This window comes from Peromyscus maniculatus, chromosome 11 (assembly GCF_049852395.1).
Source record: "Peromyscus maniculatus bairdii isolate BWxNUB_F1_BW_parent chromosome 11, HU_Pman_BW_mat_3.1, whole genome shotgun sequence".
In the NCBI taxonomy this organism is placed as follows: Eukaryota; Metazoa; Chordata; class Mammalia; order Rodentia; family Cricetidae; genus Peromyscus; species Peromyscus maniculatus.
In genome coordinates, this window is record NC_134862.1 from 80,873,056 (window position 1) to 80,944,322 (window position 71,267).

Consider the following 71,267-nt stretch of genomic DNA (forward strand, 5'->3'; position numbering starts at 1 on the left):
GACAACTTTGTCCACATGTACAATGTACTGTAGCCGTGTTTTGAGACATAAACTCTGTCTGTTTAGCTGTCTGTGGACCAGAAGCTCTGTTCATCGTCACTTTGGGCCTCCCCTGGACCTCCACTAAGTTCCTTTTCCCTTGTTCATTTTTGTCTGTATTTTTATTTGCACTATGAACCAGATGAAAGTAGCTTTTAATGAATTCTTTGAGTTTTCTACAGAATTAACAAACTTCGAGGTCGTCTTGAGGCTCCCAAGTTTGCAAAGTGTCTTAGAAGTAGGTCATCTTGGGGAGTGGCATTTATGAGGATGACCCAACTCATGGTGACGTAGTGAAAGCATAATTTGGGAAGAGGAAGGGTGAAAGTATAGAGCTGGAGGACCTGTTGCTGGAGGACTTCTCTCCAGGTTCCACCAAGGCCCGCAGTCCCACAATCCATGTATAAAATAATCACTCAGACGCTTATATTACTTATAAACTGTATGGCCATTGCAGGCTTCTTGCTAACTGTTCTTTTATCTTAAATTAACCCATTTTTATAAATCTATACCTTGCCACGTGGCTGGTGGCTTACCGGCATCTTTACATGTTGCTTGTCCTGGCGGTGACTGCAGTGTCTCTCCTCCTTCTTCCTGTTTCCCCAATTCTCCTCTCTCTTTGTCCCGCCTATACTTCCTGCCTGGTCACTGGCCATCAGTGTTTTATTTATATAGAGTGATATCACAGCAAGGACCTTTGACCTCATGTTGGCTGCTGATTTTCAAAATCCTTGTTTGAGCCTCTGTCCCAGACTTCCAGAGACCTGGAGAAGCCTCTGAGTTTACATGAATTTTGTAGGGTCTTGAATCTTTATGATAAAGTGGCTAACCTACCAGAAGTTCTGCATCCCAGAATGTGGCAAGGTAACATATAACAAGCCATCACGAGGGGAGAGACTATGATGAATAGCTTACCTCTGTATCTCACTCATCCCTTCAGTACCGAATCATCTTTAACCACCTGAAAAGAAGGCTCTAGAAATACTTATCTAAGGGGTACATTTATGTTGAAAATCTCAGGACTGGACAGGACAGTGTGTAAAAAGAAATAGCAATGATATGTGGTAGTACTTGTTAGGAGCATAAGATAGAAAGATGCATATGGCACTTCTTCCAATTCAGTTTCCAAGAGGTGATAGGTCATCCATGGCCTTGGAGAAAAGGATAGGGCTCATACTGGAGTCAGAATTAGTGAAGCAGATTTTCCTGTCTTGAGACAATGCCTTGCTTATATTGCCCTCCCTGCCTGTTACTCAATGAATCCCAAGCAGGCCTCTGATTCAAGGCAATGTCCCACTTCTTCCTCAGGGTGAAGCAGCTTTTAAATTCACTGTTGTTTATTATTTATTTCCAAAAGCTAGACCTTGTCTTCCATCTGTTACATCAGGACATCTACTCTGTTGCATTACTTTGTTTGTTTGTTTGTTTTCATTTTTTGAGACAGGGTTTCACTGTGTAACTCTGGCTGTCCTGGACCTCACTCTGTAGACCTCGACTCACAGAGATCCGCCTGCCTCTGCCTCCTGAGTGCTGGGATTAAAGGCGTGCGCCACCACTGTGCAGCTCTTGCATTACACCTTGAACACTACTTCTCAAAGTCAAGGATGCTGGTAGAGAGCTGGGAGGGAGCTCTAGGGGTTGAAGGCTGCATCTTAAGAAGAGATAAAGTAGAGGAGTGGGAACAACCATTGCATTAACAGGAAAAAGCAAAGCAGGCTGATGATAAAGAAGCAAAACCTCACCGAAGTCTGTTTAGGTTGTTGAAACACCGTACACTGGGTAGCTCAGACATTTGCCTCTCGTAGTTTTGAAAGATTGACAATCCAAGATTGTCATAAGCAGGTTCTAGAAAGGCATTTTGGGGGTATGCAGACTTCTAACATTTTTTTGTCTTCTCATGGTAGACAGAATGGGGAATGAGCAGGATTCTTGGAGCCTGTGGGGTCTCCTGACCCTGATTTTTAAATAAGAACATTAATTCCATTCAGGAGAGCTCTGTTCTCAAAACTTGATCACTTCCTTAAGACTCCACTTTCTAATACCAACATATTGTGATCAGATTTCAAGATATGAATTAAAAGGGTGAGACACAAACATTCATATTTATTTATTATTAACTTAAAAGTTCAATATACAAAGTAATGAGTTTGTTATGGCATTTAAAAATATTTATTTTATGTATGTAAGTGCTCCATATGAGTGCTCTATCTACATGTATGCCTTACTCCAGAAAACAACATCAGATCCCACTAGAAATGGTTGTGAGCCACCATGTGGTTGCTTGGAATTGAACTCAAGACCTCTGGAAGAGCAGCCAGTGCTCTTAAACTGCCAAGCCATCTCTCTATCTCCCCTATTATGGCATTTTTAGACATGTGTGCACCAGAGTTTTATATATATGCTCTCAGGGATAGCTATTGATTCTGAAAACTATCTTGAAAGATATTCAAGTCTTGCTGATCTTTAAGAAAAAGCACACACACGTTTATTTATTTGTGTGTGTGAGTGTGTGTGCTCACCCACATTTTGGGTACTTGTGGAGGTCAGAGGTGGAGTCAATTATCTTTTCATTGTGTGGATCTTAGGGATCACACTCAGGTCATCAGGCTTGAGGGCAAGTACTTTAACCTACTGAACTATCCCTCCCAACCAAGTACTGTTATTCTTAGGACTCAGAAAGCAATTTGCTCAGCATCACACAGGTTGTAAATTGAGCTGGAGTTCAAGTCCAGATGTTTGACTCCAAATTGATCATCTTGGCCAGAGCATCCATGCTGCCTCCACGGGCAGGCAAGGGTGTCATCGACGTCATCTTGCTCAATTTTGGTCAGTCTAGAAATAGCTCTTAGGATAGATAAAGAGGATGGATTTGGAGGGAACTGAAAGCATTTGTTGCTAAAGGGGAAAGCAGAAGAAAGAAAGAGGCGTAAACTCTGGGTATAGCTTTGAAGTAAATACTACTGCCTCCATCCTTCCCTGGAGTTCAAAGGAATTTTTGCTGCCTGCTGTTCTATGGCATGGAATCCAGCTGTGGATGGGGTAGGGCAACACAAATGGGCTCACATCCTTTCTCGGGGGAAGGTGAAAGGAGGAACACAATTTGCATATGCTGAACATTTGGTGTCATGACTTCCTAGGCTGGTTAGATGCTTCCCAGCAGCTCTAAACTTTATGTCTCTTCCTAAGACCCCTTATGCATTCCTTTCCTCCAACCACTTACTCAAGGTTCTTCTTCTCAGACCACCCTACCCTTAAATTCCTTCCCACTTCTGCTTCTGCTTCCACAGTGTGTGCTGGTTTGGGGAAATCTGGGATAATGGCTGTTTGTTTCTCTCCACACTGTAAGTAGATCTGAGGATAAAGCACACAGGCTTGAGGCAGAACAAGGGCTAAGGCTTTGCAGCTGCTTTTGTGAGTCACTGTGCACTCTGAGCACCCGCCCACTGGAGGCAGCTTAGCTTGTGGGAACGGTTAGACGCAGTCTAGGGACTGGGGCTTTCTCAGTGGCCTTGACAGCTCACAGCAGAAGTGAACAGCCTTGAGTTGAGGAAATTGTGGCTGGAGAGGTGCAGAGATAGTTCTGCTCCATGTTCACGTTCTACTGACTAAGTTGCTGAGCCTATTAACATCTGAGCACCGAAGAAGAGAGGGGGTCACTTGGCCTGCTCCATCTGGTGGGGATGTTGGGGCAAGCCGTCCTCCTTGCCCTCTTCCTGTTCCTCAGGGGTCACCAGGGTTACGGTAAGGATTCCTGGTTGGTGTGGGATGGGGCCTGGCATGGACTCACCAGTGCATGCGTGCGTGCGTGTGTCCAGGAGATCAGAACTTGGAGCCTCTGATCATGCCATCTACATAGTCACCTGGAATGCAGGGAGTAAGAGGAAAGATTGGAGGAGGTGGTCCAGGTCCCGTAGTCTTGTGTGAAGTGTGGAAAGCCGGAGTGAGGTGTGCCCTCGGCTTCACGTTCAGTTTTCACTCTCTGGGAGCAGCTTCATCACCGGCCATGGGCTTTCTTTTATCCTGTTTGCCCAAACACCACCTTGTCAATGTTGCCTTCCCTGCTGAGTGTCAGCGATTCCCCATCTTTCACTCTGCATAATGTTCTCTGTTTTCCTATCTCCATTTTACATATCACAGTGCTTACCTATATTATTTCCTGCCCCATAGTGTCTTCTTCAGCCCACTAGAATGTAAGGTCCTAAAGACCAGGACTTAAATATTTTTGCTTCATTGCTGTATCCTCAGCATCCAGAATGGTCTCTGGCACAAGTGGACCTTCAATACGTATTTATTTCCATACTCACACCCTCCTCTGTTCCCATCTGCCCCCTGAATCTGTTTTGAGCAGCTCTGTATTAAGCCAGGTGCTAAACATGGAGGACCATGCTTGAATAAAACCTTGACACATATGTGTGTGAGCCCCTACATGCTGTCAGCACGGTGCCATGCCTGATAGAACAGGTGTTCAAGGTATGTTTGTTGAGTGAGTAAACACATTATTTTCTGGAATCATGGAGGTGGACTAGGAGGATAACTTGGGTCAGATACATAAAAACAGGGAGGGTATACCTGGGCCCTAGAGTTCATTTGGGGCCCTGATTCTGAAGAAAAGGATGGGCTGGGAATTGTGAGTCCCTGGATGCTCTGAGTCTGGGTGAGATGTGGTAGATAAAGGAAGAAAGGCTGGGACAGTGCCTCCCCAGTTATCACATGGATTGTGTTGAGCCTTGCACTCTTGGGTGAATGATACTAGTTGTCACTGCTCTAGAGGGGACCTCAGGAAGGCTCTAGCAGGCCAGAGTCATTTTTACTCAACTTCTGCTCATCACACCTCCTCTTAAACAAGGTGTGAGTGGGGAAGCAGCTAGGTGTGGGAGAAATTTTGGCTCAGGGACCCAAAGGAACTCTAGTTCTCAGAAATCACCCCAGGGGCAGCGAAATGATGTATTTACACACAAACCCTCCTTGTGTGACATATGTACAGAAATGTACATGTCATTGAGTTACTTTTGGGACAACTTTCGAACAATCACATGTTCACCCCCAGTCATTACCTGCTTACTGTCTTTTCCATAAATATAAGCAATATTCTAACTTCAAATCTCACAGGTTAGTTTCGCCTGGATGTACGGGCTTCTGGCTTCTTTTGCTTGACATTTTATGAGGTTTGACTATGTTAATACCTGTAGCTTATCACTTTCATGGCTGTGCAATATTTCATCGCATGTTAATATCACAATTTGTTCATTCTGTTATGGATGAACATTTAGACTTTTAAAATAATATTATAATAATGTGATGAGCCTTTCCAAACACATTAAGAGTACATTTTTGGGGTCAAGTCATGGGGGTTAAGTGTATGTATTTCTAACAGGTGCTGTTTTCAGGAGTGCTTGAGCCATGCAGGACATGATATTTCATGTTACTTCAGGACAACTCTTTTTTTTGAAGGCCTATAAACAGGAAATGAAATTGCAATAATGTAGAGCCCATGAAGTAAAAGGTCAAAGCCAAGGGGCCTGTGTCTTTGGAACTTCTTTGACATTTTGCATGAAATCTATATAGTAGAGCCACTTTTGGGAGCGAAATGAAAGACATTCTTGAATTAATTAAGCAGATTCATTATGGCTTTACTATGTTCTGAGAATTAAGCAAAATTTATCAAGGAAACAGTTGAAACTGATGTTTTTATTTATTTGTAGAATTTTTATTAAAGGTAGAATTTCATGTATCCCAAGCTGGCCTGGAACGCAGAGGTTTTGTCATGGGAGGCAAGGACCCTACTAATTAAGCTACATCCTCACCCTCAGATGCTGATCTGACCCTTGAGCATCTTTCAGACTGGAAAATAGGCCTGTCTAATACTAACTACAAAGGATGGCCTGGCACTGAGAGTCAAGGTGCATTTAAATGGATCTGAGCAGATGATGGGTTCTTCCAGATGGGGCTTACAAGGGAACCGGCCTGGAATGGTAAGAGCTCAGAAAACTAGATAAAGCGGACCAATCCTGGCCCAGGAAATAGATTAAATAAAAGCAAGAAAAACATAGAGTTTGAGTGAGGAGCATAACACAGTAGTTGTCTTGGAGAAAGATGGACACTTCGGTGGGCTGAGGATAGGAGAGGGACACAGCCTAGGTCAATCTAGACAGAAGAGGGAGAATCAGATTGCCTGAGGAGAGGCTGTGGTCAGTCAGTATAGAGCTAAGTGCTGAGGAAGAAGGAAGTAGGGCTGTGGCCTCTGCAGGAAACTCATTTTGTCTTGGCTGCTGCTGGCCCTGCCAAGAAGTCACTGGGCTCTGTTCACTTTCCAGCATTTGACCTCATCTGTTGTCTTTCCTCTAAGCCTGGTAACACAAGCCCAACTGAAAAAAACCTCAACGTCCTCTTTCTGGCTAGTGGGAATACACCCCCTCCATCAGAGACTGGCTCCCCTCTCAGGAACCCAGGCTTCCCAGCTTCCTGTGAGCAGTAAGTCTAGGTCGGAGGTAGCTGAGCTGATTGATCCCTGTGCAGTGTCTGCGTGGGTGACTCCTTGCTGACTCGGACAGAACCCTTGACCATTCTTTCCGCTCCCTGCTCACTTCCCCAAACTGTACTGCAGTTCCTCACTTTCCCAAGCTGTAGTAGAGCTCATTAAATTTCCCCTGTCCTTCTTCTATAGACTTAATATTTTACCTCATCCCTTCTTAACCACCGGAAAAGAGCCCCAAGGTTGTAAGAAGCAGCAGCAGCGGCAGCAGTGGCTGTGCAGTCCCTGACCACCGGAAGTGGCTGTGGCCACTCCCTTCTGAACTGACAATCACGTGCACATGCTTCATCTCACTCTGAGCATGTAAGAGCTTGTGAAGTTATTTTTTCTTTCTCTCATCTTTTCATATTAGCATTTCTTTTTTTTTCCTTCCTTGAAATATATACCTCCCAGGGGTGGGGACTAAGGTCTTATATCTCTCACAGGCTGTGTCTTTCCACTGTATCTACCCATGCCCCAGCTGTTAGGCATCTCTAGGAAGTGAACACCAACTCAATTGCCTTTCTCCTTTCACTGGACTATAGAGATCTGTTGGGATACATTATGATTGGTCGAGGTCACAGTCTGCAATAAGCCTGGCAGCTTTTTCTCTAAGCTTGGCAATATGGGTCTCCCCCCCTCCCCAGCAAGACTTCCTGCCTCTACCTGCCCTTATCTGGAGGATGTCCCTGGGCCTGGAGAACTGACCTTATCTGAAAGCTCTCTCAAAACCAGATGCCTGTCTCTAAAGCCAGATGCCTGACTCATCTTTAGCTTGAACCCTGACAAAGATCCCTGCTGGAAGGCTCTCTTGATGCACATACTAGGAGGCTTTTGATAGGAGCGTGTGTCTCTTAATGCAAATTAGGTAATGCCCCTGCCACTGTCCCCAGCCTTTATATTCCCCTTCCTTCCTGGAATAAAGTGGAGTTGTAACATGTAACTGTCTCCCCGGAGAGCTGTCTCTGCCTGGCTTAGGCGCCCAAAGCCCTGGGCTCCGTCCTCTGAACTGCAGAAACTCGAATACTGACCCAGGTCCGTAACCCCAGCACACAGGTGCTGGAAATAAGCAGATGGGGGGTGGGAAGAAGCTGCTTCCATGCTGCCTTCCAGAGTTGGCCCTTTTTAGCTTTCTGAGGGAACTCCACTCTTATGTGTCTTTTAGCTTCTCTATTTGATTGGACTTCACTTTTGAACAGGATTTCATTTTATCTGGTAGCCAGCAAGCCCTATAGATTGTCCCACCTCCCTTGCCCTAGGGCTCCAGATACATGGTCTCACTGCCTGTCTCAGGACTTCTCCCTGAGTGCTGCTCTTTCTTTCTGTCCCCATCCTGAGAGCTGCTCTAGCATAATCTCACACCCCTGCCTTGCTGTAACCTCCTCTTTCCTCTACCCTTTGGTGGGGAGGCACAAATGCAAAATAGTCGCTCAGATCTGAATCCCTGTCCTCAAGAACGTGCAACAGGCACTCTGTCTGCTCTAACCATCTCCTTCTCTCCAGCTTGGTCTTTCATCTATTTTGTTTGATCTTGATTTTATGACTTGTTTTGTGTGTGCCTGCCTGCCTGCTTGCCTGCCTGCTTGTATGTTCATGAGGTGAACCATGTGCATGCCTGCCTGGTACACTCAGAAGGCAGAAGAGGGGTTTGGATCCTCTGGAGTTAAAGTGACAGGGGTTTGTCAGCTGCTATGTGGGTACTGGAATTTGAACACATATCCCTCAGGATAACAGCTGGTGCTCTTCACAAATGAACTATCTCTTCAGCCACTATTTTTAATCTATCATCTATCTATCTATCTATCTATCTATCTATCTATCTATCTATCTATCTATCTATCTATCTATCTATCTATCATCTATCATCATCTAGCTATCATTTATTTATTTATCTATTCATCTATCTATCTATCTATCTATCTATCATCTATCTATCTATCTATCTATCTATCTATCTATCTATCTATCTATCTATCTATCTAGTGTAGCTGTGGCTGTCCTAGAACAATTCTGAGAGATCGAAGCTGGTATCTATCTATCTATCTATCTATCTATCTATCTATCTATCTATCTATCTATCTATCTACCATCATCTAGCTATCATTTATTTATTTATCTATTCATCTATCTATCTATCTATCTATCTATCTATCTATCTATCTATCTATCTATCTAATGTAGCTGTGGCTGTCCTAGAACAATTCTGAGAGATCGAAGCTGGTCTCTTCTACACAGCCACAGTTCAAGGGCAGTCTGGGTTATGTAAAAGATCCTGTCTTTAAAATAGATAGATAATATAGATAGATAGATAGATAGATAGATAGATAGATAGATAGATAGACAGATAGATAGATAGAACAAATAAATACAATCAACATGGAATAAACAAACACAGACAAGGGAAAGCAGTGCTGAGTATCTAGCTGGCTTATGAGGGGAAGGGGAAACCCTGTCCTAGGGTGCTTGAAAAGCCCTGGGCTCCATCCTCGTGGTACTACTTAAACTTGAGTGTGCTGGCCCATGTCTGTAATTCCAGCACTCAGGAGCTGGAAATAGACAGGTCAGAAGGTTATCTCTAGCAATATAGCAAGTAAGAGCCATCCTGGTTGAAAATAGACCCTCTAAAATAAATAAATAAAAAGATATTTTTTTTCTGACCCAAGTAAAAACGTTTAGCTTACTTACAAGCCTCAAGATCCTGCTCAGTTGTTTCGGCCCCCTCCCCTCTTGAGGACGTGGTAAAGATCCCATGGAAGAAGAGTGGAACAAACTGCAGAGACCTGCTGGAGAAAATCCAGCAAACAGCAGATGTAGACTCACAGCCTCAGAGCTCAGCTGAATCCTTCAAGTCCTAGGAGTTCCTTCCCTCCTTTGAAAAAATTAATTCATTCTTTGATAATTTCATACAATATATTTTGATCATATTCTTTCTTCCCTTCCAACTCCTCCCAGATTCACCCCCACCTGCCCATTTACCCTCTCAACTTCATGTTTTTCTCACATACACACACACACACACACACACACACACACACACACACAGAGAGAGAGAGAGAGAGAGAGAGAGAGAGAGAGAGAGAGAGAGAGAGAGAGAGAGAGAGAGAGAGATGGTCAACTACTCGAGCATGGGTCCTACCCTGGAGTGTGGTTGATATATCCAGTGTCATTTCATTGAAGAAAACCGACTTTCCCTCTCCTGGCAGCTATCAATTGTGAATAACTTCTTAACTAAGGGTAGGACTTATGCCCACTTCCCTCTGGGAATTCTTGTTTCTTTTTGGTCTACAGTGTCTTTATTCTCCCAGAGGTCGTTCTGAACTATTACCATCTTTACAAGTTTGCTGTTCAGCACCATTGCTGCTACTGACTGAAAACATCTTTTCAGAAAATGGAAGCATGGTTAGGGATTCTCTCCCAGTGTTTCCTACCTCATCTGTTCCTGCAAACACTAGCTTTCTGGTCAGCACTAGCTTTCAACCCTTAGCCAAGTTTTCTCCCATTTGATAAACCCGAACTGACCACTGTAACGATGTCGGTGGGTCTGCCTGACTTTCCCACTATTAGACGGTATCTCATTAGTCCAGGCTGGCCTCAAACTTGCTGTGTATCTAAGGATGACCTTGACCTTCATATCCCACTTACTTCACCTCTTAAGTACTGGGATTATTAATGTGTGCCACCACAGCCAGGTTATGTGGTGCTACGAGTGAGTCCCACCCAGGGCTTTGTGGCCAATGCTCTACTAACTGAGCTACATCCTCAGCCCCTAGTTCCTCTTTTAAAAAACAACAACTTTTAAAATGACATATTTATTTAGTCTCTCTCTCTCTCTCTCTCTCTCTCTCTCTCTCTCTCTCTCTCTCTCTCTCTCTCTCTCTGTGTGTGTGTGTGTGTGTGTTCCTGAGCCATGCTGCACAAATGGAGGCCAGAGGGCAACTCTGAGAGTTGGTTCCTTCCTTCCACCCTGTGGGTCCAAGACATCAAACTCAGGCTGTAAGCCTCAGCAGCATGTACCTACCTTTATCCACTGAGTCATCCTGCTAGCCCCTTTAGCTCCTCTTTTATTTACAGACAAAACCATATTAGGTATATAAACACATTTAGTATTACATAAAAGCAAAAGATAGTAGTATAATTAAGTAATTGCCCTCAGTACAGTGTAGCATTAACAAGGACTATAGATCTCACACTTTATTTTTAGGAACTAACAGTGTAGTTAAGTATACTCCTTTTTCTGTATGCTCCACATTTAATTGTGTGATAGCGGAGAACAGAATAGGTCTCTGCTCTGCTCTGCTGTTGGTTACACAGCAATTTATTTATTGTTATTATTTATGGTACTGTATGTTTTTGGATTAAGCATCTTTAGATATTTGTGCTACCTCTCACAGTTTTATGAAATACCTAAAAACTAAACTTCTGTCTGTCATTCCACTTTCCAAACATGGTGAAGAAAGCTTTGCTACAGTCCTTACTAGATCAGAGTGTTGGCACCTCAGCCTGTGCTGCTGCTTTGCCTGTGACTTCCTCTCCCTTACTCTTTCTCCACCCACTAGGCTGACCCAAAGGTTTTCTTCTAATGGTACCTCCCAGCCACCTCCTCTGAGCAGCCATTTCTAATACCCTGGTGCAGAGGAAAGCACACTCCTCTTATTCTAACATCATACCTTCATGTGTGCTGGCTGAAGCAGCTGAGATTATACCTTGTGCTGGCAGCTGAACTTGGTAGTGTGGGAGTCACCAGGTGGTACTGACTTTTGAAGGCATGAAGGGGTCATGTGGAGCAGCTGAGGCTTGAGAGCCCACGAGAGGCTGTTGATGAAAGTGTAGCCCAGTGGCAGCAAGGGAGCTCAGCAGTTTTGGAGATGGCAGTGCCATGGGATGACCACCAAGAACAGCAGCGGCAGCAGGGGAGTAGAGCCACCTGGAGCCTGTGGAAGGCAAGCTGTGTGTGCTGCAGAGGGCAGAGCTGGGGAAGTGACCCAAGTCCTTCTGGAGGAGTCCAGAAGATCGTGAATGGATCCCAGATAATTGGACACTGAGTTATTAACACTGTTGGGGTTTGTTTTTCTTTTGTTCAAATTGTGACTGTGCCCTGGTTCTTCACTCTTGAAGAATGTATTTAACTTAATTTTGATTTTTTTTTTCAGGATCTCACAGATGAAAGACTGAACTTTGAAAAGAAATTTTAGATTTTTAAAGATATTGGATATTTTTTAAAGAGACTGAACTTTTAATATGTTTGACTTTGTAAGGACTGTGGGACTTTTAAAGTTATTGTGTGTATATTGTGATATTAACGTACCATCTTGAGGATAACCAAGGAAGGAAAGAATAAAACTGAACAATGGCATGCTTGTGTGTCAAGTTGACAAGGGGTCAGCTGTAATAGTTATTTTATCTCTATTTGACACAAGCTAGAGTCGTCAGAAAGGATGGAGCCTCAACTGAGAAAATGCCTCCATGAGATCACACTGTAGGCAAATAGTAGGGCATTTTTCTTAATTAGTGATAGAAGGGGGAGGACCCAGTCCATTGTGAGTGGTGCCATCCCTGGGCTGATAGTCCTGGGTTTTATAAGAAAGCAGGTTGAGAAAGCCATTTGGACCAAGCCAGTAAGCAACACCCCTCCATGGCCCCTGCATGAACTCTCACTGCTTTTGATGATGAACTGTTATATAGACCTTATCTTTCACTTCTCAGTCAGGCCTTGGACCTGTGAGAATTTGGTAAAACCTGTCCCTTGCCTGGGTCAGGTTTTGTTGGTGAAGGCAGTCTGTAACAACCTAGATTGATGGTAACCTGGGTCATGCTTGAGTTTCACAGCCTCAAGGACCTACATTCTTAGGGATGAACAAGGACCATGCCACAGCTGGGGGTGATGCCAGAGTCTAGCTCCAGTGGGGTTCAGGTCCCAAAGAGGAGGTGTGGAGTCAGCAAGGAGAAGGAGAAGATTAACAGGATCTGAGGGGGAATCCGGATAGCTGCCCATTTATTGAAAAAAAGAATACACCTTTTAAACTCTATAATCACACAAAGGATTAAGTGGGAAAAAGGATGCACGTGAGCTAGCGGGTGGCTTGTGATCAGGAAGCTAGTATTGACCTTGACAAATTAATAGGCACCAGTCATATATTCATGGAAGGGCCACAAGTTCCTCTTTCCAGAGTTAAGAATGTCTCCCTTTTTAGCAAACAGGAACTTTCTTCAAGCCTCTGAGACCATGGTTTTGTTTTGTTTAAATGCTTGACCTTAGAAAAAGGGCTTTCTCAGGGAATCAAGTGCTCCATTATAGAATATTGTAGGTTTTTTTTTTTATTGCTTAGTTTATCCAAATAGCTAAAGCTTAAAGTGAGCAAAGACGAGGCCAGACAAACATTACTGTGAACTTGAGTAGACCTTAGGAATTTATAAATCTTGATTATCAAATATACCTTATTTATCAAGTGTATGTTACTTATCTAAATTTTCTAGTAGCTTGGTGTTAACTTGTTCGGGAGTAGGCAGAGTTATCATGTTATATGGTTCCACAGTGACAGGGATTTTTTTTCCAAAGGATTATTTTGTTTAGAAGGGCTGCCCACATTTTCAACCTTCAAAGCCCACTCAAAATTTCCCAAAGGAAAAGGCATAATAGTGAGAACTATTAAAAACGAAAGCAAAAGGGTACTGGAGAATCATGATCCACAAAGTCAAAAATGCTGGGTCTTTGTGAAGCACCAGTGGTCACCGTACGGTCCACACCAGGGTAATGTATGCTGAAACACTCATCTGGTCCATGGATGCCTAGGTCTTTACCTGAAGCAGGGCTTGCATGTATGTTCTTTGTCCTGCATGTGAAGTTTCTACTAGGTTCTGGTTGTTACCATGTCTGACAGTGAACTCTAAAACAAGTCTACCCCCTCCCCCAGCAACTGGTGTCTTATTTCCTGCCCTGCTACCTGGTGTTGCAAGAGGAGAGAGGTGAAACCTTCAGCCTCTCGGCATAATGTGGTTCTGGTAACTCAGTCTGTGGGTATTGGCTTGGTGATGGGGTTGTGGCAAGTAAGTCTCACTGTGTTGGGCCCGGTACAAGGTTTCTAGCCTAAAGTGTGAACTTAACCATTCACACTCCCACAGTGGAGGCACCACTCTTTACACTGGAGTGGCCAGAGGTAGGGTGTGCGTATGTAACACAGACAACTATTCTGTCTTTGTATTTTGTTATAATTTGTCACTGTGGTCTCTCATTGGATTTCCTTAGGTTTTATCAAGGTAATTTCGTGTGGGGAGAAGATACTGGAAGATCTTACTTAGCTAACATCTCGTCTCCCTCTGTCTTACTTTCCTCTTAATGTGCTTCATTGTTAAGAACCATTTGTATAACCAGCTCTCTCTCTCTCTCTTACTTTATTCTCTGATCCCTTCTATGCCCATTGCACTCTCTTTAAATCAAGGCTGCCATATTGATGCCTGCAGCGGCTGGGTGATGCCACATAGCTTCTTTACCAAATGGCTCCACTTACTGCTCTAGGCTGTTCTGGCGTAGCTACTTAAAGTACCACTATATTATAGTCTACCTCAACTATATTAGCGAAGTCACATTTTGATCCCAAGAGAGGTTAAGTGCAGACATGTACCTGGAAGGCATTGTTAACAAATTTTAGAGAGCACTCTTGCAGACACCTTCTGGGTGCTAAAACAGTGGCAAACATTAATGAACACTGCCCACAGTGCAGTGCGCCAAGTGCTTTGAGAGGATTGTGAACCCAGCTCTGTTGTAGGGCTCAAGAAAGGTTATGAATTCAGCATTGGCTTCATTGGGTCTGACTGTTTAGAATTTCTGGCAGTCACTGTTGGCCATATGCGGTTGCCTCAGTGTGCTGGAGCTCAGACTTTTTGTCCCTGTGATAAATACCCAAGGGGACAAATTTAAAATGGGGAAAATTTATATTTGGCGTATTTAAGAGTTTTTATTTCCCCTCTTCTTTTGAGATGAGGTCTCATGTAGCCCAGGCTGGCCTCTGATTTGCCATGCAGCTGAGGATGACCTTACATTTCTGATCCTTCTGACTCTAGCTCTTGAGTGGTGAGAGTATAATTGTATGCCACTATTCCTGGTTTTAAGCAGTGCTAAGGATTAAATCCAGGGCCTCATGCATGTTAGGCATGCATTTCAGAGGTTTTAGTCCATGGTTGGCTTACTCCATTGCTGTAGGACTGTGATGAGGCAGAATATCATGGAGGGTATGATAAAGCAAAGGCACTTACCTTTAGCATCTGGGAAGCAGAGAGAGACAGTCAGGAATGGGGAAGATACAGCCTTTGAAGATGTGTCCTTAGTGACTCACTAACCAAGCTCCACCTTTGTATAGCTGATTGATGAAGTTAGTGCCCCCATGATCCAACTGCCTCTCAATGATGTCACCAGCTGAGGACCAATCCTGCAGCATATGAACCTTTTTGTGGGGGCAGGGGAGGACTTGATGGCCAAATTGCAATGAAGTGAGTCACATCAGTAACATGGTGTTTATAACTTTGTGGTTAAAAATTATCCTCTAGAAACAGGGCATGGGGAAACTTCTGTCATTCTAGCTACTCAGTAGGATGGTGAGTTTATGGCCAGCCTGGGCTACGTAGTGACATATTATCTCAAAATCCAAAAATGAGGGTCTGGGGAGATGGCTTAGTGAGTAATAAGCACTTACTCAGAAAGCAAGAAGACCTGAGTTCAAATCCTCAATGCCCATCAAAAAAGCCAGCTTAGCCTTACCAATGAGTTTAAGACTCAGTTAGAGACCCTGTCTCCAAAACTAAGACAGAAGGCCAGAAAGATGGCTGAGTAGGGAAAAAGCACTTGCTGCACAATTTTAACAACCTGAGTCTGATCCCTGGAACATGCAAAAAAAAAAAACAACCCAACCCCCCCCCCAAAAAAAAAACCACAAGCATCTGTAATCCTAGTACTACTAAGGTGAAATGGGAGGCAGAGACAGGAGAATCACCCGGAAGCTCACAGGCTAGCTGACTTGAACTACATGGAGTAGGTGAAGGGACAAGAGAAACCCTGCCTCGAAAGATGGAAGGAGAGAATTTGTTTCAGAAAATTGTCCTCTGGCTTCCATATGTGTGCTACAGCCTAAGTGTGCCCCCACCCCCTGCATCTCACACACGCAGTTTCTCTCTGTGTCTGTGTCTGTGTCTGTGTCTGTCTCTCTGTCTCTTTCTCACTCATACACACACACACACACACACACACACACACACACACACACACACAAGTAAATAAATAAATAATAAATAAATAAAAATAATGTGTAGAATGATAGACTCCAACATCTACCTTTGGTCTCCACATGCACAAGTGCATACACCTGTGCACACATGTTCACATACACTCCGAAGTAAATTGCATTAAAAAGTAATTGAACCAAAAATCTCTGAGTAAGGCCAAATCAGTTGGCTTCTAAGCTCATCATTTTGCTTTATGGCTGGGGTTATTTACTTATTTTTTATGTTTTTTTTTAAGACAGGGTTTCTCTGTGTAACACCCCTGGCTGCCCTGGAATTCTCTGTAGCCCAGGCTGGCCTCAAAGGCATTGGCCACCACACCCAGCTTAAGTATTTTCTAACTTAATTCTTTACCTATAAAAATGAGGATAAAATCTTCACAGGGTTCTTGTGAAGTTAAGTACTTGTAACACATTTGAAACTTGCCTGTCACATAGTCAGTACTCAAGAGATTCTAGTTTGGGGCTGGAGAGTTGGCTTAGCAGTTAAGAGTGCATCCTGCTCCTCTAGAGGGCCTGAGTTCAGTGCCTAGCATCCTGTAGGACAGCTCACAGCTGTCTATAAACACCAGGTCTAAGGGATCCAATGCTCTCTTCTGGCCTCCTGGCACTGCCCTCACATACACAAACCCATACACAGACACACATGCATATATGCATATTTAACAAAATAAAAACAAACCTTCAAAAGGGATTTTAGCTGTTATTGTTGGTCTGTGAGTTTCTCCCAACTAGAGGATGGATCTTGGGGATAAGGAGAAACAGATGGGGGTCTGGGCTCCTCACATTTGCTCCCAGATCCTTAACTCAAGGACGTTACAGGCTACTGCCCACACTGCTCAGGTCTCATACTCTTTCAGGCACCTTCAGACCAGATTTTCTTTCCTAGGCTGCTTGGATTCTACTGAAGACATCACCAGCACCTCAGGAAAACTTGTCTGGCTGAAGCCTTCCAACATACAGACAAAAAATGTTACTGTTCGATGGAAGATACAACTGGGCTCATCTGGAAAAAAAGAGATCCTGACTTGGAAGAGTGACACAAAATCATTTAAGCTTCCTCGTGATTTCAACAACATATATTATTTTAACACCTCGGATTTTACTCTTGGCCTCAAGTCAGCTAAGTTGAATGACAGTGGTCTTTATGAGCTGGAGACCACCAAATCTAGTGGAGCAGTTTGCACTAAGAAATTCCAAATTCTTATACTTGGTGAGTTTTTAGCACTGTTCACTCTGCCCCTCTGACTCTTGTAGGACTTTGTATTTCCAGAACCCTCTGACCAGAATCTCTACTTCCAGATCATGTTGAGAAGCCTTGCCTGCAGGGCGAGTGGAAGTGGGAAGATGGGATGTGTCGACTGTTTCTGGACTGCTTGGTGCCCAAGGATGACAATGTGAGCTATGCTTTGTACAGAGGGAGCAAGCTGATCTCGAACCGAAGGAACTTTACCTACCTGAAGAACCAGACTGACAGCAGCATCGTGCACATTTATACCTGCACTGTTAGAAACCAAGTCAGCTCGGCAAACAGTACTCTGAACTTAACCCAGGGCTGTCAGAGTGTCACTGAAAGTAAGTGGGGCACTCTGGCCCACAGCAGGGACTCCACAACTAGACTCACCTGAGACCTGGATATGAGGTCACTTGACCTTCTGGCCCAGTGCCTTGAGCCCTTCCTCAGCAGGAGCCTGGCCTCTCAGAGGCGCAGGTCTGTCTTAGCCTGATAGGATTTATATCTTCCTCTTCTACTGGAAATAGTAGCATAGTTTTCCCTCCTCATAGGGAATATCTACTTGTTTAGTGATTTTTGTGATACCGTAAATATTAATTTCCTAATTTGAGAGATTGGAGATCCAATTTCTCTTGAGTGGTGTCTTACCTCAAGCTGGAGAATTTTCTGGGAGATAATAACACTGTACCACAGTAACCTTGTCAGTGGGAGCAGCAGGAAAATGACAATGTACCTAGCAGAGTTCTGCATTTATTGCTTATCTTGAGTTACCTGAGTTAAGGTTGTATTGTTTTTTGTTTTTTGTTTTTTTTTAATTAGGTAAAGGCTTAATGTGCTGTCAGCATGGGCACTTACAGGAAAACCAATCCAATTCAAACCCAACCCAACCTTCCCAACTCACCCAACCCCACACAACCCACTCAGTCCAACCCAACCCACCCAACCCTAGAAAACTCACCTAACCCAACCCAATTCAACCCTATATAAATCACCCAACCCAACCCATCCAACCCAACTCATCCAACCCCACACAACCCACTCAACCCAACCCAATCCTACACAACTCACCCAACCCAACTCGATCCAATCCACCCAACCCATCCCAACCCACCTATCCCTACACAACCCTACACAACCCACCCAACCTGACCCAGCCAACCCAACCCAATCCAATCCACCCAACCCAACCAACTCAACCAATCCAATCCTACACAACCCACCCAAAACACAACCCCAGCCAATCCCAACCAACCAAACCCAACCCTCAAAGTCTCTATTCTTAAATTTGCAGCAGAAAATATGTGTAGCTCCTTACTTTGGGCTTGAGTTTCCACAGTGCTAAGTTTAGGTTCATGTAGTGTATTTTCTTATTTTGGGGGTCAGACACATCTCCCCTTTCTCAGAGGAGAAAAACATTGAAAGACAGAAGGAGTAGGTTCTCAGAACCTTTCCCTGGAGCACCCCTTTGGTTACTGCAGGACTGGACCTGAAGTATTCCAGAAGCCACATTCAGGTCTGGACTCTGGATGTAGGTCTACTGCCATCCACCTTAGGCACAAGGACCACATGACTGGCATTGCCATGAATGGAGCTGTCAGGGAAGTGCAGCCTTGCCATGACAGTGTCCTGTACCATACTCCTTCCAGTTGCCCATGCCTCTGAGACTCCTCACATTAGTGGGAAATCTCAAGTGAGTGCAGAATTCCCAAATTCTTACCAAGCAGCCCTAGCAAAGCACCCAATTCTTAGTCTCCATAAGCTCATTACTGAGGGAATAGGGAGTCACTCCAGTAGGAATTCCAAGCTAAAAATCCCTCTGTGGAACTGCAGACCTGAACCAGACTAATCCAAGTGTGGACACTGAAGGAGAAAATGGAAGTCATAAACTAATGCTATGAAGAATCTCTTTGCCAGTGAGTTTGCTTAAAAATATTAAGTCACACAGAAGAGCATGCAGCTGAAGCATTGTCTTTGCTGGGCAGTTCAAAGGAGATGATTCAGGTCACTTACAGCTGCCCACTAGGCTCTCTTTCCAGATCAAAGGAGCCTGCCTCTGCTGAGAGGTTTGGAGAAGATGGCCCTGGCTGACAGCTGCTCCTTAACCCCCCCCTGCCTTTTATTAGGAAAAGCACAGTTCTGCAAGGCATCCAGGCTGACTGTGATTAACAACTACCCCAGGAAAGCAGCTCTGGCCTAGCTTGAGATAACTGAAAATATCTTTTCATCGTAAATGTCCCCGAAGCAGTCAAACTTGCAGTTTCTGTTTCTGTAAAACACGTTTAACTGCTCAGAGTTTCTGGGACCCCAGAAGATTTACAGATGAAAGCATGTGTAAAAATACAATGTTATAGTTCGAACCTATATAAAATGTAAAGAATTTCTGTTCACTGCCGGTTCCCCTTTGTGCATTAGCCAGAAGTGTTTCTTCCTTCCTATTATATAAGAATTTTTCCATTACAAAACAAAAACAGGAAAAAGAAAAGAAGAGAAGAAGAAACTTAGAGCAAAATGGGGCAACAAAGCTAAATTATTCATGGGCAGAAAAGAAACAAACAGGAATGAGGTAAAGTGCAGTGATGGGAACATTGGTTTGGGGGCCTCTACCGTCACTGCCTCATCATTTATTTACTGTGATCTCAGGCAGATTCATTAACTTTCCATTTTTCAGCTGGGCAAATGAGAGTGGTAATAAGAGGTACCTTACAGGATTGTTGTTAAGGTCAAGTGAGATATTCATGAAAAGCTCGTTAGTGGACACCTGTAATATGAAACTCTTTACCATTCTCTTCTTGTTGGTTGGATTATATAACAGGGTCCACATGTAACACAAATGGTGAATGTTGAAGCTCAAGTGAGGAAAAGCAGTGAGGGTAGGAGAACCAGGAAGGAGAAATGGAAAGCTTGTAGTAGTAGGTGTGTGGTGAATATTTGCTGAGGTAAAAAAAAAACAAAAAAACACCAACAACAGTAGATAGATGTAATAGTTGCCATGCAAGATGTTTTATAGGCACCAGATCATGCAATTAGCCCCTAGAAGGAGAAAACATTATCTCCTTTCTTCAGGTAAGAAAATTGCCTCAGAGAGGTAAGTAAGTAGCACAGGTCCTCTGGAGCAGTCTGTCACCCAGCTAAGGAGGGACAACAGGGTGGCGAATTTATAGAATGTGAGAGAGGACAATGGACTTGGAGATAGTTGTTGAAGCTAACATATGGGGAAGTGAGAGCTCAGTCCTCTTATCTTCTGTGTCTTTCAGACGTCCCATTTCTGCCCTTTTTGGTGGTCATCGTTATTCTAGTCATACTATTTCTCAGTGCTGTCATTTGCTTCTGCATGTGGGATAAGAAGAAAAAGCAGTCACGTAAGTAGAAGACCCCCGGAGGGGTGCGGTGGCTTGAGGCATCAGGTCCAGTGGGTTAACCCTGTGTCCATGGGCTATACTCTACACACAGCTTCTCCTTTCCTGGAGAGGTGTTGGGATATGTGTGAATATGGGTGGGGGAGGGCAGCCGACACCTGTTCACACTAGCTGGGGTGGCTTCAGGATATTTATAGCACGGTCCCCAATGTGCTGGTTTATTTAAGATGCTGGGTTTGGTTGGTGACTTCCCAGCTTGGTGGAGGATGTATGTCAAGGGGAGGGTAATTGCTTCTACTGTGCTCTTTAGGTATCCTAGCAAAAGCATGAGCCTACCTGTTTTCTAGAGCCATTCTTAAGATCTGCACCATCCTTGTCAGAGGCGTGACTTGTGAAGTAGAAGCCTGGACAAGAAGCTTTCCTAATGTTTCTGAAGTTCTAGTCTTTGTTTCCTTCTTCCCACAGAGTCTGGCCCTCATGAATCTTCAACAGTATATGACTATGTCGATGACCCACAAGTCAGGGCGAATCAAGTAGGGCAATCTGGGAACTCGAGATCTCCTTCAGCTGTCCAGGAAAGTGAAAGGGGACAAAGAGAAGCAGACAGGTGTCTTTCCGAGGTAATCTTCAGCCCTCTTCCATCTGTTTTTCTCTATCAGTTTCCTGGCTCTGTCCAAAGGGAAAGGGGGGGGATGGAGCAGAGAAAATGAAAATGAGGCAGAATGGGCATCCTGGTGCTGAACTGTATCTGCTAAGAAGGGATGGGACTCAGCAGAGGCCAGAGTGTGGCTACTACTGCCTTCCCAGAGTGCACTCTGGCATCACCCTCATTTCATCTCAGTCTTACCAGCTGGGCTGAATGCCAGGATGAGTGCAGCCTTCATATATTTATTGCCTGACCATATTCCCGAGATTAGAAGATAAGAGCTCTCTGTTGTGGTTCTCTCAGTCCCTGCCCAGGCTAGGGAGCATGAACAGCCAGAGTGTAAGAGTTTTGGAGATTCCTCAGGGGTCTGTGTTCAAAGCCTATTGGGTAGGAGCCCAAGCATGGCTAAAGTAGTAGACAAGACAACTGGTTTGATACAGTCGGTTAAGCTCACCTATGAAGACCTCTCTCTTTCCAGCTCTCTTCAGGACCTAGATCTTCTAGTCAGCTAGGAATGTAGAGGAGAAGGAAACTTCAGAGGGCCTGCAGATGCTCTCCGTACTGTATTGCAGGATACAATGAGAGGCTTAGGAGAAAGCTGCAGATCAGCCAGGTAGGACAAGCAGGAAAAGTAGGTGCAGATCAGCCAGATGGAAAGGGTGGAGGAGTGGAGAGGAAGGGCTTTTTTCTTCCCACCCCCATGTCTACTGCTAGGCAGAGAGAGACACATGGGCTCTTCTCTTCTGTCACAAACCAGCTTCCTTCAGGTCTGTTTCTTAGCTGACTGAGGGCAGCTCCCTTTGCCTTCACCCTTGTCCTAGCAGTGGAATACTGGACCGTGGAAACAAAAAGAAGGTGGATTTTCCTACTGCTATTAGGTCTGAGGGCCTATGTATCTACCCAATGCCCAAATGCTTATAAAAAAATTAGCCTCCTCATTACCCCAAATGAAGATGACATTGGAGTGGGTAAAATAAGGGGGGCATAGGAAGAAAAGTTATTTAGAACAGAAGTGGCCTCCTGGGGGCTCAGGCTATTGACTACCTTTCGGCTTGAGGTTCCTCCTGGCCTGACCTCAGCCTGGCCTGGAGTCTCTTCACTATCTCAGGGTTTTGGCTTGAAAGCCTCCACCCCAAGTTTCATGTGGCCTCCCTTTGGGTCACAGATTCAACCTTTCTGGAGTAGTTTACATGGGTCTGGACAGAAGTAAAAGCAACAAACTCCTGTTGACTTTCTAGCTGCTAAGAAAGGCCGACGTTTCTCTGCTTCTCAACCTCCTACTTCTGGAGAGCTCAGCTACTGAACTCTCATAGCCTTCCTGACCCCCATGAGAGCCCTACTTGACATTGTGTTCTTAGAGACATCCAAGACGGAATACTTCCATCTCTAATTGCCTGTGGAGCAGGCATAAGGGGAGGGAAAGAAGGAAGGACCATGTGCTCTCTGACCTTGTTAAGACCAGGCTTTCACCCAGCATTATTACTTCTCTGGGGTTGGACTGAGGCCCAGATTAAGCTGACCATGAAGCCTGGATCTAGAGACGGCCTTAAGACTGACACATCTCTAAAATGTTTTTACCCTCTGAATTTCAATGTCTGGAAGAGGAAAGGTTCAGACCACAGATCTGCCTAGAGCTCTGCCCATTTGTCAGTGGTTGTGTTGGCATAAAAGTCAGTGAAAGCAAGAAGGCAGTTTTACATTACTAAAGGGAAGGACCAGACAGGAAACTTGTCAGGTTGTTGACTCCTAGGTGGTTCCTTGCTGCTGGTCCACTGTAAATCACTGTTCTTCCCATCTCTCCTCATTCTGGCATGTTTGATGATGAGGCTTTCCCAGTTTTGCACCTCTCTCCTTCCTGGAGACCCCTTCTTTGTGATGTCCCTCATTGATCAAGCCAAGTCTAGACAGAGATTATTACATGTCCCTTCACTCTTCTATACAGGAGCAGATGCCGGAGCAGAACCCCCCTGGAGATGGAGGTACCATCTACTCTATGATTCAGTACAAGGTACCCCTCTGGACTCTCTAACCTATCCCATTCCAGTTTATGGGACTTCCCAAGCCTCACTTAAAACACACTGTTGAAGGGAGAATGGAACGTTGGGGTTCCTCAGGGGCTGGAAGACAGCTCCAGGTGCTTTAACAAATTGTTTGAAATGAGCAGCATGCTCAGAGTGTCTTGGCAGCGATTTTCATTCATTCACACCTAGTAGAAGTCTAGGCCAGGTTGTCAATAGGAGAATGAACTTTGTTAAAGGATTCAGCTTATGTTTTTCCTCTGATTCAAAGACCTGGAGTCCTTGTATTGATTATCCTAATAGTACCACCAATCATTATCTCTATTAAGAAAAGAGTAGGTGCGTATTGGTCTTAAAGAATATTATTTAGACTTAACAATAATGGCCATTTTCTTAATAAGTCTCACTTGACAGCCCTATGAAGTTTACAAATGAGGAAACCAGGACTCAGGTTAACTGATGTGTTCAAGGCCACATAGCTAAGTAGTAAGAAAGTTGAGCCAAACAGTTTCTCAATTGCCATCCTACCTCTTCCTGCTGTGACTCTAACTCCAGACAATATAGAAGCTCATGCATGAATTACTACGACATTCTCTAATATTGGCAGATAATATGACTTCATTGATAACCAGGATCAGGTGTTCCCTTCCAAGGGAAAACATTGGCAGATAATATGACTTCATTGATAATCAGGATCAGGTGTTCTCTTCCAAGGGAAAACATTGGCAGATAATATGACTTCATTGAAAACCAGGGTCAGGTGTTCTCTCCCAAGGGAAAATGCTTGGTGACATGGACAACAGTGAAAAGTTTCTCATACAAAACTTCTCTTCCTGTCATCTCCTCTTCTCTCCCCTTCACTTTCTGAGGACCAAGTCCAAGAACAGCAACACCCTCAGCTTGTTGGCCAAGTCGTATCATAAATAAATACATCCCGGGAGCAATATCTGCCAGCTCACGGGTTTTAGACATGTTGGGCTTGAGAAAGAACAATTTGAGTAAATTCAAGGAAGGACTCTTCTTGATCAGGGTGCTAGTGAGAATGAGATTCCTCCTCTGGATTATCTTACCAGAGAGATGGTTGTCTGCCCTGATAAATACGCATTTCAGGTCTAGAGAAGGGAGGCATTACCAAAGGGAGCCATTGAACTGTTAAGGAAACTGGAAAATTTTGGGCCTGAATTCTGCTTCTGTTGTGTAATAGGATTATTTTTCTTCTTGTTCTTGTTTCTTCTCCTTCTTCTCCTTCTCCTTCTCCTTCTCCTTCTCCTTCTCCTTCTCCTTCTCCTTCTCCTTCTTCTTCTTCTTCTTCTTCTTCTTCTTCTTCTTCTTCTTCTTCTTCTTCTTCTTCCTCCTCTTCTTCTTCTTCCTCCTCTTCCTTATTCTTCCTCTTTCTCTTTCTCTACTTCTTCTGAATCTGTAACCTTGTCTGTGGTAGAAAGAACATTCCTATTTTTTAGGAATAACATAAGGGTTAGGAAAGAAAGAATACAGATCAAATAAGTGCACAACAAATAGTGGTAACTGTTACTAACAGTAACAGTGGGACTAATGTCAGGCCCTGTCCCAGGCTGCTCCAGGCTTCTTCTCATTGACAAACAGAGCTTACATTTAGGCAGAGTTGAGGCAAAGGGTTATGCTGGATCTTTATTTATGAATTTTTTAATTTTTTTCTCATTAGCCTTCTGATTCTGCATCACAAGACAAATATACACTATATTCAGTAATCCAGCCTTCCAGGAAGGTGAGAAGTCTATTCCTTTGGAGGGTTTCATTGAACAGATGTGTGTGTACTCTACTGTGTTTGTGGGTGTGTGTTTGCAGAGCATGTGTGTATACCCCAGTGAGCTGTCTACTGTTCTGTGCAACTGAATAACTTCTGTTAAATGATTATATCTAAGTGTTAAGGGCCTAACAAGGAGAAACGCCTTTCCAGTTCTGCCTGTGGAAAAAGAGCAGTTCTGAGATTCAGAAAATAGTGCATTGTAGGATTTTCTTAGACCTTTTGTGGCAGGTAAAGGGCAGGAACAGAAGTCAGGACAGAAGGATTGCAGAATTGTTACTAGGACAGCTGAGGTTATGGTGAGAACTATTGGAGGGGTTTCTTAGCTGCTTGGAGCTGGCAGTAAGAACTAGAAAGGCATTAATATTGACATTCAAAGACCAAAGGTTCTAGCCAGTCCTACAACTGGAGGCTCCTGGACTGAAGCTGCCATCATGATCTACTCAAGGCCAGTTCCAGTCTCAGCTCCCAACATGTCTGCAAACACAGAGCTGTGTGTCCTGGGGCCCATGTTTGTTCATTTAACGGATACAGGAGGGAATAGGAAGAGTGGCACTCTCCTAGCTGGAATGATAGAGTAGAGCTACAAACAATAACTCAGCAGAATGGAGAACTGGAATTCCACAAACCTGGGAGTCTGTGCAGGTCAGGGACTGTGTTTTGAAGGGGTTTAGAACAAGTTTGCATATTTTATTCATTTTCTTCTAAACCAATCAGTCATCCAATCCACTTAGATTCCACTATGAGACATACTTAGTTTTTAATTACATGCTGCAATATAAGCACATATAAATGCTCATAGGCACTGTGGCATGGTTTGATATTATATTATAAAACTCTTAGGGCTGATGAAATTGACCAAGTATATAGGAGCACCTGCTGTGCAAGCCCAATGGCCTGAGTTTGAGCTCCAGAACCCAGAGTGGAAAGAGAGAACTGATTCCTGAAAAGTTGTCCTCTGACCTCCACATGCACACTGCTGCACACATGCCCATGCCTACACCATACACACAATAATAATAAAAAATTCTACATACAACTGAAATCATAGCTAATGATTCATAGGAGCACTGTGCTGTGCTCATGATATATGCTAAGGTTAGCACACATGTGTATTCCAGAGCTGTTTATATTAGAGGAGGGTGTATTGAAATAATGCATGGGTTCAGATAGTATTTATATTAGAACTGTTTGAGGGACGGATGTTTATATTTGTGAACACTAAGATTGTGTGTTTGTGGATTGTGGGGCTGTGTGGGTACAGGTTCTAAATTCTGACTTTAGCTCAGGAGGATACATTATAGGTCAGAAGGTATTGTGCTTCTCTGGGTACCATTAAGTACCACTTGTTGACTCCTGGCTAGAGGGCTTTCTCTTTGGGATCTTGCATGTGAATCAGGAGCAAGACATTTCTTATCTTAAACTTACACTTTCTTAACCCTCAATTTCTAGTCTGGATCCAAGAAGAGGAAACAGAACCCTCCCTCAAATTGCACTGTGTATGAAGAGGTAAGATTCAGGAACTCTCCTTCACAGTGGGTTTAATGTCTGTGGACTTCCAAGACCCAGTCAAGAGTATATACTTATAACAAGGTCATCTATACAGCCCCAGGGTTTCTGCGATTTTAGGGATCCTGTAAGAATATACTGAGATCCCAGAAGACTAAAAGTCTAACTCAAAGTCGTATCGTGTGTTCAAGGCTGGGAGGCTTGGGTTCTAAACTAGGGCTGTCTCCAAGCTAGTTAGTTCCCTGGTTCCAAATTGTTTCCTAAAATTAGGATGTTATTGGGAACTATTTCAGAATGTGGGTGATCTCAGACTTCTGTAGAAGATATTGTTCAAAAGCAACACTGAGTCTGGTAGTTAACTGATGCCCATTAGGTCTACATGGAATGAGGGAAGAGAGACATAACATTTATTAGGGTTTTTCCCCTAAGCTATAAGGCAAATTGCCAGGGGCTGTGCATAAATTACCTCATTTAATCTTCACAGAATGCTGTAAGGTAGGCATAGTATAATCATGCCCTTCCTTTATTCTTTTCAGTGCTAGGGATAGAATGCAAGGCCTTGAGTGTGCTAAACAAGTACTCTACCACTGAATTATAGCCCCTCCTCCATGACTGCAGTTTATATCCAGAGAAAATAATGCACAGAAAACACCCCAAGTATTAGCCTCAAACTATAATCAAAGCACCCGGGTGTAATAGAAATGTTATTGTTAGTCACAAGGGAGAGGCTGTGTGGTTGCTGGTGAGAATTTTTAGCTCTACAATGGTAGTCCAGCCTTAAAGCCAACTTCACAATCCAGAGTTGCAGAGGAGACGATATGGGCCAAGCCAAGCTGGGGGCCACAAAGAAGCATGGAGTAGTTTTAAAAAGCACCAGAACTGAGCGGAAGAATGGATTCAAGTCCTGCCTTCACACTAATCACTGGCATCGAGGAATGTGTTATACCACTCTAATCATTTTTTTTTATTAGTCTGTAATGTAGGGATAGTAGTTCACTACCTACAAGATTATTTTAAGGATAGTCCAGAGCGAAAGTTTGAAGTGTCTCCCTTTTCCCTGCAGGTTGGAAAGCAATGCTTCAAAGCCCGCAGCCCTGCCCGACTGAGCCGCAGGGAGCTCGAGAACTTTGATGTTTATCCCTAGTTGGGGCGAGTGTTTTCACCCTGTGTTATGCAGCAGCTTTGACTTTAAAAGGGAGCACAGCAGACGATGGCGATGCCGTATGAATCTATGGAACAGCTCCTAGGTTGAGAGGACGTAAAAGTTTTTTCATGGTTTATATTTTATATTTTATTTTATCTCCTTATTTTTTTTAGACAAGATTTGACACAGTCCCAAAAGTCTGAATTTGTTAAGTAGCCAAGAATGACCTTCAACGTTTGATCTTCTTGCCTATACTTTCCAAATTCTATGATTACAGAGGCAGGTACCACTATATATGGCTGGAAAATTTTTAACAGCCACTGTAAGATCAAGGTTGTTAAAAAGCTCCCATGCTTATAGACCAGATAAGAGCAGGTAGAGAGGTTGTGTTGGCCACACTCTGAGACGTTGTAATCCATACAACACTGCATAAATGTGGGGTAGAGGGGGATTTCCTTCTTGTGTTTCTCTAAGCTGTTATTCCTCCCGACACCATTAATATGGGATGTCTGCATTCTCGAGCCTCCCCCTGCCCACAATGAGAGATGGTGACTCAGAGGAAAAGGAGGCACAGTTCCTCTTTGAGGCTGTGCTATCTGGCTGTGAGCTAGCTGTCAGTTCTCCCAGGGAAGCTGGTGTCTCGGCTTCACTCAAATTCTGGGAACCCCTGATCGTCCCACATTGTTACTTCTGGTCAGTTGTTTGCAAGCAAGAGCGGGAAGAAGTGAGAGTAGATGGTGCAACTCAAGCAGGTCTCAGACAGAAGAATCACCCAGGGCATATGCCATCCCGATAATAGGTGGTTAAGATCAGTGTTGCCCACAGTGTGATGGTTGCTTTACAAAGTCCTGTCACCAGAAATTCAGAGTCCTGAGGAGTACTCTCTGTGATATGCCTGGAGGGAGGACTCAGATCATAGGTATCCAAGTTCAGAGTGCTGAGAAGTGCTCCCCATGAAAAACCCTGAATGGAGGGCTCAAATAACTAAAAGCTGAAGATGGGGCAGTTGGTTACCACACACTCTGCTATCCATCTTCAGCCTAGCTCCTTCAGCAATGCTGGGGGAGCAGGACTGAGGGGCTGGTTGAGTTCAGGCAAGTAGCAACTATGAACTAAGAGAGGACTTACTCAGGGGCTCAACTTAGAGTTTAGTTTTTTCTCTCTCTTGCCTCTGCTAGAATTAAAGACACACACCTCCATGCCTGGCTCAGAGTTTTGTTCTTCAATTGTTCTGCAATTATCATGGGAGTTTGACATGAAAATTTGGTCTTACACAGAGGCAATCTCAATCCTTTGCCTGAATTAAACTGATGAACTTTTCTATATTCAGCATGTGTGGGTCATTGATTAATATTCATTAACATATCTATTTATATTCTGCTGGAGGTGGGGCTGACTTTCTGTCTAGCTGTCAGTCTTGTTCACACAGAGATAGCAGAGAGCCAGAAACCTAAGTATATTCAGCCTCATGAAGGACAGCCAGGCCATGGGGCTCGCTTGTGCTTTGCCTGATCCCTGATCCCTCTTTTCTGAACATGCCTAGCATTCTGGCTTCCCCATAGATAGAAGCACAGACAGAGCACATTGTAAAGCAAGTGACAAGGGAAGAATATATTTTAAAAGAGTCTGTGGTCTTGCGGCAGATATTGGGAGTAAGTCAAGGAGTTTAGTGAGCAGAGACAGTAAGAAGTAATGGAGAGAAGGCTCGGTGTTGAAGAACACTTGCTGATCTTCTAGAAGACCCAGATTCAGTTCCCTGCACCCATATCAGATGGCTCACAACAGCCTGTAATTCCTGCTCCAGGTAATCCAACATTCTCTTTGGACCTCCACAGGTACTGTGTGCATGTAGTGTACATACATACATACATACAGGCAAAATGCTCATGCACATAAAATAAAATAAATCTTAAAAAATGATGGAGTAAAAATAGTCTAGATGAACACTGAATATACTACCTTTGATTTCTTTTTTTCTACAATAATAATAATAAATAGTAGTAGTGTATATTTGGGGATGCACGGCATTCATGTGGAGATCAGAGGACAACTTTTCAGAGTTGGTTCTCTTTTGACCTCTTCATGAGTTCTGGGGATCACACTCAGGTCTCCAGGCTGTGCAGCAAGGACTTAAACCCACTGAACCATCTTACCAACACTATCATTGATTTCTTCTGGCATTTGAAGTGTCATGGGCCATACAGCTCTTGAGAACAGAAGAAACTCTAAGGCCCGGGCTTTTTGGAAGGCTGTATTGCAGTGTGTTGTGTGAACCAGCACCATAGTGTATGTCTGATTGCTGTGCTCTTGTCCTAATGCCTCACAAAGACAATGAGACATACAACTAATGAACAGTTGGCCATTAAGACTTTGAGTGTGAAGCACAGTCTGAGTGCCTAGGAGCACCCATGTACCCACTACAGGGCACAGCCATGGGGATTTCAACATCATTGGAAGGACAGCAGATGAACAACATGAAAGGACCGAGGGCGGCAAGATACGTGAGACAAGAGTGTATACCGCAGGCACATGAATGTAAGTCACACACACTTCAACTTATAGGTAGGGGTCAGGTTACAGCCAAAACCTGGTGAGAGGAGAGATGCTCTGTTCCTTATCCAGTCTGAGAATAAGGAGGGAACTCTTTTGGGTAAATACAGGTATCTTATATGACAGAGGCTTTTTTTTTTTTTTTTTTTTTGAGATTGGGTCATACTGTGCATCACAACGTGACTTCAAACTTGTGATCCTTCTGCTTTAGTTCCTGTAATGGATATTACAAGCATGTGACACTGTGCCTGGCTTATACATCTTAATGAACTAGCAAAATTTGTGCTGGGGAGATGAATCTGTTGGTAAAGTGCCTACCACCCAAGCAGGAAGACCTGGGTTTGGATCCCCACCACCCATTTAAAAAGCTGGGTGGGTCAGTGCACATGGATAATCCCACTGCTGGGAAGGGGAGAGGGGGGATGGGATTTGGGAGATGAGAGAGAGTAAGGCAGAGGTATCCTTGAATCTCATTGGCCAGTCAGTGAGGTCAAACTGGTGAGCCTCTGCAGGTACTTGCAGATACCCCAGCACAAACACACACACACACACACACACACACACACACACACACACACACACACACACACACACATATACCTGTAATTAAAAAAAGAAAGAAATATTTACAAAAGGATTATCAAAATACTAGTTCATAAGTAATTTTTTTAAAATCAAGCAATACAAAAAAGTATTGAATTAAAAAAAAAAAACCTCTTCAATCTAAGATTCTCAGTCCCTCCTCTGGGGCCAGCCGCTGATTTTGTATTTCCATTTAGAACTTTGCCATGCCTATATAAACATACAGGCTTAGGTTTTTCTCATCCATCTGGGAGCACAAACTATATACTGTTCTGGACTTTGTTCTTCACACTCAGCAATGTATTCCACATAGCATATTAGTCTTGGCTTTCTTTACAAGTTTGCCACTGTTTGGGAATATACCATGTATTTAACCAGAGTCTCATTAAGTGGCTATTAGGTTATTTCCCACTTTCTATTTTAAATGATATTGGATTGAGCATTTTTTCACAGAGACCTGTGTTCCCCTGTGTAAAAATACCTGTTGGGTTCATTTTGGGGACTGCTTAGAAGATGTGTGAAGTATGGTTAGTCTTGGTCTCCTTCAACAGCATTTGGTCAGAAGAAACCCTACATGAGTAGTCTTTTGGGGATGCCCTGTTCTAGAATGTTCTGTATACAACACTATGATAATTGTGTATCTGATTGCTGAACTTCTGCCATGACGCTATACAAAGACACCTGCAATGAGCCTACAAACTGGCTGTCATAGTCAGTGTTCTATTGCTGTGAAGAGACACCATGATCATGCCAACTCTTGTATGAAAAATCATTTAACTGGGGCTAGCTTACAGTTTCAGAGATTTAGTCCATTATCATCATGATGGGGAGTATGGCACACAGGAAGATATGGTACTGAAGAAGTAGTTGAGAATTCTACATCTTGATCCACAGGCAGCAGGAAGAGAAAGCCACTGAGGCTGGCTGAGCCTTTGAAATCTTAGAGCCCACCCCAAGTGACACACTTCCTCCAACAAGGTCACACCTCCTAATCCTTCTCAAGTAGTACCACTCCATGATAGCTAACTATTCAAGTATATGAGCCTAAGAATGGGGACCACCAACACATTCCACTCCCTGGCTCCCATACACTTATGGCCACATTATAATGTGTAGTGGGTAGCTGTTCCAGCTTTGACCTGGAGGTACTACCCTCATTGAGGCTTCCAGTAACTGTCATGCCTATGAGGCAGGGCCGAGACAGGAGCCCTTAAGACCTGAGATCCAGATGTGCCAGCTCTCTTGGTTCCTGGATCCTGGACACTGGAGGTAGACCGAGCAGAGTTCTCCAGAGAACACTGCTAGACTGCACTTCACCTCTCCCAGACCCTATAACCTATCCCTTAAAATAAACCTCCCTTTTAACTATGTGGAGTTGCCTTAATACTTCAACCAATAATAATGTAAAATGCATTTAGTCAAACTTCAAAAGTCCCCATAGTCTATTATGTTCTCAACACTGTTTAAAAGTCCAAAGTCTCTTCTGAGAATTATGGCAATCTCTTAACTCTAACCCTCTGTAAAGTCAAAATCAAAATCAGATCACATACTTCCCACATACAATGGCACAGATCACATACTTCCCACATACAATGGCACAGGATATACATCATCATTCCAAAAGGAGGAAAAGGAGCATAGTGAGCAAAGACTGGAGCAAAACAAAAATGAAAACCAGCAGGGCAAACTCCAAATTCTGCACCTCTGTGTCCGATGTCAAAGAGCTCTTCAGATCTCCAATTCCTTTCAGCTTTGTTGACTGCCACATACGTCTCTGACTTGGGCTAGTTACATACCCAGTCTGCAGCTCTTCTTGCAGGTGTCCCAATGGCTCTGGCATCTCCAACATCTTGTGGTCTCCAAGGCAATCCAGGCTTCACATTGACAGCTTCACGCAATGGCTTCTGTGGGCCTCCATGTAGGGACACCCTCGACACATGCCTAGTCTCAGTGGCTTTCCTTAGCTATAGAGGGAGATTCTTCCCTTCTGATACTTTCTGAGCTGGGCTTTCACAGTTCAAATCACCCTAGGTACTGTTTTCCATTCTCCCACTAATATGGCCCATTAAACCCCAAATACAGCATCCAATTCTTTTTCTAGTCTAAAGTCCTGAATTCTTCCATATTCCTCTAACAAATAGCATGGTCAGGCCTGTCACAACAATACCCTGCTCCTTGGTACCAACTTATGTCTTAGTGTTCTATTGCTTTGAAGAGACACCATGACCAAGGCAACTCATAAAAAAGAAAGCATTTAATTGGGGCTCACTTACAGTTTCAGAAACTTAGTCCATTATCATCATGGTGGGTAGCATGGAAGCATAGAGGTAGACATGGTGCTGGAGAAGTAGCTGAGAGTTCTACATCTGGATCCACAGGCAGCAGGAAGAGAGAGACACACTTCCTCCAACAAGGCCACACACACCTCCTAATCCTTCTCAAACAGTGCCATTCCCTGATGACTAGGAATTCAAGAATATGAGCCTATGTAGGTCACACTGGTCATACTTAAGCTCCCACTGAGTATAAAGCTTGGCCGGAACCTCTGGGCACACATATGTACACAATGCAGGGCACAGAAGCCACGTGGATCCAAGGCCATGTGCAGGAGAGCACTCTCCGCAGGGTTTTAGTTCAGAGGAGGAACTCTATGGGTGAATAGAGAAAAAGCAAAGATATTCAAAGCCTATAGGTTCCAAAGAGCCTCTGCCTGACCTATATATGGCTTATGAGGTAATAGGGATGAGAAGAAGAGGAAGAGATCAAATTCAGGCAAGTCTGAGCCACAGCGGGATATTCCAATGTGTTCTCTCTGCAGAAACAGCAGGATTTATGAGGTCTGTCTTTCTTCCAATCCTCACCCCAGGAGAGAGATAGCAGCTGCTTTTCACTTCAGGTGAAATTTTCATAGAGAGAGTGTTCAGGAGGCTCGGCATTTTGCTGAAGCGTTGGCACCATCTAGATGAGTGAAAAAGAACACACAAGAACAAGGTTAACAGAGCCGTGGAGGAGCTGACTCCTTAGTTTGTGCTGGTGAGAGGCTAGGCCAGGGCAAGGCTGATCCATTTCATAATCTATGGGAAGTCTCCTAGTGCTAAGGGCCTTGGGCTGGACTCCCTGTAAGAGTGTATCAGAGAGCTCAGTGCAGCAAACTGAAGTCTCCTAATGCTAAAGGCCATGGGCTGGACTTTCCTTGGATGGAGGGGTAGTGGACAGTTAAGTGTAGCAAATCTAGGAGTTAAAAAAATGACAATAAAGTATCGTGCATTTCAGAAGCTACCACTGAGTGATCCCAATCTTCCCTGAACTGGAAGAAAAAGGGCAAATATTTATGTAACAATTAAATTGAAGAGGTTAGGTTCCAGTTAGACCTTAGTCCTTCTGGGTCCAAGGGTTCTAACAACCTCTTTGTCTTCTGGAGAAGATATAGCATATGCTCTAGAGAGAGGATGAAACCTGAACTGATGATGGTGGGGGAGGGGAGGGGTTAGGACTCATTATACTGCCCAAAAATGTGAGTTAGAAAATGATTTAAAGAGGTCTGAGAGATTCCTGACCCAAAAGTGATGGCCTTGGACCCAGAACTAGGACTCCTAGTCCAAAATTTTCTGAAGACAGATGATAAATTCTGTCAAGAACATAGCTGAGGAAATACACTGGTTTCTACTTACTGTAGGTTAGGGTGGGGATACTATGTAGACCTGCCTGTGGTGGCTTACAGCCACTTTAAACATCAGAACGAAGACTCATCAATATTCATGGCTTTAAGTTTGAACAGTTTTGACCCCAAGAACTAAGCTGGAGAGGAAAGCAGCTCTGAAATGTAGTAAATTACACAGATTTGTTCTCAAGGCCAATGGCGGAATACGTAAGCATTAAACACTGGGCTTTAAGACAGGAGGAGGCATGATGAACTAACTTGCATATCTGAACAAGTATTTACTGAGTCCATTATATCTTCTGTTTCTTCCTCCTCCACCTTGACAGGGTCTTGCTATATAGCTCAGTTATCCTAAAACTGGCAACTCTCCTACTTCAACCACCTAAAGGTATGCCACCATACCTGGCAGAGTATCTACCTTTTAAAGCCCAGTTCAAATTTCTTCTCCTAAAGTCTTATCTGCTCTATCTCTCAGTGCAGTGACACCTGCTCTGTCCCTCAGTGCAGTGACACCTGCTCTATCTCTCAGTGCAGTGACACCTGCTCTATCCCTCAGTGCAGTGGAAGCTGTTCTATCTCTCAGTGAAGTGACACCTGCTCTATCTCTCAGTGCAGTGACAGCTGCTCTATCTCTCAGTGCAGTGACAGCTGCTCTATCCCTCAGTGCAGTGACAGCTGCTCTATCCCTCAGTGCAGTGACAGCTGCTCTATCCCTCAGTGCAGTGACAGCTGCTCTATCCCTCAGTGCAGTGACAGCTGCTCTATCCCTCAGTGCAGTGACAGCTGCTCTATATCTCAGTGCAGTGACAGCTGCTCTCTCTCTCAGTGCAGTGACAGCTGCTCTATCCCTCAGTGCAGTGATGGCTGCTCTATCTCTCAGTGCAGTGACAGCTGCTCTATCCCTCAGTGCAGTGACAGCTGCTCTGTCTCTCAGTGCAGTGACGGCTGCTCTGTCTCTCAGTGCAGTGACAGCTGCTCTGTCCCTCAGTGCAGTGACACCTGCTCTATCTCTCAGTGCAGTGACAGCTGCTCTATCTCTCAGTGCAGTGACAGCTGCTCTATCTCTCAGTGCAGTGACAGCTGCTCTATCCCTCAGTGCAGTGACGGCTGCTCTATCTCTCAGTGCAGTGACAGCTGCTCTATCCCTCAGTGCAGTGACAGCTGCTCTGTCTCTCAGTGCAGTGACGGCTGCTCTGTCTCTCAGTGCAGTGACACCTGCTCTATCTCTCAGTGCAGTGACACCTGCTCTATCTCTCAGTGCAGTGACAGCTGCTCTATCTCTCAGTGCAGTGACAGCTGCTCTATCTCTCAGTGCAGTGACAGCTGCTCTATCCCTCAGTGCAGTGACAGCTGCTCTGTCTCTCAGTGCAGTGACAGCTGCTCTGTCTCTCAGTGCAGTGACAGCTGCTCTATCCCTCAGTGCAGTGGTAACTACTCTCTTTCTTGGTGCACTGACATCGGCTATTCCTAGCATCTGAAAAACACTTGGAATTTCACAAACAATTTATTAAGTCAGCATGTAGTGGTTTTTTTTCTCCCTCCCACTGATAGATTTAACTCCAACATCCCCTATCAAATGACAGATAAAACAACAAATCCTCAAGTTCAGGGTGCTGCCACAAACACATACGAATCCTCATACTGACCAACCCAATTATGGGCACATAAAGGGTATTTATTTTTTTGAGACGGGGTTTCTCTGTGCATCTCTGGCTGTCCTGGAACTCACTCTGTAGACCAGGCTGACCTCAAACTCAAGAGATCTGCCTGCCTATGCTTCCTGAGTGCTAAGTTTAAAGGTGTGTGACACCACCACCTGCCTAAAAGAGGCATTTAATAAACATTAACAATTGAATCATTAATTACAGATAAGTAGCATGTTTGAAAAGATTTAGAGCTTAAATAAGTCTTATTGAATGAATGTTCTACAGATGGTAGGTGAAATTGGGGGTAGACTCAAAAGCGTAAGTGGTAGAGTAATCAATGTTTTTAGGAAAATGAGAATTAAATGCTCAGCCAGACTCAGAAGAAGAAGAATTGCTGAGGTGTATTTAAAAGGAAAAAGAAAACTTCTTAAAACTGATAAATACATTAAGCAAAGGGGCAAGATACACATTTGATACACAAAGTCAGCAGCTTTCCTACAGACCAAAGAGAAACATGCTGAGGAAGAAATTAAGAGAAAAATGCCATTCACAATTGCTACTAAATAAAATGGAAAAAAAAACAACAAAAACCAATAGATACAACAACAACAACAACAAACCTTGGAATAAAATTAACCAAGGAAGTGAAAGGTATCTACAATGAAACTTTAACATTGACTAAGGAAATTAAAGACACCAGATGATGGAAAGACCTTCTATGTTCATGAATTGGAAGAATTAATATTGAGAAAATGGCCATCTTGCCAAAAGCAATATGCAGACTTTATGCAATCTCCATCAAACTCCAATACCATCCTTCACAGAAAAATATATCTTAAAGTTCACATGGAAGCACAAAGACAGCCAAAGTCAAACCAAACAAAAGGAATAATGCTGTAGGTATTACAATATCTGACTGATTTCAAGTTATAGTATAGCCTCACAGTGACAGAAACAGCGCAGTACTGGCACAAACCGCCACACAGCTCAATGGAATAGAATAGGGGACCCAGATGTAAAGTCATATAGCTACAGCCACTTGATGTTTGACAAAGATACCAAAAACACACACTGGAGAAAAGAGAATCTCTTCAGCAAAGAGTGATGGTGAACTGGATGTCCACATGTTGAAGGATGATACTAGATTCTCATTCTGCACAAAAGTTAACTCCAAATGGATCAAAGGCCTTAGTGTAAGTCCTAAAATTTCTGGAGAAAAAAAAATTGGAGAAACATTCAATATATAGACACAGGTAAGGACTGAACAGTAGTCTAGTAACTAAAGCCAACAATCAACAAATGGGACTCAGGAGATTAAAAAGCTTTAGTATAGCATACAGTTAAATGAGTGAAGAAAGCCTATAGAAGCAGAGAGTTTCATTGTAATCTCGACATGTGACAAAAGATAGATATTCTAGAATATACAAAGAAATGAAAAAATCCCCATCAACACTGAACAAAACAAAACAAAAAACCCATATAACCCATTTGATGAACAGGCTGATGAAATAAACAGAGAACCTGCCCCCCGCCATGCAAAGAGTCTATAAACATATCACAATGTTCAACTTCACTCACCATCAGAGAAATAAAACTAAAAAGTAGATTGAGATTCCATCTTTCCTAGTCGGAATGGCAGTCATTAAGGAAACAAATGATAAATGTTGGCAGGGATGTGCACAAAGGGAACCTTATACACTATTGGTGGGAGTGTAAAGTATTGTAGTCACTATGGAAAAGAGTATTGAGATGTCTTTAAAAAGCACAGAGAGGATGGAGTGAATGCTCATTGTTGAGAGCACTGGCTGCTCTTGCAGAGGACCTGGATTTGATTCCCAGCACCTGCATGGTAGCTTACAACTGTCTGTCACTCCAGGCCCAGGGGTGCAATGCCCTCTTCTGTCCATGTGGGCACAGCATGCATGAGATGTAAAGAAATACATGGAGACAAAACATGCATATGTATATATTTTTTTTAATTTAACAATAACAACAACAACACAGAACTACAGTAGATCTACCATGTGTAACCCAGCCATCCCATTACTGGATATTCACCCAAAGGACAACAAGTCAACACATCACAGATATATATTCTGTTCATTGCTGTACTAGTCACGGTAGCTAAATTATGGAACCAACCTGTGTGTCCAATAAGAGAGGAATGGTTAAAGAAAATGTCGTATATTCGAGGGGAATCTGTGGTTGGTATGTAAAAGGATTAGAAAATTTAATTTAAAAAAAAAGAATCTGTGGTTGGTATGTAAAAGGATTAGAAATTTTAATTTAAAAAAAAACATAAGAAAAAAGAAAATGTAGTATATTCATGTTTTTTATCCATATAGAAGAATTAATTCATATTATCTGAGGGAAAATGGATGCAACTTGAGATAAAATAAGTGAATTACGTGTCTTGGTTAGGGTTTCTATTGCTGTGAAGAGACACCATGACCATGGCAACTCTTATAAAGGAAAAACATTTAATTGGGGTGGCTTATATTTTCAGCGGTTTAGTCCATTATCATCCTGGTGTGACATGGTGGTGTGCAGGCAGACATGGTGCTGGAGATGGAGCTGATATTCCTACATCTTTAGTTGCAGGCAACAGGAAGTGGTCTGTCTCACTGAGCATGGTTTGAGGATATATGAGACATCAAAGCCTGTCCCCACAGTGACACACTTCCTCCAACAAGACCACACCTACTCCAACAAGGTCACACCTCCTAACAGTGCTACTCCCTTTGGTACTATTTTCTTTCAAACCACTACATTAAGGCAGCCTCAGAAAAGACAAACATCATACGTTTTCTCTCATTTTTGCTTACTAGATTGTATACATTAATAGACACAAATTATGTATGTATATATGACATGGAAGTAAAAGCAAAACTGTCTAGGGGAACCAAGGGAACTAACTATTGGGAGGGGAGGGGTGAGAAAAGGGAGGGTGGTGGATACTGGGAGGAATATTCTCAGGTCATGATATGTACTTGCACGGAAACACTTAAAAATGTAAGTGCTTGTGGTTTGTGGTACTGGAGCTTTCAATTGTTGTCAACCTGACAAGAGCTAAATTAGCTTCTGTAAGTCGGCTTCTTCAGCTTTCAAATGTGAATGACAAGACATTTCCAGAGATTGTTACAAGGATGGAGGGGAACACGTTTGTGAATGCCTTATGAACTGTAGAACTTTCTATAAACGTTAGTTATTGTAGCCATTATTATTTAGTGGTAAATTCTACCATTAAGAGACCCATTCAACACTATAATAAATCATATATATATATATATATATATATATATATATATATATATGTCTTATCAACCTATGGTTGATGTTAAGAATAATCAACATGAGATATTAAATTAGCTATTAAATGTTCAAAGGCTTTGGTCACACAGGTGTGAGTCAGACATCTCTGATGATCACAGAATGTGTCAGAACTGCACATCCTGAGCCCATTTGACTTCCTCAGCCGCAAGAATCTAGGACTTCCAGATAAAATGGTTGGGAACAGTTTCATACTTAATAGGTTTAAGAAAAAGAAAATGGTTCTCACCTTCTTAGGTTTCTGTACTGAGCAGTAGATTGTGTTCGGGCTTTCTTTCTTCTGAGGAACTGGAATCTTTCCCTGTAACAGGTGAGCAGATCAGCATTAGTCATCAAATGAGAGCATTCCAGTTTAAACCACCGTTGTGGAGTATTAGTTTAAGATGTGTTACATTTGTTTATGCTGTGGAATATTTGTTCAATAATGCAATGGTGTGTTGCATTCTATTATGTTGCATTTGTTTAACTCTATAAAGCTGTGATACTTGCCTGCCTCAAACACCTGATTTGTCTTATAAAGAGGCGAACAGCCAACAGCTAGGTGGGAGAAAGGATAGGCAGGGCTCTCAAGCAGAAAGAATGAATAGGAGGAGAAATCTAGGCTCAAGAGAAGAGAGAGGAAAGAGCATGAAAAAGATAAGGAGAGGGGGACACCAAGGGCCAGCCACCCAGCTACACAACTAGCCATGGAGTAAGAAGAAAGAAGGATATATAGAATAAATGTAAAAAGTCCAGAGGCAAAATGTAGTTAATGCAGCAGTTAAAGAGAAATGGAATAATTTAAGTTAGAAAAGCTGGCTAGAAACAAGCCAAGTTAAGGCCAGGCATTCATAACTAAGAATAAGTCTCCATGTATTTATTTAGGAGCTGGGTGGCAGACTCCCAAAGAATAAAAAAAAACAAAGAAACAAAAAGATAAAACAAAAACAAAAAAAACCCAAACCAAACCAAAACAAAACAAAAAACCTACAACCCACAGCTTTTGAGGTCAGAGTACATCCCACTGTGTTCTGGTCTCAAAAACTGGGAGCTTCCTTGGAGCAAGGGATAGTGCCTCTGTTTCTCTCATCCCTATGCTGATGACCCAAGAATGGGTTCCTCCATTTCAAAGGATCTCAAGGTTTGGTAATCACAGCTGGACAGAGTGTCTGTATGGTCCTTGTCCTATCCCCAGACAGACCCCCTGTTTTAAGGACTCGTCTATGACATCATATAGTCCTAGAAGCAGAAAGAGGATGAAGGTGTGTTAGTCAGAAGTGCTCACCTGCACATTAAGGTACACTTGTATGTATGCAGTGTCTTCTTCACCCTCAGACTTGACCACTGTGTCATCTGGCACGAGGACTTCATGCTCTGCTTGCCTCTCAGAGGCCAATTCACGTGCACTGTCCCCCTGAGTGTCCAGGTCATACGCCTCACTTCCTCCATCGACACTGCTGTGCATTCTGGTCTTTCCCTCATCCTCTTCATCCTCTTCTATTGTTGCACTGCTGTCAGAGCTGGTGTCCGAGGTGGGCTTAGGCCTCGTAGTCTCAGCAGGCATGTCTAGTTTCTCATACCGTTGAGAGAGCACAGAATATCTCATGTGGCCAGCTGGGGTTTCTAGAACACATTGTGCAGGGTTAACACATCTTTCTTGAATTGCTCCAAAAACCCAATTTGTTCTGATATCTATCCTAGGTAAGACATCAAGGCTGCAGGAGATCTCCTGTTAGGGAGCTCCATTCTGTTCTCCCTTTCTCCTTTTCAATGACCAAATAATTTATTCATCTGATAGCTAAATATTCACTAGATATAATGTATGATGGTCTTTTCAGCAACCTTAGTGAACAGAACTGGGCCACTGGATAAAACCATGCCAAGGATACAGGCAGGTACTCTAGGAAATCACAAAGATAAAGTATGTCTGGTCCTAGAGTTCACTGTCTAGCTGGGGGAGAGGAGTCATATACATGAGTAAACCATTAATGTAAAGTGGTCTCTGAACGGTATCACATGAGAGGTATAAGAAAAGTACTGGGGTTGAAGGTCATGGCTTCTGTTTAGAACAAGGAAGACCCTGAAAGTGGCAGAATTGAGGTGGGTTATAAAGGCAAGGTTTTGATGAGTGACAGGATGTACTTTGTATGGAGAGCAGCAGGATTAAGGCAGTGTAAAACATGGATCGTCCTCCCTTGAGGAGAGGATGCATTTATAATACTTAAAAAGTGCAATGGAACCTAGATGCCCATCAACGGAAGAATGGATGGAAAAAATGTGGTACATATACACAGTGGAGTACTACTCAGCAGAGAAAAACAATGAAAGCATGAAATTTGCAGGCAAATGGATGGAACTAGAAAAAATCATCCTGAGTGAGGTAACCCAAACCCAGAAAGACAGTCATGGTATGTACTCACTAATAAATGGATTCTAGATATAAAATAAAGAACAATCAGACCACAACCCATAGAACCATGGAGGCTATATATATAGCATGGAGGTCCCTAGGACGACTGTGGCTTATAATAAATTTTGGTTTTATTCAATTATTGAAAAACAATAGCCAAATTAATGGAAACACATGAACTATGAACCAAAGGCTGAGGGGCCCCCAGCTGGACCAGGCCCTCTGAATAGGTGAGACAGTTGATTGGCTTGATCAGTTTGGGAGGCAACTAGGCAGTGGGACCAAGTCCTGTGCTCATTGCATGAGTTGGCTGTTTGAAACCTGGAGCTTATGCAGGGACACTTAGCTCAGTCTGGGAGGAAGGGACTGGACCTGCCTGGACTGAGTCTACCAGGTTGATTGCAGTCCTCGGGGGGAGGATTTGCCCTGGAGGAGGTGGGAATGGGGGGTGGGCTGGGGGTAAGGAAAGGGGGTGGGAGGGGGGAGAATAGGGGAACCTGTGGCTGATATGTAGAACTGAATGGTATTGTAAAATATAAATAAATAAATAAATAAATAAATAAATAAATAAATAAATAGTGCAATGGCCCAGGCACAGTACAATCAGAACACGCACATGTCACAAGTAACTAACATGGCACACTGAGAGGGTAGAAACCTTGCCTTGGGGCACATCAAATAGCTCATTTGATCCAAATGTAGAAAAAAAAAAAACACGCCTATCATTCGCTAACTATCTACGATGTGTCAGGCAATGCTCCAAATGTCTTTAATTTGCTTAAAACACCATGAAGCACAGAAATAAGAAAGCTGAATCACATAAAAGTTAAGCATGTTCCCACCTACATAGTAGAGCCAAGATTTGAATGTAAGTGGCTTGGTCCCTGGTGTTCTTGCCACTACCCACTGCTTTCTCTGGCTTTGTGTGGGAAAAATAAAGTATGAGTTGTTCTAATAGTTAACAACAATAATAACTATCACTGAGTAGCCACTACGGGTATCACTCCATTTTGGTCCTCACAGCAGATGAAGCAACCCCATTTCTCCAGATAAATTAAAGTTAGAGCTTGAGTTATCCATGATGCTATCATTGGAAAGGAAGAGAAGTAGGGTCCAAAATTGGCATGTCTGACCTGAGTCCATGTGTCTGACAACTAGTTTATGTTGACTTTTGACCACAGCAGAGCCATGAGGAGTCACTGATAGTCTTTTTTCCATTCCCATTTGAGGGGGCACTTTACATTTATCTCTCAGAAAGTCTACATTGTATAATTACTTCAGCCCCAGTCCCTCTTCTGACCCCACCTTCTTGGTAGATCTCCTCCATGATATGTGAGAGGGTTTTTAGAAACATGGTTTGGTTTGAGGGACTTCCTGGCATGCCAGAACTCTGGTGTTTAAGGTGGTAATTTGGGGCAACATGGGATTGACAGGAGGACATAAAAGCCAACATCTAAGCTCTTCCTCCAAACCAACATCCACTGGAACAGTTCTCTTTTACATGTTGAATAAGAGTTCCTTTCAAAAAAGCCTTCCTTAGCTTAGGTCAAATTAGAAAACCATTGATTAGGCTCCCTAATGTTGCGACCCTTTAATACAGTTCCTCATGTTGTGGTGACCCCCAACCATAAAATTATTTTGTTACTACTTCATAACTGTAATTTTGCTACTATTATGAATTGTAATGTAAGTATCTGATATATGACCCCTGTGGGGCCCTGGCCAACAGGTTGAAAACCATTGCTTTTGAGTAATAGGAATATGTGTACCTGATTTTAATTAGCATCTGGTTTTGCTCCTGCCACAGTTTTATTATTCCACCTGGTCTTTGTTTCTGTGTTCTTAGAATGGAGAAAATAACCCATCTTTAAGGTAGGGCATGTTCAAGTGCTAACAGTCAACATCCAAGGAACCCAAGAGGCTCCTGTAGACAGAAGACCCCTCTTAGTTCCAGCAATTACCTCTACTGGATCCAACTTCCAGGAGCTTTTGTTCCCAAACCACCTCCTTTCAGCATACTGCTTTTTCAAACTTTATCAGGCATATAGGTCATCTAAATGTAGATTAGAATACTGAATACATCTAATTGTATTCAGTATTCTGGTGGTAGCAATCAAGATTCTGCATTTCTAAGCTCCTAAGTAAGCCACATTGCTGGTTGCCTGACTATACTTTGAGTAGCTGGGCTTTGGAACTTCTACCTGGAACAGGACCCCCATATCCAGAGTCACCAATGATATTACCTGATATTTCAGCTGGGGTCTCGGCTTGGCTGCACCTGATGGCCAAAGATGAACCTGAAAAACCAAGTAGAAGAAGGTTACCAAAGAGGACTGTGAGTAGAGAGATATCTTTGTTTCTATGAGACTCAAAGGAGATGGGGAGAGGCTTCTGAAGACACAGTCAGGGAAGAGACTATGAAGAAGGAGAAGGACCCCAAGATAAGCACAGGACCAAGGGAAGTAGTAATCAGAGTCTAGGGTTGTCTTCATCTAGGAAGAATGCTGTGGGACTTCCTGGCATTTCTCTGGAAGAGAGAGCTGTAACTCTTCTATAAGTAATTCTTCCAGGGTCCATGTGTTTTAGCCTGCCTTTTTGGGAGAAATTCTTCATTATCACTCTAATATTAAGATTCTAGAGGGAGCTGCTAATCATGAACACTTATTTCCTTGTGTGCAGCAACCACATGGTTTCAACCTGGGAAATCAGAGATATTTCTGACATTTTTCAGACTGAAGTTGGAGGGAAGCATCCTGCCCCAGCCTAGTGTGAGAGTTATTAGTATGTGTATCTCTGAAGCTACAGGCTGCTGTGCTGTGGTAAGCCCCTCTCCTTGACCCTCAGCTATACTGCAATAGGAGAGTCAAGTTGGCTCAAAAAGAACAACACAGATAACATACAGAGAGAGCTGGTGGTTTCCCAGCCTCTGCTGACATCTACCCATCGAGGCCACTGAGTCATGAGCTAATAAATCATGCCCCTATTCTTCCTCCACATTCTATAAAAATCTAAGCTAGGGTTGAAGAGATCATTCAGTGGTTAAGACACTGGCTACTCTTCCAGAGGACCTGGGTTTGATTCCTAGCACCCATATGTTGTCTCTCAACCATTTGTAACTGCAATGGAACCTGATGCCCTCTTCTGGCCTTCACAGGCACCAGGCACACACATGGTGTACAGTCACACGTCCAGGCAAAACACTCACCGCACATAAAATAATAAAAACTATAAAAACCCAAGCTAATTTCAGTTGGTCTACAATTATTTTTGACTAAAGATCCTCAACTAATTCTCAGCCTCCCCATCACTCTGAGAAGAAACTAGGTCTGGAGCAAGAAGTAGCAGGGATTTAGTGGGAGGATTTAGAAGCCTGCAAGTTTCTTGAAAACCCATTCTTGAAAGCACAGGTTTCAAGCAAATAGACTCCTAAGGGTGGGCAAAGTTAAGCTAGAAAATTTACACTGTTTCTTTTGCTTCAAAATGCACCACACAACCAGCATCACTAGGGAACAAAGGATGAGCGCCATGAGCCAGATGCAAAACTTCAGGTTTCTCTCAAAGCCTTGAAGAGAAAAACAAGAATATTAATGCAAACGTTGACAGAGAAATCAGAGCAAATGACTGATATGACACAATGACCACCCTAACTGACTCTTAGAATCTCACGGCAGCCTAAAATACTTTCATTTATTCATTTGATACCTGTGTTTTGAGCAAGCCTTGTAGGCAAAAGGTGACTGCAGTACATAGACACAGACTTTCTGGAGAGCTATAGGCCAGAGCTTTAAGTATCTGATCTGCCAGGCCCAAAGCAGCCTTTCTCTATGAAATGAGACAGAAGCAAAAAAAAAAAAAAAGAGTTCAGATTCCTATGAAGCCAGGCTCCAGATATGTCTTCCTGACTCAGCCTGACCCAGCACCATCGCATCTTAGGTAGACTTCACCCTTCTGCTTCTGTCTGGGGAAGAACAGAGGCCAGGCTTACAGTTCCAATGCTGCTTTTGCTGTCTGGCCTGGGTAAGTCCCCCATCCTTCTGATAGTATCTTTATAGAACAGGGAAAAGGATAAAAGCATTCCTTTTGTAGGGCTGCCGTGGAAATGAACTGGGCAAGAATGCACAGAGTTCTAGAGTGGCGGCCGACATTTATTAAGAACCACCAGAGCCAGGCATGTCAGCATACACCTTTACTCTCAGTGCTTGGCAGAGACAGATACATATCTGTGACTTTTAGGCCCGTCTGTCTACAGAGGGAGCTCCAGGCCAGCCAAGGCCATCCTCTGTTTCAAAAAACAAAAAGCAAAACAGAACAGGAAAGCTTCCTCTTTTAGATTCACTCACACAGCCCAAAGGGCCAGCATTCCTTTCCATACACTTCCCATTACTCTCCAAACCTTGAATTCCGTACTGCCCAGTAAGCCATGGCATTTGACTTGTAGCTGGTGGTGCTTACGTTTATTAAAACTAAGTAATAAATGGTGATTCAGTTCCTTGAAAAACTGGAGTTCAATTGGAAAAACTTGGATGTGTACATCTTTTCTTGAGCTGTGTATTTTATGGCATCTGAATAAGAAATACTTTTGATAAAAATTTAATATACAAGTTGAGATACAACATAAGTATAAAGCATGTGCTGACTTTTAAAGCATTAATATGTTTTATACCAAATTCACATGAAATATTGGTATTTTGGCTCTATTAGGGTAAATAAAATACATTACAAAAAGTAACTATTTTGCTTCCTCCCCTTGTCACTTCTTCCTTTTAAATTCTTTGGACATGATCTCATGTTAGCCCAGGCTGGCATCAACTCTATGTTGCCAAGGATGTCCTCAAACTCCTTGGTCTTCCTGCCTCTACCTCTAGGGTTGTGGGATTACAGGCATTATGGACCTGTACCTCTACACTCAGTTTTTGCAATGCTATGAATTACACCCAGGATCTCAGATGTACTAGGAAAGCTCTCTAACAACTGAATTAAATCCATAGTTCTTTTTTTGTTTTGTTGTTTTGAGACAGATTCCAACTCTGTAGCTGGGGCTGACTTCAGATTTGTAACCCTTCTGATTTAGCCTCCCAAGGGCTTGGATACAGGTAGTTACTGACATGTCTGCCTCCTCTTGCTTTCCCTAACTTAGCCGTCAGAACCTTAGGATTATACGTCTGGACCGCATTACACTGAGATGATGCTCTAATGGACCCTCCCCACACTCCCTCTCTGACTTTCATAAACAGTTTAGGATACAATCACTGGACTTCAAAGTCCCAGCTTCTGCAGCCTGGGTGAAAAGAGAGAGAGAGAGAGAGAGAGAGAGAGAGAGAGAGAGAGAGAGAGAGAGAGAGAGCGAGCAACCTGAAGAGATGGCCCCCAAAGAAAACTGGCTGGAGCTGTTGCTGACAGGGTTATGGGCGGTGCATGTGAAGTTGGGCGGCCTTTCACCACATTTCCAGGAGATGTTGAGGAGTGACTCCACTTGGGACACAGCAGCTTCCTTCGGCAGGACCGTCCATGTGTATGTCACATTGTTTCCGCCGTCTTCCACTGAGCAGGTTAACTGTACCTTGCAGATGCCGTCTTTCCTGTGCACATGGCTCTGGTTGACACTGGGTTTCTTCAGTCTCTCTGTGTTCAAGAAAGGCGAACTAGACTTGTCAGCAAATTGGCTTGCCACCAAGGCTGATGTCCCGAGTTTGAGTCCCAAGGCCCACATAGTAGAAGGAGAGAACCAAATCCTGGACACTATCCTCTATTTGATTGTTTGTTTGAGACAGGGTTTGTCTATGTAGCCTGAAACTTGTTCTATAGATCAAGCTGGCCTCAAACTCACAGAGATCCACCAGCCTCTGCCTCCCAAGTGCTGGGATTGAAGGTGTGTGCTGTGGGATGGTCTGTATGTCAAATGTGTTGCTCTGATTGGTCAATAAATAAAACACTGATTGGCCAGTAGCCAGGCAGGAAGTATAGGCGGGACTAACAGAGAGGAGAACTGAGAGAACAGGAAGGTGGAGGGAGACACTGCCAGCCGCAGCCATGACAAGCAGCATATGAAGATGCCGGTAAGCCACGAGCCATGTGACAAGGTATAGATTTATAGAAATGGATTAATTTAAGATGTAAGAACTAGATAGCTAGAAGCCTGAGCCATTAGGCCAAACAGTTTAAATAATATAAGCATCTGTGTGGTTATTTTATAAGTGGGCTGTCGGACTGCCAGGGCTTGGCGGGACCCTGAGAGAAAACTCTCCAACTACAGGCATGCACCACCACCGCCCCACCTTCTTTTAGATTTAATTATATTTTTAACTTTTAGTATTTGAGTCACCATATGCAACTCACATGAACCTAGGCAGCTTGTTGAACACTTTAACAGGACTGTGGATGGATGGTTAACACATTTCCCTAGACATGAGCAAAGTCGGGCAGGGACTATGCTTACCCTATGTGAATAGACAGGAAAAAGAGCTGGCTGGCCTAAGCTATACAAAACACCAAGCCAAACTCCTGCCAAGTCCAGGGATGAGAAGGAAGAATGTGAGATCTGTGTTTCACATTCTGGGGACCTGAGTGGCCCATCCTCTTGAGTCACAGTGTTTTGAGATATCAACAGAGCTTCCCTTCAGGCTACTCTGCTTCCACCCTAGTCATGCCCACCCTTATTCTAAATGATAACAGAACATAAAAGTACATGCTGACAAAATTAGGTGTCAAAGGCCTAGATAAAGGAACACTTGGCAGGTGGGCTGTGCTCATGATGGTTGCAATGTTTACTTATGTGAGCACACCACTGTGAACTCACTAGTTGTTAATAGTGCCCTGAGGCATTTTGGCAGGAAGGGAAAGTGAGAGGAGAAACCTTTCAGGGAAAGAAGTGGGCGAGGGAATACTCACGGTAGATGAGCAGGGTGAAGTATCTCACAATGGCGTCTCTGGAGGCCACTGAGCACACATAGGCATAGTAGGTGCCGGCATCCTCCATCTCCAGCTGGCTGATCTTCAGGGAGTGGTCCTGGCCAGAGACCCACACCTTCTTTTCTTTAGGACCATTGGGCTTACGGTGAGGATCTGCTGTTTCTGCTCCTTCCCATTCTTGGCTGATAACTGACTTGTTAAACACCCAGACAGCGTTGTTCGTGTCCTGACTGTCCAGAAACGCCAAGGACAGGGTCATGGGCTCTCCCAGGATCCCTACCACTGTCTCCCCCACTGTTTTTCCTCTGGAGGCTCCTGAATTTGAAATCAGAGATGAGATATTACAGCTTCAGCCTCTGTTCCTAACTCCCTTGACCCCGCCCCGTCAAGCTGACTGGGACAGAAGCCCCTTCTCCCCTCCCCTTAGCTCCACCCCCCATGAGACATCCCTACTGCCCGCCCAAGACCATCTGTCTTACTTAGTTCTTTTCACCTCACTCTTGGCCTGTCCAGCCCTCCCCACTTTTGAAGTGATCCTGGGAGACCCTACCACCCAAATAAAGCTCAGTTTGGTTCTTTACTTCGGAACCCTCTTTTCCTCCCTTGCTGTATGTACCCTTGGGGTGCCACAGTGCCCTGGGGTTTCCAAGTCCAGCCAGTATCTCCCAGGCCCCTGAGCAGAAGGCCTTTGGGCTTATCCTCTTTCTTTTATACTCCATCTGTGTGTCACCGAAAACTGATCTTTAAACCCCACAGGTACTCAGGCTGTTTCTAGAGTCCACTGAAAGATCTGGGTGGAGCCACTTGCCTGTACAAAACTGCCAGACACGGACAGGTTGGGAGCTGTTCTGGCTGACTGGGTTCCGGGCTGTGCAGGTATATGGTAGGCCTGGGTCACAGATACTCTGGGAAACGGTGAGGATAGGGTCCCTATGGGATTCATTAAAATCGGTGTCCTTTTGGGTCCAGCTGTATTGGACACCATCCTTTCCCCCATTCACAGTGCAGATCAGGGTGATGGTGCAGGAACCATTCTCAGATGTGGTCACAGACGTCATGGTGACTTGAGGCTCTTGTAGCTGTTCTGAGAGGGGTAAGAGTATTGAGAAGATTCCCAGATTTCTTCCTTATCAGGGAAAGGCTGACCAAAGAAGGAAGGGATGGTAGAGAAGGTAGGGATGGAGGAAGGTCAGCATGTTCTAGGGAAGAGGTGTCTGCAGGCTAGGGCAAGTGCCTCTCCTCTATGTTTCTGAGACATTCTTTGCAGGTCTTATTATCACAACAGCTCAAAATTCCTAGTAGTGTGGTTCTCTCTCTCTGCCCTGTGCTTGGGACCCTAGTGCGCTGAGTAAACGCTAAATAACCTAGGGAGTAGGAGCTCACTTGCCAGAATTTGAATCATCCCTGCGTCTTGGTCTGAGCTTAGGATCCACTACTCTCAGTCCTTTCTTCCTCAGCCCCCTTTTTATTGCATTTCCATTGTTCAATCTTGTGCTTAATTTATTTTTGAATAGGTGATAGGTATACACACAAAATTGAAAAAAAAATGCTGAACGGTATATGATTTTAAGAAAAGTAATCATTACTGTCCCCAATACCTATTTCTTCTTCTGCATTAATTTTTGAAGGCAGTTACTGCTAAGGGATTCTTTTCAAAGTAATATTTTTATTAATTATGTGAGAATTACATGTGTATAATAATGTATATAATAAATATGTGTCTATTTTGGTCATATTCCCCTCAGTGGCACAATCGACCAGTGCACAATACTTATAGTAAGAGTTTCATACTGATTTCTCTAGAGATATTTTAGAGATAGCTATATGTACGGCAGCATGCTATTCATACTGTCTGGAACTTATTAAGCATTACTGATGCATATGAAAAATTGCTACATGTTAGTGATCTATTCTAAATTTATTAGTTGCAGAAAACTTTCTTTTTTAAATATATACAGAATAACCTACAAATTAATAAAGGTGTCAAACTACCTGGTTGGTAGAAATATGGTACTAAGAAATGAATAATTTTTTTCTCAAAACTTCTTATATTCAAATCCTAACCCCCAACATCTCAGAATGTGACTCATTTGGAGACAGGTTTATGTTTGGAGGTAGGGGTAAATAACTCAGAGTAGGCCCTAATCTTATTTATTATCCTCATCAGAAGAAGATAAATAGCAGGCCAATTACATTGACAAACATCTGAGGACATAGAGAGAAGATGGCCATTTTCAATCCAAAGATCGACTTCAGAAGAAACTAAACAAACAAATATCTCGATCAGATGCAAAGTTGTAAGAAAATGCACTTCTATCATTTATTATACTCATCCAATAATATATTTTTTAAAATTTATGTGTTTAAGTGTTTTGCTTGCATGTATTTCTGTGTATTACATGATACAGTATACATGGAGGCCAGAAGAGGACTTGGAACTGAGTAATAGACACTTGTTAATGACCATGTAGCTGCTGGGAGTTGAACCTGGTCCTCTGGATGAGCAGCTAGTGCTCTTAACCACTGAACAATTTCTCCAGACCCATCAGCCAACAATATTTTGTTATAGCAATATTAGCAAACCAATAGAGATTTTGATACCAAAAATTAGGTGTTGTAACAAATATCTAAAAATATGGAAAGTGTCTTTGGAACTGGCTAGTGGGTAGAGATTGGAAGAATTTTGAGATGTATGTTAGTAAAAGCCCATGTTGCCTTCAAGAAGTTTTTGGTAGAAATATGATGTTAGAGCCAGTTTCTGAAGACTCAGAAAGAAAATAGGGGCATTGTAAGGACACAAGCACAAATGCATGTGAACACACATATGTATGATAATAGGTTTCCATATATATGTGTGTAATCATCAACAAAATAGTGATAGAAATGAGAACAGTTAAGATCTTTCTGGTGATGTTTCAGAAATTGGGCATATGCCATTAGAAACCAGAGAGAAGTGAATGTTTACAAAAAGTGGGATAAAACTTGGCTGAAATGCATTCTACTGTTTTTGTGGGAAGTAGAATGTTTAAGTAATGAAACATATGCCTAAGCATAACGTTAAAGGTAAGGAGCTGGAGAGATGGATCAGTGGTTAAGAGTACTTTCTGCCCTTGCAGAAGACCACAGTTCTGTTCCCAGGACTCACATTGGGTGGCTCACTTTTGCTGGTGACTCCAGCTCCGGGGGATTTGACACCTTCCCCCTGTCCTCCATGGGCACCCATGTGCACGTGCACATGCAATCACACACATCTACACATAATAAACAAAAAAAAAATCTTTAAAAAGTGTTGAGAGCACTACCTTGTTTCTTTTAACCACTTAACACAAAACAGAGGAGAGAGGTAAATGGAAGGGATTGTTAGGCAAGATAGAACCAGAACTTGAAAAGTAGGGATTTTTTTCCCTATTTATATTGCAAAACATATGAAAGTACATCTGGGGAGAACATGGGTGTGCACAATGTTTGCTGAAGAGAGAGTGTGTGTGACTTAAGGACTATATTGATTAACCACCACAATCTTGGACTGAAGGAACAAACACAGGGTAGAAAGAAAGCTGACAGACTTTTGGAATTCTATAAGACAATGCAATGAGCTGCAGGCCTGTAAGTGCATATTGTCCATCAAGAAGGAAAAGACACCAGTGGTAGTTCAAAGACTTTCAGGGCTCCGCCTGTCACCACGAGCCCAGAAGAGACAGGTGTAGGGTAGGAATGGATGGTTTTGTTTGTTTGTTTGTTTGTTTGTTTTTGAGACAGAATGATGTCCAAGGTCAAGAGGTAGATGGTCACCCAAGGGGACATGGAAGACATTGCTACCACTATAGTGGACCAGGAAGATACAGCACTGAGCCTTAAAATATAATGAAAATAGCCACTCTGGGTTTTGGGCTTTGCCATATGTGACTCCTTTTCTAATTTCTCTCTTCCAGAATTGGGGTGTTTACCATATGCCTAACCTACCACTGTATTCTGGAAGCAGAATGTCTTGTTCCATAGGTTTACAACTGGAGAATGGTCTCAAAATGAATTATACATCAAGTCTTATTCATGGTTGATTCAGATGATACTTTGGCATTAAAGTTGATGCTAGAGTGGGTTAAGACTTCAGGGGTTGCAACACAGGTCAGCAACATAATATCCTGGAGGATCCCAAGAGTAGAAGCCAGAGACCTAGAGCCAGATCAAATGGCTCTTTGCCATGAAAACTGGCAAGTAAAGATATATTGACAAAGGGGTTCATTGTGTGACTCACGATGGCACACTACATCTTCCATGAGGAGATTTTTAAGGTTTCCCTTCCCTCTTTTACCTTTTTATTTTATCTTATTTTTTCCTTAAATTTTGTTTTATTTGGGGGTGGGTGGGCAGGGGTGGAGGGTGGATGCAAAGGGACAGGGAAATGACTGGGATCAAGATACATCATATAAAAGACACAGAAAAAAGTATTAAGAATTTGGAAAAAAAGACTTTGGGGGCCAATGGAATGAGGTTTTTCCACACATTTTGCATTTGTGGAAAGCATGGGTTTGGGTAGGTCAGAGGTAGTGTTGTTAGGGATCAGTAGGAGACTGGTGGTGGTGTCGGGGAGGAAAATCCCCTAAGCTCTCTAGAACTCACCATAAATGCCGAGGATGAACTTTTCCACTCTGGTGAGGTCAGAATTCTTTTGGTTTATCTGAGCCTGGTAGGATCCTGAATCATTCTTGGTTAGGTTACTGATGCGCATGGAGTAGGTGTTGCTGACATTGAGTCGGCCACTGTAGTCTTTGTCCACAATATATACATGTTTTGGAGAGAATGCTATAGCCAGAGACTTTGGGGGATAACTCCAGGCAACACTCTCAATCTCTGCATCCCCTGAGATGTTTAGGGGGAAAGTCACAGAACCCCCTAGCATCCCTGATATCACTATTGGGGGTGTTTCCTTCTCAGAGGCCCCTTGTCCTGTGGAAACAGAGAGGGACTTGGAGGAACAGCTGAACTCTTCAACCCAGCTTTTGTTTGTTAATTCATTCATTCATTCATTCATTCATTCATTCATTCACTCAGTAAACATGGATTTGCCACAAATTCCATATGCTGAGAAATGAATGCCTAGACCTTCTACTTCTAAGCCCATTGACTAGCAAAGTCATTCATTCATTCATTCATTCATTCATGCATGCATGCATGCATGCATGAATTCATCCACTCACTCACCAAACTCTCTCCCATAGAAGCAGCTGTAGTAATCATTAAAACATTCCTTCTAAATTTCTGTTATAATTGGGAAGTTAGCCTTATGACTGGGTGAATTTCTGAATTTTTCTGAGAGTCAGATTATTGATCTGTAAGACTGATAAACTCATCACAGCTAAGTCATCTACAAGAGCTATGACAAAACATAAATAAAATCAGGTTGCTGCAAATTGTAAAGAGCTAGAGAAGCAAAAGACAGCGTCTCTTCGAAATTAAAGTGGGTAGGTAGATGCCTAGAGAGGCAGAGAGATGGCTAGGTGAGTGATAGAACACATAAGCTAACACCTTGGTAGAACCTGTGTGCCCAGCGTGGGGAGAAGGTTATCATTAAGAGACTAGAAAAATGAAAATTCCCTGATAAGGGCTGTTCCCTGCTGCTGTACTAAGCATACGAGCATTCAAAATTTTTTCACTGTTTTCAAGTTTGAGAATTTCTTTATTAGCCTACTTTCTGCCTCATCCAGGGGACCTTCGACTGTCTTTAGCTTAGTCAGGTCAGATTTGGGGTTGGGAAAAGATAATAGCATTGGCCCACTCCTGATTTTTTGGCTCAAGCAACATCTATATTTCTGATAAACATTGTTATTCAAGCTCCTAAGAGCTTTGGTCAACACCGCTCATTTTCCTACGACGGCTCTGAGGTATATGCTGGGTGATCCCAGCCTAGACTCCCAGGTCCCAGGACTCCTAAGGCTTTGGGAATTTAGATCAAATCAGAAAAGTTCTGCAGCATGGCTACTCCAGGAATTCTGGGTGAAGAAATTATATAAATATATTGGAGAAAAAGAAGACATAGAAGTGTAGCCTAAAGGGAAGGGAGGAGGAGGAAGAAGAGGAGGGAGAGAGAGAGGAGAAATCACATTGCCTAGGGCCACCTGATCATAAGAAGTCCCTACAGTTCAGGGGATGTGAGAGTTAAGACAGGAAGTGGAAGAAAATCTAACAGTTTTTGTTCCCTTAGGACGTCTCCGGCTTATCACCAGAAGGGTTTGCTCAGGTCCCTCTGTGAATTTATATACATTACGTAGAAAACAAACTGGAGTCAGCATTTCTTAGCAGGAAAAAGTGAGGGTAAGGGAACATGGTTTGATTCCAGAATTATTTGAGATTGGGGCTAGAATGTCACCTCCTCACGGTGCGTCAATGTGTGTATGCATACACACGTACAACAGACACACACACACACACACACACACACACACACACTACATACATACTCACTCTCCCACATGTACAGATCTCAGAACAAAGTAAAATTGCAGCGTAATTACCACAAGGAGGGTAATTTCCTGATTTCGCCAATAAGAATCTCTCTTCCGGGCAGAAGACCAGCCTCAGAGAACACAGCAGTAAGTGGCAGTGCCTACAATACGGACTTACCCATGAGCAGAAAGAGGAGAGGGACACATAGAACGGAAGAAAATACCTCCGGCTGTCTCTTCAGTGGCTTATCAGAGAAAGGCTCTAGAGACCAGCCACACAAATACCTCTTTACATTCGCCATGATGGTATCTTTTCAGATCTCAGGTCAAAGGAAGATGCCCTTACCACAGCTTCCTCAAGCATGTGAGTGCACGCCCATGCCCATGTGTGTGCGCATGCGTGGTGTGTGTGTATGCGCATTTCCCAAGAAGAGCTATTTATATCGAGCACTACAAACCTGTGCATCTGCTCAGACTAAGTTAGGGTCCCAAGCTCATCCAGATCCTTAAAGGAATTTGCAAACCGTGCTGGGCTTCACTTGCTTTAGCATCCAAGGTGGGCTCTAAGCACCAATGCTAAAAATGCCTGCTAAAGAGCTTCACTCTGGACATTGATGTCCTCATGTAGTCCCCTCTTCTTAGATTCTGGCTGGACTTAGTGACTGCTTATAGTGAATATAATGTGACAGAGATGGTGGGATGACACTTCTGAAAACAGGGTTAGAGAAAGGCAATGGCTTCCATCTCCTTCTTTCCCATTTCCATTTCCTTCCCTTTCTTCTCTCCTCCCTCTATTTCTTTCATTTTCACAGTCTCTCCCATCCACTCTCTCTCTATCCCTACCCCCAACTCCCACCCTTAGTTTACTCTGAAGGAAGCCAGGTCTTAAGTTGTAAGCCAGATTTTAGAAATCGCCAAGATAAGGAACTGAGGGGAAACCTTCAGCCAATGTGCATCAGGGAATTGATTTCTGGCTAACAGTCTATGGGGACTTAAGGCCTGCCAAAAGTCAAATGAATGAGAACAAAGTGGATCTTTCCTGTTTTGAAGTAACCACATCTCTGTCTGATACCACGTCACAAGTGTTGTGGAATTGAGGGAATTAGTCCTCTCTTTCCACTCTGTGGGTTCTGGTGATCAGACTCAGGTCATCAACCTTTACACAGTAAGCCATCTCATTGGTCCAAGTCTTAGAGAATTGGGTGAGTTGAAAAGGGATGTCGGAGGAGCATAATGGAAACCACGAAGCTGGGTTCCTTTAACAGGCCTCCTGTCCTGCTTTTCCCCTCCCCTGCACCTGCCCTGCAACCTGGAAGCTTCCATACTTTAAGGTCTCTAGCAAGGCACTTGAGGGTCTCTGGGGCCTATGGAGAAGAGTGGGTAGATGAGTTCTGATTTAAAATAACTATGATCCAAGATGGTCACTGATTCTCAGTTCAACTCTAGAAATATAAAAATATTTCGAGTCTTCGTGTGTGTCCAGCTCAGTCATGTGGGGGTGACTGGGGAAAAGGGGCATCGCTGTGACACGAGGAGTGTTCTAGTTTGGTTTCTGTTGCTGTGATAAACACCATGACCAAAAACAACTTGAGGAAGAGAGGACTTTTTCATTTTACAGGCTACAGTCCAGGATCTAAGGAACCCAAGGCAGGAGCTTGAAGCAGAAAGCATGCAGGAAGGCTGCTCACTGGCTTGGTCCCGGGCTCACATTCAGTCACCTTTCTTATACAGCCCAAATTCACTACCTAGGGATGGTACCATCCACAGTGGGCGGGACCCTCCTACATCAAATAGCAATCAAGAAGATGCCCCACAGACACAGCCACGGGCCAATCTGACGGAGGCAATTCTTCAGTTGATATTCCCTTTCCCTGTGTATCACAGTGACAACAAGGTTAGCCTCCACGAGGAGAAACTTAGAATGGAGGTCCCTGCTTTGGAGGCAGTGTAGTAAACAGGATATCAGGCTGGGGTCCAAAGTGCCTGTGGTTTTTTCGTTTTTGTTTTTGTTTGTTTTGTTTTCCCTGCTACTTTGTTTTCTTCTTTGGGGGAGTATGGGTAAATTCTTAGGTTCTCTGAATCCCGTGATGTTCATTCATAGAATGGGAAGAGAAATCGTACCTTACATGTCTGTTGGGAGAGTTCTAGCAAATAACATACATAATGCACTCAGACAAGAGGCCAGGTGTTGGGATTTGTGTCCTGTATCTGAGTCCCTTGTGTCACTTTCCTGTCACTTGAGTCAAGAAATGGACTTCACTCTATAAGCCTGACACAAATTCTGGGGCATGCCTAATTCTGGGGCAAACCCAGCCAGCCTCACACACACACACACACACACACACACACACACACACACACACACACACACACACACAGAGTGGGGAGGGCGGGGGGAGCATTTTATTACCTTACCTTATTACAGATATTTATTACCCTCCATCTTCTCCTACCCTGGAGGGACTCATAGCTCTTGCAGAAGACCCATACACAGCTCTTCGTTTGAGGCAGAATGAAGTACATATTTAAAACCAAACTGGCCAATAAATGTCCAAAACTCAGGGAGGGCATGGCTGGGTCAGGATCATGGAACTGGGAGAAGGCTGCTGTGGCAGGGGAATAGTGACTATTATACCAACCTCAGGGACCCCAAAGCTGCTTTCCCAAGGTGGGATCCCCCAGGGTATATTTCAGGAGAGGGGGGCAATGCTCAGAGAGGAGTGTGTATCTGGTGTCAGCACTGTTCTCCTGTGGCTGAGTTCTAACAGCCGGCTCCTAGTGGAACCAGAATAGCTCTGCAGAGGATGTGAACAGTATGTATCCAGCAGATTCAGTGATGAGCAAACCAGGATGCTGTGGTTCCCTGGCATGCCACCAGCCTGGCACAAGCTTGGCACTCCACAGGTACTGTAAACAAGGCTTCTTAGTTGAGGTGTGTGTGTGTGTGTGTGTGTGTGTGTGTGTGTGTGTGTGTGTGTGTGTACATGTGTACACACATACAGAGGTCAGAGGTCTATGTAGAGTGATTCCCTCAATTACTTTTCTCTCTTTTTTTTAATTCTTTTTTATTTTTTGAGACAAGGTCTCATCATGTAGCCTTAGTTGGCCCATAACTTGCTGTTTAGATCAGGCTGACCTTGAACTCTTAAGAGATCCAACTGCCTCTGCCTCCTGAGTGCTGGGATTAAAGGTGTGAGCCACCACACCTAGCCCTGCTTTATTTTTTCAGAGAGATTCTCTCACTGAGCATTGAGGCTCACAGATTTGGCTAGATTGGTTGGCCAGCAAGCCCCAAGGGCTCCCGTCTCCTCCCGTCCCCTCGCAGTACTGCAGTTACAGGCATGGGCAGTGAGTGCGTCTGGCTTGCTACACACCTGCATGCTGGCTTGGCAAACACTTTACTCAGTGAGCCACCTCCCAAGTCCCCTGGTTTAGTTTTTAGCTGGTGCCTTCTCATTGCACTTAGGTATGATGACATGGCCAGCACTCCGGATCCAACTTGGAATCCGGATCCAGATCTTCCTGGTGCCATAATGATTTTTCTCTTTAAATGACTGTGTGGCAGAAGTTGGCCAGCTTCAGACTTTCTGCTTTTTTGGAATTGTGGAAGAAGATCCAACTCAGGGTCTCAGTTACCAGTAGAATCTTCTAACAAAGATGGGTCATACTACTGAGGAGTAGATTTTAAAATGTTTCTACATCGAGGCATGGGTGGTGCATTCCTTTAATCCCAGAATTTGGGAGGCAATTTATGAGTTCAAGGCCAGCCTGCTTTACATAGTGAATTCAAGGAAATATAGAGTTATACAATGATATTTTGCCTTAAAAAAAGTCTTAACAAGAAAGACAGTATTGTAATTCCAGTACTTGGGAGACTGAGACAGAGGAACAAGAATTCTAGATCATCCTTAGCTATACATTGAGTTGGAGGCAAAGCTGCACTGCATGAGCCCCTGTCTCAGAAAACAAAACGACTCTACAAGGATGCTGAACAATTTAGGTGATGTGCAAATGAGTTATGTCCACTAATGGCTTCCAAAGACACCAAGGACCTTTAAGAACAGCTGAGAGGTGATGGCTAAGCTGATAAAGACACTTGTTGCCAAGTCTGATGCTGCCGTGAGTTCAGTCCCCAGTGCCCACATTGTAGAAGGAGAGAACTGAGTTCTGCAAGTTGTCCTCTGAGCTCCACCTTGCTGTGGCATGGGCATGCCCCACCCCCAATAAATATAAGTGTGGTTTAAAAAAAAAAGAATCTTGAAGAACACTAGTGATGAATTCTACTGAACTGTAATAATTGTAGTGCATGAAAATAAAGATAGCGAGTAATGTTTTACTGCCTTATTTCACTTAGCCCTCACAAAATCCTAAATGTCACACCCTGTTTCACAGGGAAGCAAATTCAGAGTCAGGGGAGGTCAGCAATGTGATTCAAGACAACAGCTAGCACCTGGTAAAAACGAGAGTTTGAACTTGGCTGATCTTCTTGGTGCCCAGGACATAGACTCATTTCTCAAGTGCACTTAATGTTGGGATCTCAGCAAATGCTTCATGGAACACCTTTAAATTGTCTTAGCCAGCAGGGTGCTAATCTCGTTCCCAGGAATCATGGCTGGGCCTCTGAAGAGCTGTTTGGGGCCGTAAGCTCTTGGGATGCTTCAGGACAAGAACCCCTACAAATGGATTCTGACTTTAGTTCATCCGTCAGCAGTAGTGACTCAGTGGCAGCAAGATCATAAGGTATTTTGCAAGAACTCTATCCAGGTAGCTGTTTCTTTCTGTGTCTGTGTTGAAGACAGCCCTCTGCTGGGAAGGAAGGGAATTGCACCCTTACTCTAGTTGACTGGCCATCCAGCTGTGTGATACTGAGCAAACTACCTATATTCTTTGGCTCTCTATTTCCTCATCTCAGAAATGGAGTTAGTAAGTCCCTGGCTTGCTCTCAGACATGCTGAGACCTTCTGCTTATTCAGGATGACGTGAAACTTCTGCGTTCACAGGGCCAGGGGCTTTCAGGGAGGACCGAGAATCCCTGGTGGTAAATGGGACCTTTGGGGAGTCGATCACTCTACTCCCGGAGCCGCTGTCTGGACAGCAGGTGGACAGCATCTCCTGAACATCCCATTCATAAACAAGGACACTTGCCTCTATCACAGTGGTAGAAATCGAGGGGGGTGGGGGGCTAGACACTTTACCAGGCAAAAACCCCAACCCTGGGGCTCATGTGAGTGTTGTGGGCCCTGACTTCTCTCAGCAGATTAGTAACCTGAACCTGGAGGGTGCAGGGCCTTGCAGGGCCCACATCAACCTGAAGCACTGTCCTGTTACCTCCACCTGGAGGTACCACCTGCAAGTCTGGGGTGAGTATCGTGGGGAAGGCAGGGTGGGGGACCTTCAGTCTGTGGCCATTGTCACAGCCTTTGTCACGTTTACAATGTTCTTTCTAACCATAGGAGTAACATGTGCTTACTGTAAGATTTATGAAGAGGAGTTGCTGAAAGTCGGCTGGTCTTGGCTGGTTCTGTGGGTCAACTTGACACAAGCTAGAGTCATCAGAGAGGAAGGAGCCTCAGCTGAGGAAATGCCTCCATAAGATCCAGCTGCAGGACATTTTCTCAAAATAGTGATTAATGGGGGAGGACCCAGCCCATGGTGGGTGGGGCTACCCCTGGGCTGGTGGCCCTGGGTTCCGCAAGGAAGCAGGCTGAGCAAGCCATGGGAAGCAAGCCAGTTAAGCAGAACCCCTTCATGGCTTCTGCATCAGCTCCTGCCTCCAGGATCCTGCCCTGTTTGAATTCCTGTCCTGACTTCCTCCAATGATGAACAGTAATGTCAAAGTGTAAGCCAAATAAACCCTTTCCTCCTCAAGTTGCTTTATGGTCATGGTGATTTTTCACAGCAATAGAAACCCTAAGATAAATTGGTACCAGCATAGTGGGGTATTACTATGACAGACCTGATCATGTTTTTGGGAGGACTGTGGAAGGACTTGGGAACTTTGGGCTAGAAGAGCCATTGAGTGTTTAGAGATCTGTGGGATGTTCTGTGTAAACTTGGACGATAAGAATGTTGAGAGCAGTGCAAAGAATGGAGACCTGGCTTGTGAAGTTTCAGAGGGAAGTTTATTAGGGCCATTTATTGTTTTGAATTAAGATTCTGTGGTTTGGGTTAGCTGGGGCTGGGGCTGAAGAATCAGCTGTGATTAACGAGATACCAGAACCACTTAAAGTGAAACTTTGCTTTGCTGGGATACTTAATGCTGATCATCTGCAGGTAAGAAATTAGCAGTGATTAAGAAGAGACCAACGTCATTGGGGTGAAGTCTTCTGGGAAGTGTTTCCTGAGAGCACAGAAAAGCTATGTTCCAGAGGCAGCCAAGGTTGCACCTCATGCTGGCAGCTGGATTTGGTAATCAGAGTCACCCAGGTGGTACTGGTTTTGAAGGCATGAAGGGGGGCATGGAGAGCAGCTGAAGCTTAGCATTGTGAGAGGGCAGAGGAGGCCATTGGTGAAGGTGCAGCCTCAGTGGCAGGTGGAGGCCCAGGACTGAAGGGGTCATGCAAAGGAACTGAGGCTTGGCACCGTGAAGAGAGCCTATGAGAGGCTATTGGTGAAAGTGCAGCCCAGCTGCAGCAGCAGAGGACCCTAGCATTTTGGAGATGCCAGTACCATGGGTGACCACCAAGAACAGCAGCAGCCGTGGAGTAGAGCCAACCAGAGCCTAGGAGACAAGCCATGTGTGCTGCAGAGGGTGGAACCAGAGAAGTGACCCAAGCCCTTTGGAGGAGTCCAGACGATGGTGAGTGGATCCCAGACATTGTATGGTTGGAATTTTGTTTTGCTTTGACTTGTGACTGTGCCCTGATTTTTCCCTCTTGAAGTAAGAAAGTATTTTACTGGAGCCCACAGTTGAGAGACATTGAATTTTAAAAGACTTTGGGTTTTAAAAGAGATTGGCTAGTTTAATGTGTTTGAATTTGTAAATGGCTGTGGATCTTTTAAAGTTATTTATGTTTTTAACGTGAAAACTTGGGGATGAATAAGAAAGGAAGGGTTGTGGCTTATAGTGAAGGGGTCAGTTTTGTGTGTGAACTTGACACAAGTTACAGTCATCAGAGAGGAAGGGGCCTTGGTTTTGGAAATGCCTCCAAGAGATCCAGGTGTAAGGCATTTTTTCAATTAGTGATCAATGGAGGGATGACCTCCATTAGAGGGACATCAATTGGTGACCGTGGTGGGTGGTGCCATCCCTGGGCTGGTGGTCCTGGGTTCTATAAGAAATCAGGCTGAATAAGCCAGGGGAGCAAGCCATTAAGCAGCACCCCCTCCATGGCCTCTGCACCAGCTTCTGCCTTCAGGTTCCTGCCCTGTTTGAGTTCCTGTCCTGACTTTCTTCAATGGTGAACAGCAATATGGAAATGTAAGCTAAATAAACCCTTTCCTTCCCGATTTGCTTTTTGGTCGTGATGTTTCATCACAGCAGTGAAACCCTAACTAAGACAGCCGAGGATCTGCTTCACACCAACTGAAAGCAGAACTTCTGTGTAGGCAGCAGGCACTGAACAATTTTAGGACCTGAGAACTGGGTTTTGCCGCAATCTATTCCTGAGGTTCTGAGATTCCCCCTGCTGAAATAGAAGCATTACATTTCGCTGAGAATAAACACACTAAACAGATGAGGGGAACTTCTTCTTTTCCTTAAGGAAAGTTTAAAAACTTTTAGCAGGGGGAATTACCAAGCAAACTGTAGTTGTGGGGTAAAGTACACACTACCTTGGAAAGGCCAGAACCTGACTCAACTGGCCAGTAAGGAGGTCACGAGCCACTTTTGTGTTCAGTTAGTTTGTTGCTTATATGGAAATGAAGGGGAATCAAAGGTCCAGGGCTACAAGGGCCTTGCCTGCCCCTCGCCCCCCATACCAGCAAAGATGATACTGAAATGAAAGAGCCCAGGAGATGGCAATGAAAATGGCGGAACATGAGACACTAAGGATTCTGGTCTAGACTGTAGCTGGGGTGGGAGTGGTATTGTAGGGGGCTTGGGGTGGGAGTGATGAGGGGTCAGGAATGGGTCACACTCTGCATCTATGCTCTATGGGGACCAGGAGCCTCAAACCAAGAGGAACTGTCTAGGACAGCATCTAGGGGAGGGAGAGGCAAGATATAATACCTCATTGGCTTCCCCCATGTCCTCTCCTGTTCTGGAATTTGGCCACGGCCATGACTCAGATTGGCTGTGGCTCCAGCTTTGCCTGGGGGTGATGGGCAAGGTCCCAAGGGGCCATGGCAGAGCTCTTCTGGAATAGGTTGGATGTAGATGAGGGAAAACTAATATAGTTTTCTTAGGGTTGCATAACAGGAAATGCTCCTTAGGTGGAGACATTGATGGGACAACCACCCTACCAGGTGTGCATGACTGTAGGCAGCATTTTTGTTGGTAAATTGGCCTCAGCTGTTTATGGTCTGATCCTTGAAGCACTGGGGTTGAGGCTGCAGGAACCTGGATAGGGTTGCTCACTAGGGTGTGTTCAGAGCTTAAGAGGAGGCTTCTTGCCATGCTGGTGGGTATCCAGCAGGATGAGCTCAAGTGTGATATCAGTAGCAAGAGACAAAGTTTGCTGACCAGTCAGCGTGAGTGTTCCACACAGCCCCTCACTCTGGATTCCCTGCATCTTCCGCACATCCCGTCACTCTGGGATGTCCTGCCTCTTCCACACAGCCCCTCACTCTGGATGCCTTGCTTTTCTGGGTTGCTGACATGTCTCCTGCGCCAGGGAGGATACAAAGAGGGACTGCAGAAGTCAGAGGAGAAGGGTCTTCTTTGGAACTTGTCTTACAGAAGGAACCCCCCCACCGCCCCCCAGCAAAAAAAAAAAAAAAAAAGAATCAGCAAAGGGTCTCCTGGCAGTAGAAATCCAGTCATCTTCCAGAGGATACTCTGGACACAACTGACCAGCTGCTCCTGGGGCAGCCAGTGACTAGGCCATAGAACTATGGCTGGACAATGGAACAACCTTTTCCTGGCCCTGGCTAAGTCCAACCTATTTTACTCATCTTTGTCTGTAGCTGCTCTTGCTGCCTCCCAAAATGTTCCTGGTTCTAATAATGAAAAAAATGGAAACCTGAAGAAGACAATGGGGTGCATGTGCCTGGGGAAAGAGGATGGTATATGTAGGACCAAAGGATGTCAAAGGACTGAGAGAAACCTAAAACCCACAGGCAAGTTCCCTGGAAGCCTTGGTCTCTCACTACCCAGAAGCTCAGTGTATGCTACAGAGCCCACTGGTGGTGGAAAGGGAAAATTACAACACAGTTCCATGCTGCTTTTATATACTCTGGGCAGGGATTATGGAAGCCAGGAATAGGATCGGATCCACAGCATTTGAGTCTGGGATTCACCATTTAAATAGGTGAGACTTTGGGCAAGTCATCCAAGCATTCTGAGCATGTGAGATGGAATAGATGCAACACTTGCCTTGCTTACACCATGGAAATTCAATGAGATACTAAGTGGCATAATTTTGTAATGGTCAAAGTTCTAGAAGAGATGTGGGCAGATCCGCCCTCTGTTGTTCCTTATGGGTTCTCAGGGTGGTGCAGGTTTGGGTGACAATTGCTTGTGCTGTCTTTCCTGCAAAGTGGAGGCCCAGAGGTGTTTCCTAGTTCCCAGCCTGTTACCTTTTGCACACACAGAGAAGTCGGCCCAGCTCCATGTGACCCTGAGCTCCAGGATTGGTGATATGGGACACTGCATTGTCTTCCTGACATGTGTAGCAAAAAGTAGATGAGGCACCATGACCTACAGCTGGACACCCATGGGTTCCAGGAATATATTGTCCCATGGAGTGTCTGTTCTCTGTGTCTCCACCAGACCTGAGGACAGTGCTCTGACCTTGGCCTGCATTGTCAAGAACCCAGTCAGTAACAGCAGCTCCTACCCTGTCTCTGTGCCATAGTCCTGCACAGTTACCTGGCTGCCCAGGAATCTGAGCATGCACCTTTCACAGCAGCTTTGGCGTGAACAGAGAAGCTGGAGAAGAAATCTTGGTCCCCTGAGGAACTCTGAGAAAGAGAGCTAACACCTTTGCAAAGGCAAAGTGGTGCTGGGGTGGATGACATGGGCCCGTGTGGTCATGGGGAGGCGGGGGTGACAGGACCTGTGGCTGTTCCACATGAGCAGGAGACACTGACAGGGTGCTCTGCTTTCTTTTCCTTTCTCTGGCTGCAGGGTTGAGAACCCCACTGCAAAACACAGCAGGCAAGACAGTGATTGGCACCCTGGAAGAGAGATTGGCCATTCCGCCCCTGGAGATTCTGGCAGAACAGGATGTGTAAAGTGTTCCTTGGAGCTCTGAAGGGCTGGTTGCTGTTTTGCACCCAAGACTGGGAGGCAAAGCAGTCTTCCAGAGCCCTACATGGGCCAGTTGAGAATTCCCCACCATAGCTCTTCTCTTCAGATCAGCCCTTTAGAGCTGCAGGACTCTGGGCCTGACAAAGTGTGGATAATTCTTCATAGTCCCTTGATAAACATCACCAAAGACTTCATCCTGAGAGTCTATGGTGAGGAGAGTGGAGAGACCCACATTTGGTCCTTTACTTTTCCTGTGCCCTGCTTGGCCAATCCTGAGCTTTTCCTGTGCCCTGCTTGGTCAATCCTGAGCTTTCTCACAGCTTGAAACTTCTTCTCTTCTTGGCACAGAGAGGCTGAAGAAGCCCAGTATAACTGCCAGTTCCCAGATCGTGAGGAACAGGACCTGCAGGAATACCCAGGTCTGCTTCCTGGAACAGGCTGGAGAGGATGTTCAGTACCACTGGGACCACCATGGCAGGAGGCACTTGTGTCCCGTGGGGGAACCACTTTGAGAGTCTCATGGACATCTGGTGACAGTGACAGCTACTGCTATGCTGTTGAGAGCCCTGCCTTCCAGAGCTCCAGCTCTGTTCCTGTCAGCCTGTGCTGCCCGGGGAATGCCTTCCTTCTGTTTCTCTTTTTTCTGGGCATCCTTGGTGGTACAGGGATTCTGTCACCAGTCTGATAGCCAACTGAGAGGAGCATTTTGGTCCAAGAGGTGGGGTTTTCATTGGGGATGGAGGTGACTGAGAGGAGAGGCTGAGAACAGAGGCTGAGAGCAGAGGAGGTCGTGACCTTTTCGAGCCAGGAAGCAGCAGCAGTGGGGCTTTTGAAGGTAGCTTGTGACCCACCTCAGGTTTTTAATCTTATATTTTGTTCTTTAGTTTTATAATAAATAAACGTAAAAGAAATCAGTAACATCTGGCACCTAATATGGGACATTGCTAAACGCGTAAAAGCACGTCCAAGCACAATCGACTGCTCTGTGGTCCAAGCCATGTCCAGCCTCTATGCTGCGCTGTGGGTCTGGTGGAGGTTGAACACCCTTCCACCAGCCCCTTTGGCCTGCTTTCCTGGTTCGGAGGTTTTCCGAATCCCGCTCCAGGCTGCCAATCCAGGCAGCTCAGCTCTCCTTGAGCTCCATTAGCCTCAAGACCCACTCGGGATTTGGAACTTTGCAGCTGCTGTTACCAAGTCACTGGCCGCAGGCAGGAAAGTCAAAGTGCTTGCAACATAGCTGCTTCTCTTGGGTCAATTCTGCCTGGCCTCTTGGGCACTGGCCTGAGGGCAATCGGATTGTAGAGTGCTGAATCAGTGTAGCTTCTTAGCACCTGTACCTCTTACTGCTGCCTTGGTGCCTTACCTGCTCCACCTGCTAGCCAAACATCATCACTACATCTGCACAACCCAATCCGCTGAGGATTGGAACTGATAAGACACTTGGGGGGTTGGGGATTTAGCTCAGTGGTAGAGTGCTTGCCTAGCAAGCTCAAGGCCCTGGGTTCAATCCTCAGCTCCAAATTAAAAAAAAAAAAAAAAAAAAGACACTTGGGAACTTTTAAACAGTAAACTAGGCTATTAAAATAGATAAATAAATAAAAATTAAAAAAGAGAAAAGGGAGAAAGGACAATCTTAAAACCTTTCCCATGTTAAAAATTGGAAATACCACAATGCAGGGGATTAGGACCCTATTCACTGCTTCTATGGATGGTATGCAAGTAGAAAAACTAAATGAGATAAACAACTTAGTTGGGATTGATACGATGTCAGTCATAATTAATATCAGTCTGGTAATTCATATTTTATCTTTTAAAATGGTCTGATAACTGTGCCAAATATGAGAAATTGACTGATAAGATATAAGCCTTAGGAAAGGGTACCACTGATAGTATGCAAACCTTAGAAAAACTTACTATTCAAAAGAAACAAGCCTTAGAAAAAGTTACTATTCATAATATGTAAGACCTGCAAATAATTACTGAAGAAAATACCACTTTGATAAGTAACAAGCCTTAGAAAAATTTATTAAAACAGATAATAAAAATATTCAGACAGAAGAATTTAGAAGAGAACCAACCTCACCATTAAGAAATTAGAAAGGAGCAGCCCAGGTTTATTAGAAAACCAACCTTAATTTATCCATTTACCATTTAAGAATGGCCACCAAATGATAGGTATCCCCAAGGCTATTCGGAAGTTAACTGAGATCCTATAGAAATGTTAGATTTGAAGAGATTTAAGGAAGCAATGGTTTCATATGGTATGTATTCACCTTTGTGATGCAGATGCTAAATTCATGGGCCACTTGGAACAGAATTTTTCCACAAGACAGGAAAGATTTAATTACAGCAGTATTAGAATCTGGTCCTCAGTTACAGTGGAGTACCTGGTGGAGAAATGAAGCTAGGGTGATTGAACAGCAAGGTAGGATTAGAGGTTTTGAGATTTCCCAAGTTCAAATCCTTGGCGAGGGCCATTATGCTGCTGTGGAAAGACAGATTACATTTGATGATCACACCTTTGCCCTATGCCATACAGCACCTTTGAATGCTTGGGACAAGATTGAAGAATCAGGAAGGAGGATTGGGTCATTTACTAAAATTATACAAGGCACAAAAGAAGACTTCACTGATTTTTTTGCAAAAAATGATTTCAGCTGTAAATAGAATGATATCAGATCCAGAAGTTAGATGAATATTAATTGAATCTTTGGCTTCTGAATATGTTAATTCACAATGCAAAAGGGTATTTGGGCCTTTAAAGGCAAGATCAGCACCCATCAAGGAATGGATCTGACATATAGTCAGTATGGAATCTTATAACCATGATGTTACTTGGATAGGAGAGATGATTTCCAAAGGCTTGAAGAAAAGTCAAAATGTCAAATGTTTTAATTATGGTGAACAAGGTCATCCAAAAAGGGATTGTAGGCAGGGCATTCCTAGATAACCCAAACAGGAGGCCCCAGCCTTCTGCAGTATGCAGAAGGTGTGGCAAAGGCCGGCATTGGACCAATGAATGCAGATCAGGAAGGGACAGACAAGGTTACCCTTTGCCATTGGGAAATGCCTTGGGGGAGCCTTTTACTGGCCCCCATGTCAAATTTGGTTCAATCATTCCCTGTCATCACAGGGGAAGCTCTTCTACAGAGTAATTAAAGAACCTAATGCGCATTATAAAAAACCATACTTCAGTGGATGACAGAACAGCTTTAGAAGATAAAACAAAATTTTCAGGAGAAACCATAAAACACATATTTTGGCAAACTTCTATAAATGATCGAAGACCAAAGTTAGCAATACAGATAAATGGCATTAAAACTGAGGGTCTAGTGGAAACAGGGGCAGATGTAATTATAATTGTGCCAAAACTTAAAAGTTAGAACTTTTCCTTCTTAATAGACAAAAGGGGGGAAATGTTATGGGAATTCTGTCACTGGTCTGCTAGCCAGTTGAGAGGAGTTTTTGGTCCAAGAGGCAGGGTTTTCATTGGGGATGGACATGACGAGAGGAACGATGGAGCAGAGGTATGTGTGGCCTTTTTGAGCCAGGAAGCAGCGCTGGTGGGGCTTTCCCAAGGTAGCTTGTGACCCACCTCAGGTTTTTGTCTTCTATTTTGTTCTTTAGTTTTATAAAAAATAAACTCAAAAGAAATCAGTAACACCTTGGTCCATACATCCCTAGCCTGCCTTCCTCTTGGATCTAGAAGCAGCTGAAGTAAAGGGGACATTGGTTTGCCACAGGGAGTATTTCCATGGTAGCAGGAGATGAAACATCTGGAGCCACCATCCCAGGGCCCAGCTCTGTCTTCATCTGTTAGCCTCACATCTATCACGCCTGCATTTACCCAGACTCAGCTGGGTTTCTTCTGGTTCCTGGGACTGTGAAAGAAGGTACCTCCCCATCCTCACTCTGTCTTGCAGAGCATTCCACTCACCAGGAATCCCAACCTTTCCTAGGCTGTATGCCTAGAACTGTTCTGACAGGGACTGGCGGCAAAGCTCTTCTTCCTGGCAAGGATGGACTCCCTTTGCTTCTCCTTTCAACTTGGAATGGTTGGAAACATGGCAGGAAATGATCTGCAGTCTCTACCCCTACCTGCTTTTGTTTACTTTCTCTTTACTCCTATTTTGAGCCACTGTTAAGGCCTCCTGACTACTCTCCTTTATCTCTATCCAGCTTGGGTTGTCAGAGGTTTCATTTATTTATTTATTTATTTTGGTTTTTTGAGACGGTGTTTCTCTGTCTATATGCTGCAGCTCTATAGACCAGGTTGGCCTCAAACTCACAGAGATCTACCTGCCTCTACCTCCCGAGTGCTGGCTGGGATTAGAGGTGTGCACCACTACTGCCTGGATAGAGGCTCACTTTTTAATTAAGATGTGTGTGCTAATTTCATGCCTAAAACCCTAACACTGCAGAGGAAGGAAAGATGCAGATGAATTGCTGTAAAACTTCCGATAGAAGAGGGTATGGGTTTTGAGACCTATTAGTCAACAGTATGACTATAGTCAATAATAATGTGGTTTAGGGACATGGCTTTGTTGGCTACCATGTGTGAGACCACATGAAGTATTATATTTCAAAACAGCTAAGAATAAACCTCAAATGTTTCACTATGAAAATTAGAGTAAGCAGGGTAAGGGGAATATTAATTTGACTTAATTATTCACCATCGATTGCATATGTGTATGAAAACATTACATTGTGCCCAATTTATGCATGTATATGCGTCTATATATACATATACATACACACATATATGGCTAAAAATAAAAGGAAGCAGAAAATAGAAGAAACTTTAAAATAATATTGGGGCTGGGATGTAGCTCAGCGGTAGACAGCCAGCTTGGCAGAGTTTGGGTTTTCTTCCCTGGAGAATAAAATTTAAGAAATGAAAACTCCTTGTGTTATCTGCCCCACTGTCCGAGGTATGAATATTTTAGCCTCTTTTATCCATTTTAGCAAAAGTATATACTAAGTATCTTTTAGCATTCTATAAGTTTTACGGACGGTACAGTGTAGAAGAGGTGTGGATGAATTTCTGTGCTACTGGGAACTCAGTTATAACCATCACGACCTGCATCCGATATGTTTCTTGGCTATTTTGTCACGATAGTGAATTATTTTCACAGGATGTCGTTGTTGTCCATGTACGGCCATGGCTGTGCTGCAATGTAGGCCTGAGTGTCAGGCTTTCCTGTGAGCAAAGCCTGTCTCAGTTTCTCTGCAGCTCTAATGCATAGTACATAATACTCATGCTAACAAATGTTAGCCTGACAAGGGAGTATTGATGGAGCACCTGTGCTGGGTATTATGGGATATGAGGAGACATGTAACTGACTTCAAACATTCACATTTCTCTTTTCTTCTCCATGGAGCCTGCATATTCCAGTTCCTACATATTTATAGTCCCTAGATTCTTCTTTCTAAGGGTGCCTACAACTCACTAATACCTTTGACTTTTCTGTCTTCAATATCTTTCCATTTCTTCATCTTCCCGTATTTTCCTCTTCCTTCTAGTCCAATTATTAATCTATGGCATTGTTCATCCAGCCTCCTTTCTACTCTGTCCTTGAGGAAAATTTTTTTCTTTTTCTCCTCATCCTGGGAGTTTTGAAGATTGAACTGATCTGAGCTTGACCTTGGAGAAGATCAAAAGAAGAATATAAGCTTGTAGTCACCCTGGAGACTCAGAAATGAAGGATTCTCCAAGAGGACCCCGGTGGGTGCTAGCCTCTCCTGGAGTGTGTGACAGAGGGACATTGATTCTAACTGGGGCATAAAACTCATTTCATTTTCAAACTGAGCTCAAAATTCCAAAGAAACTGATATAGCTCTTATGTTTAAAAATAATCTGCTTATGCCGGACAATGATGGCACATGAGTTTAGTCCC

The 71,267-nt window shown here is 43.8% G+C and overlaps 2 protein-coding genes and 1 long non-coding RNA gene across 8 annotated transcripts; 2 read left to right on the forward strand and 1 right to left on the reverse strand.

The window, feature by feature from the left end:
• The first annotated feature begins 2,811 nt into the window (after positions 1–2,811).
• On the forward strand, positions 2,812–28,834 carry Cd244 (CD244 molecule). The gene is made up of 9 exons (XM_016008935.3): positions 2,812–3,780; positions 16,709–17,032; positions 17,122–17,394; positions 20,308–20,412; positions 20,875–21,029; positions 22,998–23,063; positions 24,755–24,817; positions 26,309–26,365; positions 27,429–28,834. Exons 1-9 carry the CDS (start codon positions 3,720–3,722, stop codon positions 27,507–27,509), a joined length of 1,185 nt encoding a protein of 394 aa, XP_015864421.1. The 5' UTR covers positions 2,812–3,719; the 3' UTR covers positions 27,510–28,834.
• Positions 28,835–32,877: 4,043 nt separating this feature from the next.
• Positions 32,878–55,394, reverse strand: Ly9 (lymphocyte antigen 9). 6 transcript variants are annotated; one of them, XM_076547975.1, is made up of 11 exons: positions 55,198–55,394; positions 53,197–53,523; positions 49,385–49,660; positions 48,556–48,891; positions 47,020–47,289; positions 45,128–45,229; positions 43,911–43,964; positions 40,543–40,880; positions 39,508–39,579; positions 33,503–33,599; positions 32,878–33,289 (listed from the first exon to the last, which is right to left on the reverse strand). In XM_076547975.1, the coding sequence occupies exons 1-10, from the start codon at positions 55,319–55,321 to the stop codon at positions 33,534–33,536; spliced, it is 1,965 nt and encodes a 654-aa protein (XP_076404090.1). In that variant the 5' UTR covers positions 55,322–55,394; the 3' UTR covers positions 32,878–33,289; positions 33,503–33,533. The 6 variants fall into 6 exon arrangements, with proteins under 6 accessions (XP_076404090.1, XP_006990659.1, XP_076404093.1 ...); XM_006990597.4 differs by having other exon boundaries at positions 32,878–33,599; XM_076547978.1 differs by lacking the exon at positions 55,198–55,394 and adding an exon at positions 51,722–51,827 and having other exon boundaries at positions 32,878–33,599; positions 49,385–49,655; positions 53,197–53,329.
• Positions 55,395–59,066: 3,672 nt separating this feature from the next.
• LOC143267729 (uncharacterized) lies at positions 59,067–61,138 on the forward strand. The gene is made up of 3 exons (XR_013043155.1): positions 59,067–59,759; positions 60,274–60,379; positions 60,473–61,138. It is a non-coding gene; the product is annotated as an uncharacterized LOC143267729 (long non-coding RNA).
• Positions 61,139–71,267: the final 10,129 nt, after the last annotated feature.

Bases quoted from the DNA above. Each gene is read 5' to 3' on its own strand.
- Cd244 (XM_016008935.3), top strand. From the start codon at position 3,720: ATGTTGGGGCAAGCCGTCCTCCTTGCCCTCTTCCTGTTCCTCAGGGGT. The intron at 3,781-16,708 runs GTAAGGATTCCT...TTTCTTTCCTAG, and splicing joins CAGGGGTCACCAGGGTTACG to GCTGCTTGGATTCTACTGAA. The intron at 24,818-26,308 runs GTGAGAAGTCTA...CTCAATTTCTAG, and splicing joins TAATCCAGCCTTCCAGGAAG to TCTGGATCCAAGAAGAGGAA.
- Ly9 (XM_076547975.1), bottom strand. From the start codon at position 55,321: ATGGCGAATGTAAAGAGGTATTTGTGTGGCTGGTCTCTAGAGCCTTTC. The intron at 49,661-53,196 runs GTGAGTTCTAGA...TACCCCTCTCAG, and splicing joins GTTCATCCTCGGCATTTATG to AACAGCTACAAGAGCCTCAA. The intron at 45,230-47,019 runs GTTGCTCGCTCT...TTTCTCTTCAAG, and splicing joins TTTGGGGGCCATCTCTTCAG to GCTTTGAGAGAAACCTGAAG.